The sequence below is a fragment of the Papilio xuthus genome, unplaced genomic scaffold (assembly GCF_000836235.2).
Source record: "Papilio xuthus unplaced genomic scaffold, Pxut_1.1 DF827680.1, whole genome shotgun sequence".
In the NCBI taxonomy this organism is placed as follows: domain Eukaryota; kingdom Metazoa; phylum Arthropoda; class Insecta; order Lepidoptera; family Papilionidae; genus Papilio; species Papilio xuthus.
In genome coordinates, this window is record NW_013530969.1 from 3,086,966 (window position 1) to 3,157,115 (window position 70,150).

General features: G+C 37.3%; 9 protein-coding genes across 17 annotated transcripts in view; 5 read left to right on the forward strand and 4 right to left on the reverse strand.

The window, feature by feature from the left end:
• Positions 1-245: 245 nt before the first annotated feature.
• serpin-29 (serine protease inhibitor 29) lies at positions 246-6,063 on the reverse strand. Of its 2 annotated transcripts, none has more exons than XM_013311826.1 (7): positions 5,911-6,063; positions 3,706-3,879; positions 3,424-3,636; positions 3,034-3,273; positions 1,043-1,246; positions 516-636; positions 246-355 (listed from the first exon to the last, which is right to left on the reverse strand). In XM_013311826.1, the coding sequence occupies exons 2-7, from the start codon at positions 3,781-3,783 to the stop codon at positions 246-248; spliced, it is 966 nt and encodes a 321-aa protein (XP_013167280.1). In that variant the 5' UTR covers positions 3,784-3,879; positions 5,911-6,063. The 2 variants fall into 2 exon arrangements, with proteins under 2 accessions (XP_013167280.1, XP_013167279.1); XM_013311825.1 differs by lacking the exon at positions 5,911-6,063 and adding an exon at positions 4,569-5,551.
• nAChRa9 (nicotinic acetylcholine receptor subunit alpha 9) lies at positions 1,358-3,015 on the forward strand. The gene has a single exon (XM_013311827.1). It carries the CDS (start codon positions 1,519-1,521, stop codon positions 2,791-2,793), a length of 1,275 nt encoding a protein of 424 aa, XP_013167281.1. The 5' UTR covers positions 1,358-1,518; the 3' UTR covers positions 2,794-3,015.
• A 1,003-nt stretch (positions 6,064-7,066) lies between the features above and the next one.
• serpin-2 (serine protease inhibitor 2) lies at positions 7,067-13,767 on the reverse strand. 3 transcript variants are annotated; one of them, XM_013311611.1, is made up of 9 exons: positions 13,568-13,766; positions 13,196-13,299; positions 12,968-13,102; positions 12,370-12,576; positions 11,562-11,660; positions 11,158-11,298; positions 10,503-10,712; positions 8,633-8,777; positions 7,067-7,221 (listed from the first exon to the last, which is right to left on the reverse strand). In XM_013311611.1, exons 1-9 carry the CDS (start codon positions 13,587-13,589, stop codon positions 7,085-7,087), a joined length of 1,200 nt encoding a protein of 399 aa, XP_013167065.1. In that variant the 5' UTR covers positions 13,590-13,766; the 3' UTR covers positions 7,067-7,084. The 3 variants fall into 3 exon arrangements, with proteins under 3 accessions (XP_013167065.1, XP_013167066.1, XP_013167064.1); XM_013311612.1 differs by having other exon boundaries at positions 7,132-7,869; XM_013311610.1 differs by lacking the exon at positions 7,067-7,221 and adding an exon at positions 7,876-8,167 and having other exon boundaries at positions 13,568-13,767.
• Positions 13,768-15,377: 1,610 nt separating this feature from the next.
• On the forward strand, positions 15,378-34,005 carry Rim (Rab3 interacting molecule). Of its 6 annotated transcripts, none has more exons than XM_013311567.1 (22): positions 15,378-15,882; positions 20,523-20,727; positions 20,800-21,298; positions 21,974-22,056; positions 23,869-24,085; positions 24,159-24,323; positions 24,397-24,530; positions 24,705-24,950; positions 25,125-25,259; positions 25,491-25,649; positions 25,746-25,823; positions 26,079-26,202; positions 26,851-27,002; positions 27,070-27,181; positions 27,483-27,693; positions 27,834-29,590; positions 29,730-29,876; positions 30,023-30,167; positions 32,488-32,650; positions 32,781-32,978; positions 33,324-33,458; positions 33,887-34,005. In XM_013311567.1, exons 1-22 carry the CDS (start codon positions 15,773-15,775, stop codon positions 33,887-33,889), a joined length of 5,178 nt encoding a protein of 1,725 aa, XP_013167021.1. In that variant the 5' UTR covers positions 15,378-15,772; the 3' UTR covers positions 33,890-34,005. The 6 variants fall into 6 exon arrangements, with proteins under 6 accessions (XP_013167021.1, XP_013167017.1, XP_013167018.1 ...); XM_013311563.1 differs by lacking the exon at positions 21,974-22,056 and adding an exon at positions 22,926-23,458; XM_013311564.1 differs by lacking the exons at positions 21,974-22,056; positions 30,023-30,167 and adding exons at positions 22,926-23,458; positions 30,933-31,062.
• A 1,340-nt stretch (positions 34,006-35,345) lies between these two features.
• LOC106117427 (host cell factor) lies at positions 35,346-40,572 on the reverse strand. The gene is made up of 13 exons (XM_013311736.1): positions 40,266-40,572; positions 40,020-40,112; positions 39,783-39,883; positions 39,481-39,652; positions 38,913-39,024; positions 38,466-38,600; positions 38,223-38,350; positions 37,651-37,877; positions 37,222-37,302; positions 36,986-37,147; positions 36,553-36,723; positions 36,146-36,332; positions 35,346-35,544 (listed from the first exon to the last, which is right to left on the reverse strand). The coding sequence occupies exons 1-13, from the start codon at positions 40,408-40,410 to the stop codon at positions 35,456-35,458; spliced, it is 1,803 nt and encodes a 600-aa protein (XP_013167190.1). The 5' UTR covers positions 40,411-40,572; the 3' UTR covers positions 35,346-35,455.
• Positions 40,573-40,892: 320 nt separating this feature from the next.
• LOC106117386 (small integral membrane protein 8) lies at positions 40,893-42,043 on the forward strand. Its single transcript, XM_013311674.1, has 2 exons — positions 40,893-41,125; positions 41,203-42,043. Exons 1-2 carry the CDS (start codon positions 41,027-41,029, stop codon positions 41,356-41,358), a joined length of 255 nt encoding a protein of 84 aa, XP_013167128.1. The 5' UTR covers positions 40,893-41,026; the 3' UTR covers positions 41,359-42,043.
• Positions 42,044-42,195: 152 nt separating this feature from the next.
• On the forward strand, positions 42,196-47,559 carry LOC106117385 (rab-like protein 6). The gene is made up of 11 exons (XM_013311673.1): positions 42,196-42,325; positions 42,410-42,564; positions 42,800-42,990; positions 43,407-43,553; positions 43,743-43,917; positions 43,982-44,140; positions 44,227-44,384; positions 44,495-44,641; positions 44,966-45,261; positions 45,587-45,627; positions 45,745-47,559. Exons 1-11 carry the CDS (start codon positions 42,214-42,216, stop codon positions 45,937-45,939), a joined length of 1,776 nt encoding a protein of 591 aa, XP_013167127.1. The 5' UTR covers positions 42,196-42,213; the 3' UTR covers positions 45,940-47,559.
• Positions 47,560-48,215: 656 nt separating this feature from the next.
• Positions 48,216-59,246, reverse strand: Fbl6 (F-box and leucine-rich repeat protein 6). Its single transcript, XM_013311474.1, has 10 exons — positions 57,741-59,246; positions 54,966-55,215; positions 54,334-54,493; positions 54,093-54,253; positions 53,554-53,720; positions 52,951-53,091; positions 52,569-52,733; positions 52,222-52,447; positions 51,820-51,976; positions 48,216-51,694 (listed from the first exon to the last, which is right to left on the reverse strand). The coding sequence occupies exons 1-10, from the start codon at positions 58,557-58,559 to the stop codon at positions 49,789-49,791; spliced, it is 4,152 nt and encodes a 1,383-aa protein (XP_013166928.1). The 5' UTR covers positions 58,560-59,246; the 3' UTR covers positions 48,216-49,788.
• Positions 59,247-68,760: 9,514 nt separating this feature from the next.
• The window catches only part of raw (NDT-like domain-containing protein raw), a 39,193-nt gene continuing 37,803 nt past the window's right edge, over positions 68,761-70,150 (forward strand). Inside the window, exon 1 of the mRNA XM_013310979.1 lies at positions 68,761-69,051. The gene's annotated coding sequence lies outside the window, so the exon portion shown is untranslated. The remainder of the gene's footprint in view (positions 69,052-70,150) is intronic.

The following is a 70,150-nucleotide window of genomic DNA, read 5'->3' on the forward strand; positions in this document are numbered from 1 at the left end:
ATTTCATGTTACTTGTGTCCTAATTAGAATATGTACAGCTCTGCGTAGTAAAATATTTTATTTTACATCGCATTTACTTTTTCTTTTGTTTCAGTTTTAAAGATTCTTATTCTCTGGGATGTATTCCGATTTCAACAGTAACCAATCAAAAATCATTGTAAAAAATATAATTAGAGATATTAAGCCAAGTAAAATAAAACAAATTACATACAATAATAGTAAATAGTATATAAAGTAGTATAGCTCTATAAAACAAAATGGCCGTTCATAATAGTGACGTTTCTCCAACGTACAAAGAAGACGTAAGGGCGATTGACAACCAGCTCGAGTTCCGGCGCTTCGTCCCATTCAATACCTGGACAAATAGCATACACTCAACTATTCATAAGCAATTCACAATTTGTAACGTATCATTGGTTAAGTTTTTGCGTTCAACAGGAATATCTACCGTGCCTGCATTACAAAAGAATGTGTAGACAAAGACTGTATGAAGAGAGTGAAAGAGATAAACATACCATCGTCTTTGAACGCATTTCTCCCGGCCTCTTGCCAGAACATGAGACGTTGTACCGCATGGGACAGCCGCAACTCGTTACACTCCGCGTCGCTGTCGTCCATTAACCGAGATATGCCCATCTATGATATTAAATGATAAACTAACGTGTACATCCTACTTTATAATCAGACTAGTGGTCGCCCGCGACTCCGTCCGCGCGGAATTAAGAAAAAAATCATAATTGTGTTCTATGTGTTCTTCGATACTATGTTCTTTATGTATGCTAAATTTCATCGAGATCCGTTCTGGAGATACCTTCAAAGAAATATCCATCCATTCATCCATTAATCTATCCATCTGAACATTCACATATCTAATATTAGTATGATAATTGCTATCTGTTAGAGCGTATCTTAGAGTTGATTCAAAGGCAAAGTGATTCACGAGTTTCCCTTCTCTTTTGATTCTTGCATTGAAAATAAAACGGTTCCTGATTTTAAGTCTCATATTCTATACAAAATCATAATAAAGAGACGTGATACTTACAGATTGTAATTTGTTAGGTAGCAAGAGAGTCATGCGAAGCGTATACAATGGTAAAGTGACGGCCACACGAAGCGTATACATGCGGTCCAACACGTGGTAGATGCTGGTATCCGCCACGTGGCCCGCCAGCTGCCGTAGCGAACGTCCTCGTGGAACCAGCAACAATAGAGAGAGACCAGGAGTCGCATAAAATATTTCTATAGCCTATAAAAAACAATGATTCTCAGATTTTATATATATTCATAAATGTCAATACATAAGTAAATAAGTGCAAGTTCTATAACTATGTAGGTACAAATAAGGTTATGGTGTATGCATATACATACATATCAAATTTGAAATAATGTCTGGCAATTGGTAATAGGTGTCGAATAACGAGAGCACGCGTTATCTTAGGGGGCGTTACCTTATATCCAGTTTTCAGTACATAACATTGTATTAACCTTTATTCCATATTTGTATTCGTTCAGGTCATCATGTTCTCACTAAGGAACCATTCGTTATTTCTGTTATTTTTTTATTCTATCTGCTGCTATGCCGACGACACCTGTCCTTCCGAACGAGATCAGCCGCTGCACGATGAAGCTAAACTTCATAAAGATTTACTTTGTGCGTACAACGTCGACAATCGACCAGTGACAGATCACAAGAAAACCGTCACTGTAAAACTAAGAGTCGTTCTGAAGTACATCAGCTTCGATTCCCTCGAGGAGACTTTCACCCTGCACAGCTGGATGGCGCTGACGTGGAAAGACGAATATCTTAAATGGACTCCGTCTAACTATGGCGGCATCAAGGAGATTCAGATCGAGAGTCACGAAATCTGGACGCCGCGACTGGCTCTGTTTAATGCGGACGCCTCCTTGTACCAGTCGGACAACATTTACACGACCTGCCTACTGGACAGCGACGGCGCCGTGACCTGCGTGCCTCCCGTCGCGCACTCGGGCATCTGCCGCACCTCGCTTCGCCGCTGGCCCTACGACACTCAGAACTGCACGCTCTACTTCGGTTCCTGGATGCACACCGGCGAGCAGGTCAACTTTACGTTCTACAAAAATTTACCCATAGTGATGGAAGACTACCAGAACGGGCCAGGCTGGCGCCTAATGAACGTATTGAACGAACGGATGCCCGGAAAGTACAGCTGCTGCCCCAACAGTACGTACCCGATGCTGAAGTATACTTTTATGCTGAAACGGGAGGCGGCCGGGCCGGCGGCGATCGTCGTGGTGCCGTCCATCGCCATTGTTACACTCACGCTGACTTCGCTGGTCCTCGATATAAGGGACAATACGCGACTCTTTATGATGTGCTTCAGTCTCTTCGGTCACTTTATATTTCTAACTGAAATAGGATACGACATTCCGAAGCACAGCGCAGACACTCCTATCATTCTATTGTTCGTCCGGGACTCGATGATCGTGACCGTGGCGGGAGTGGTGGTGACATTGGTTTTGATGTCTATACGACGACGCAGTGTGCCCCCGCCGGCCTGGCTCGCCGCGGCCAACCGCCTGGTCACCAGCGGGCCCGGTAAGTACGTCGTATTCACAGAATTCGACCCCTGTGACACCACCGAGGTTAAAACCCTCTCGGACGATGGAAACGCCTCTAATTTAAACGAAGAAAAATCTCGCACTGCGACTGAATGGATTTTGTTTGCAAATCTACTCAACAGCGTTGTCTTCATCGTATCGTTGATCGTTTACCTCGTATTAGTAATCTCATACATACCTCGGGATAATTGAATCCAACGGATTTATTCATCAGTCAATATGCGTTGCACATGCACCCTACTTGAGCTTAAATTTACAGGAAGGTTAGCCCATGTGAACAAGACAGACTTATTTAAGTCTCTTTCTATGTAAACTATTAATAAAGGGATATATTCGCCGCACTCTAACTCTTACATTCATAAACTTTGATCAATTATTGTTAAGCTTATACAGAAATAAACTTCTAATACCATTGTTCTTGTCTTTACTTACTTCTGCGTCCCATTCATGTAGTTCTGTATATCTCATGATGTCGTTGATTCGTATCATTCGCATGGTGCGCTGGGGGGCGGAGTCGCTGTCGAGAAAGGAGTGCGTCCCGTTGAGCACGGTGGGGGCGGAGCGCCAGCGCGCACGCAGGTACATTGTTGACAGCAGCACCGCACACATGCCCTCCGAAAGTTCCTCCTCTTCGAATGTATCACGCATCGCTCCTTTTGAATCTTTTTCAACCTATTTAATACAGTAGTTTATATGAAAGAGATAAGAGAATTCAGCGTGCTGAAAGAAATCATCAGTATTTTATTAATAATTCTAGTTGCAGTTTAATTGGTCATAATTTTGTTTTTTAATATTTAAAGTACACGAAATTTAACACGCTACCATTTTATTAAGCGAATCTGTCAATGCTTGTGCGGTGTCAGTGGTGTTGAGTCGGTCGATGCGTAGGCGCATGGCGGGCGCCAGGCCGTGCTGGAACTGCGGTTTGAGCGGCCGGCGACGACCCATTACGAACCTTGATGATAATCGGAATTTTAGAGCATCACTGGTCTTTGGGAGAGACGATACTATTTCTCTTAGTATGTATATTTTTTCCTGTGAAATAACGTTTTAAATTTAAAAAAGATCTTCAGATAGCATTTAAATCACCATGTAAGTCCGTACCCTGTCGGTGAGCTCCAGATCTATGCACTGCTCGATCTCACGTCGCGTTTCAACATCGACCTCCGAGGAGAGTGCCATCAATGCCAAATGTAAAAATATTCCTGTTTGAACAAAACTTATTCCGTTTTCCTTTCTTTCAACGGGACTTGACAATGTTAATTTCTCGAAAGTGGCCTGCAAGGCACCAGAATAACTAATGATACGGTGTCATTATAATGATTCTACCCTACTTGTATTAACCACCGAATCGATACTGTTTTTGTATTTCCTACTAGGCAACATATATTTCATTATTACGTAATGTTTACGTGATTGATTATTTCCATAAATTTTTAATAATACACATGGTTATATTCTGTATCGAATCAGAGAACAAATTATTCGATAACAATCTTTAAAAATTTTGATATCTACCTATTTATAACGTCACATTAGTTTATCGGAGTGTTTCTAATTTCTGAAATAAAACTTAAAATCTTAATGAATAAAAGGTGGAAGTTTTATGGTTACGTTTATATTTATTTTGAGTGTTTTATCAAGAGATAAAAATAGACCTTCATTGATTTTTTTACTATCAGCAAGGATTTTTATCATTTTTTTCAGCAATGAATAACTTCTTTGGAATAACTTTCAAATAACTCACTAAAACAGTTTGAAATCGATGTAAATTTAATTTATTTATTTGTGATAAACATTATTTAGTGTTATTCCAAACTAAGATAAGGGTTGTCCTAAGAACTTTTTGTGACGACCGTTATACGGCCTTTTCAAACCTACGACTTTTGCAGACAACCTACAAATCTAAAAGACATTTAATAATCATAAAGTAATGTTAAAAATGCAAAAATATCAGTCCATCTTACCTTATAAAACTTCCTTTCTAGCGAATCAAGTGATCGAATAAATTTAGCCATTATTTCAAAATTACTATACATATTTGAATTCCAGTGTTCGTAACTGGTGTTAGGTCTAAAATTTAGTGGTTTCCTGGTTGTTACAGTCGTAATCCTGCTATTACTGATATAAGATAAAGTATCTGTTGTCGGTGAGTTTGTGGTTGTTGCAGATACACTGCTATTGCTTATTGGTTCTACAAAATTTGCATTAGGCTTGTAAACAGGATTGTGAAGCGATTGCAGGAGATGATTATTGACATTCGCAGCTGCATTTGAAGGTTTATTTCCTAGTGCACCATAAAACACTGGTTGATTCGCTTTAGTGACATTATTCGATGTAATATCGGTTTGAATATTCGGCTTTGGGATTGGATTTTTATTTAATTTTCCATACAAATTAAACGGTGCTTGTATCCCGGTTTGACGTGTTCCTGAAGGAACAGGTGTGACGTGGTTGTGTCTTATGAGACCAATTTGTCGTTTATTAATTGCATCTAAATATGGATAAGTACTTGGATATACAGGATGTGAAAAATAAGTGTAAAAACAATGAAGTTCAGTATAACACATTATTGGTGTGTTCGGAGCAAATGCCGTCGGTGATGTATATTTGGGCATCGCAAATGTGATATTTGTATTAAAACTATGGGATCGAACACTTGAACACAAAAGTAGAAGCGCTGTTAGCGACGTAACATTGGTGTAAGTCATGCCTATTATATTGTTATCAACCTGTGTCCATTAGATTCGCTTACAGATTTTCAGATTGAAGTTGACGAGTACACATTATAAAGGACATATTCGAAGTAATACACGTATAAAAAGATCACAATAAATGCAAGAATCGCGGCACCAAACTGGATGCGAGTCGGAGCACCACTGCATCGCACAAGCAGCTGTAGAAAATACGTTCTGTTCCGCATATTCAAAAGAGTGACTACTTAGAGCTAAATTAATGAGAGCTAATTAATATGCTTTATAATCGCGATAACGTCCAGTTAAATACCAGGCGTTCTGTGATTTTTAAGTGTTTTATTCGATTTGGGTAAACTAATATGATATATAGAAATAATTTTTGCTATGACAATATTGTTTTTTTTCAATTATACTTATGGCAGGAAGGCAACCATTCCTACGAACTTCTAGATTAAAAAAAAAAACGTTATGAACAGTGAAAATAAATCTAATTATCTAACTCTAATGTATAAATTACATCTATTATATAGAAATTAGTTGCGGTATACATTGAAACTAATAAAAATATTTGTCAGACTTGAAACAACTATGAATTGTTACTCATTATACTTACTATATATAAGGAAATTTTATTTTAATGCTGAGTTCTTTCTCCTTTGTAAGTACCAGCAAATATTATTGTAGCTTTTGATACCATAATTATAATAAGAAAAGGACAATTTGCTATGAATTCTGTTCCAACAGCAGCAGTCATCCTCAACACGAGGACCCCTGGGGAAATTACATCTGTTAACTGTGTATTGTTCCAAAGCAAACAGGTGGACATCTTAACAATAAAATAAATGAAAATTTTTGAAGGTATCTTCAAAACGGCTGTATAGATCTCGCTGAAATTTGGCATGTAGCACATAGTCTTGAAGAACACATAGGCTACTATTTTTTTATTTAAGATCGTACGAACGTAGTCGCGTGCGACAGCTTGTTTTTAATAACGGTCATTTAACTCTATGCAGAGAGTATTTTACCAAGGAATCGTCAAACAGGCAACGTCTGGAAGCCAATATAAATTAAAGTTTATGTCAAGGAAGAAAAAAGTAAACACAAGACTTATAAAATTAAATATTTATTGAATAATAAAACACAAATAAATAGATAAATCTTATAAATGCAAAAGCTAAGCTCACACTGTCTTCTTATTATAAGTACACTTTCCGGTTTTAATGAAGTTACTAAAAAACTGCCAAGATATTGCCAACAGCAATATTAGATGATATAAAAACATTTATGATTCGTTTAATAAATTTTTTAATATATTAACATCGTTTTTAGTCTGCACTTATCGTACTTATAATTCTAAACAATATAAATAAAAAAATGCAATCTGTGATTGTAAAATTTGTACATAGAAATTTTTTCATTTTGTAAGAATCGTTATAATATTGTCTTTGATTATCGGAGCGCTACACTATTAAAAGTTAACGTAAATAAATCTCTTAACAGCACGAGTTAATAACATAAAATATTTCTCTATGCCTGAAATTTCTTTTTATAGAAACTTTTATTAAAATCGAAATCTCTTTATTAAATTAAGTGAGTCATCTGTTAATACTTTGTGCTTATACTACTTTATACGTGTTGTTTATTAAATTTATATTACGTTTGTCATGTCGCATAAATTTTTATAGAATAAAAGCTCAAAAATAATAAATTCATAAATAATTTAGTTAAAAGCTTACTTAAAAATTTTAAATTAGTATTTTTTTAACAAATAATTTGGATAAAAGCTTTTAAAAATCACCGCGTTGCGTCGCCATAAAGTAGGGCGTGTCATCGACAAGTATGACAGTTAGGAAGGGCCTGTCAGCGTCGAAGCGCGGCACAGGGGGCTCCCCGATCATCGCGGAGCAAAGCATGATGCCCATTGCTGTAATACAAGCACTTTGGGTCAGTACACGGATCCACAAACAAGAAATTCAACAAAATGAAACTGATGATTTAACAGGTGGCCATAACTACCTTACCTACCCTTAACAAAAGTAATAAGTCCTTGAATTTTAATTTTTTTTATATTTATGTATCATAAGGTGGCAATCGTTTGCAATAGGCAATCTTAATACGCCGAAATAGATAATAATACGGCTGCCCATAGATATTAAATAAAAGTTAGACTTTTTATTTTGAAATTAACTTGAATATGAGGGAAAATTTGATTATGATATGACCAAAATTCATAAAATTGTATGTGATTTATATAACTCGATACTGAGTGATCATGAAATTATTAAATAATACATATAAAGCGCAAGCAATCGTAGAAGTAGCAAAAAATTGCAAGATTTCTCAGACACAGACACGACACGACAAACGTAATACGTGATAAATATGCAAGCAGATTACAAACAGTTTGACTTGATTGCAATAAATTTCTGGAGAATTGTTACTTATGCCGGTGCGCGGTAAGATCCTACGAAGAGGAAGTTACTCTGCGAGTCGAGCAGCGCGTAGAGGAAGGGCCGGTCTGCGCGGAAGCGGGGGGCGGGGGGCCGCGCGCACCTCATCATCATCACCATGCCTGCGCCAGAAAAACCCATGCAAGCAGTAGTACACAATTAAACCCCCTCTAAATATACCAAATAAGCACAAAACATACAACAGAACACTCGTTTCATCCCAATATAACTGAATCGATAGTGTTAACTACTGCTTGCGTTAGTTTTTCTACAAGTCGGTACGCAATGTGGGTACGCGAGGTCGGTACGCCGCGACGAAGGTGATCCGGTCCGCCAGCAGCACGCACCAGAGGGCGCGATGCGACGCTCTGAAGACGCGCGGCGGCGACGGCAGCGACCTCTTGGTGCGCACTTTCAACGCTAAACCCACACACACCCACCATTTGACATACATTGACCACACACATCACACATAATCCCAACACCAAGAATTCCGTGTTTTTTTATACCATACCTAGTTATTTAAAAGTATGTACCTAAATATTAAACAAAAAGTCCAACCCGAAGCTTACGAAAACTACAGTAAACACAAAATAAAAAAAATCGATCTACCCTACATAACAGTAAGATGAAATTGTGTAATAGAATGAAAGGAAAATAATTATTAAATGCGTGAAAACTAAATAAGATATCTGAATAAATAATATGATTTAGACATACATTTAGAATAGAACTATTCTTTAGATTTTTATCGGATTTTGGTCTACCCACATAACGAAAACTCCCATACATTATGAAATTGTGCGTAATATTAGGAAGAATGATAGACATATAAACAGAAGACAAGCATAGTAACATAGGAAAAAATATAAAAATTTAACTTACCGGTAGCAGCTGCCGCTTCAGCGCCCTCTTCGTTGACTTCAATGAAAGCTTTCTGTACTGCTTTTGATACGTATAATTTTTCATCAGTATTCAACACCTTAGTAAGGCCTGAATTGGCACTGTCGAAGATTGCTTTGATGCCAAGCTGAAAAAATATAATGTTTTTCATACTTATGATGTACTAGTTGCCTGCGAAATTAAAAAAAAAACTTAGTAGCGTATATAATCTTCCGGGCTATGTTTTTCATCTATGCCAAATTTACAAACATCCATCCATACAGCCAAACATTCGTATTTATAATTGTAAAAGTCTATGCAGCGGAGTAGTTGATTATTGGAGTTTGAGGTAAAACTTCAGATGCAGAGTGAACGCGTTTAATCGGGCAAGTTACAGAGACGAACTTAATTATATATTAAAAGTCACAAAAATGCAAGGGCAATGTCGGTGGTTGCAACTTCACGTCATCACTCATTGGCTAATTGATTAGATGCACATTGCTATATTTATTTGAAAGGCGTATTGGCGCGAACAATAATATTAGTAAGATAGTAAGAAGTATGATTTTACAAGCTGTTAAAAAATCAGAACTATCATATTATCTCTTTGCCGTTTATTTATTATCGAATATTGAAACTTGATGTCGAAATATATTGCAAGCAACAATTTGTATTTACTGTATTTGTAAATGTATAATTTAAATGACCTAGTTTTAGTAATAACAATGTCTATGACTGTCGCTTATATATAAAAAATAATGATTTCATATATGACAAGTAAATATTATTAATTTCGCTGTATTACCACCACGACCATACAATGGTGACGAATGGTTATCTATCTGGAGTACTGTTTAACTATGTGTAAGGGCTGCCACCTCATCGGGTTTGACCTAAATTCTTGGGATTACGCAAATTTCTTCGGTTTAAAGAGATATGCAACAATGCACTAAATGTCTTTTCTTCGTCGTCTACTTAGGACTGGAACGTGAGAATCGTGTTTTTTAAAATAACTTATATTGTAAAGTGGCAAATGAGCAAGCCGACACCTGAATCCGCAATTGCAGCTGCGCTACCTACTTTTAATCGACTTAGGAGACGAACTAAAAGACAACACCCTACCCATGCATGCCCTTCTCCACCAAATCCACTTTCCCCATCCTTTCCTTTTAAAAAAAGGGTGGAAAGATCAGGAGTAAAATTAGGCTCTAGGAAAGCAATGCGTCGTCTAACGAGGACTAGAATTGGGACGTCAATCATCCTCATGTTTTGTTACATCTTCAGTTTTTGTCATGTATTGATTTATGTAAGTTGACAACCCTAATATGGCATTGTGTTATATTGAACAGACGATGTTGTCGGCGTATAAGTTAACGACTTCTTATCATGTGGGCGTAACAGGTTTGTTTAATATTAACAAACTATCAATAACTTTGACGTAATTAAGAATGACCCGGGTATATAAAATGCACGCGTAACAAAATACTAGGAAAACATTATTAAGAGCAAAGCGCTCTTTTATGAAACAGACTCAATTTTAAGTGTGCATTTGAAAGTCAAACTTAGTGGAAACTAACCTATTTGGTTGTAAAGGACGATTTTAGAAATATCTTGAATCAGAAAAAATAATTATTTTTCAGTCTACACATATGATATCATGGACGGATACGAAAAAAAATTATATTCAATAAATACTGTTAAGAAAATCGACATCGTGCCGATGTATAGGCGCAACACTAGACCGACTAAAATTACGCACACTATCCCCTCCCTACATCTATCTGACAGATGACAGTTCTAGCGACTAAAGCGCGCCAATCTATCTAAATTATTTTAATCAATTATTGTCTTAGCATATAAAACACAATATTACCTTTGGCAGTAAATCACACAAATCAATCTCAGTTTCGATCTTGAACTTTGGTATGGTGACTTGTACTTTAGTGTTGAACATATTGTCAACTTCAGCCATCAAGTCGTAGCCGTCGGCCAGTTTCTTCAGCACGCCGTCAAGTCCATTGATTTCATTCGGCAATACAATAAGCATACTCGCTTTTTCGCCAACATAATGCATTTTCAATAACTATAACAAAACACGCTATTTGACATATTGATGACATGAACTTATAAAAACAGAGATAACAATATAATTTATTTAGAAATTTTGGTCTCAGAAACCAACTATAAATGAGATAATAACGCACTAAAAATTATAATCATTATGTGTCAGCCAAATATAGATCTATAAATATATTAATTTTCTCGACACAACATTGCTATGGATAAACCGATACTTCAAGGTCGTCTAAAACAAACACTTAAATCGAGACGCACGCGCGAAGCACTCATTGTTTATTATTCTGCGAATTCCAAGATGATCGCTTCTAAAATTATTACAGTGTGGACTTTGCTTCAGTTAAAAATATATTTTAAGGAAAATTTCAAAATATAATAAGAAAATACATAGAAAATTAGTTATATTAATGTATACAATTTTATAAGGCGCAAAAGACAGCTAAACTATATACCTGTGCTCCTAATTCTTGGCTTTCTCCATACGTGAAGTTGTCTTCCAAGTACATCATTGGTACCATTACAGTTTTCTCCATGTCCACATTGAATGGTTGGTCCAATGTATTGGACGGATCAAACTGTTTTTTCCATGTACCCTGAAATTACGTATCCGATAAGTTTATATACACATCATAACAAATTCGTAGCAACGATCGATAGTTTTCACTGAAAATTTATGTCATTTAATAAATTAAGATTTTTTTTTTACTTCCTATTCCGTGAATAGTATAAACACACTAAAACAATTCGAAAAAGTTTTTTTTGTACCATGTATGTTAAGAAGATGTAAGTCAATTGTCTACCAACACTTGGCTTGAGTTTTACTTTATTTTAACATCTATAGAAAAACATATATCACCTTAAAATAAAGAGCGTTAACCAGCACAAGTCGGCTGTCACTGTTTAAGCTGTCACTTGAAATAAGATCTTTAATTTTGTCATTTGTTTTGCTCTCAACCTGAAAAAAAAAGTTTATATATTCATCCAATAATCCCACAATCACATATGACCTTGACAAAACTATAGTTCAAAAAGCAACTTGGCTAATGAGTACTTGCATCTTAATGTAATTAATAGTATTTTAGGGAACTTCAAAATTTTAATACAAATATTTTAGAAAGATTAAGTTTGTTTTGATGTTCCAAAATGTATTGGACAAGTAATTTTCCCTTTCATGTTAAGAATAAAAAAAAATAATAATAATTTATTTTTCTATGAATCCTGATTCAGTCTTTAAATTCATAGAACTTGCATTCATTTTAATTTACAAGGATTATGTGTCATTTAAAGATAAGACTTAAAAATTTATAAATAATTATTACTAAAATATTTATCTAAAGATATTATGAAAAGATTAAATATGATATGTGTTGAACATTGATGATGTATAACTATCAAGTACTAAGACATATATAGCATAACATTACCCACTGTTTTATTTAAATTATTTGAAACAGGCTTTCGTAAAAAATACCATTTTACATACAGTTTTATAATTATTTTTAATCATCTAATGGTAATATTTAAATTTAAAGGTCAAAAAGTTTACTAGTAGTCAGTGCAGTTTCAAATTTTCAATTTATTGAAATATACATTTGCATGTAGTCATTATTAAAAATATTATCTCTGATAAATCTTGTATATTGTTTATATATAAACATATTTACCCATTTATTGATGATTTCCGCAGCAGCAGCACCATTACTAAAGTCAACCTTTTCAAAGGAGGCATCAAACACTTTAACTGCATCTTCTTTCAGTTGTTCATTCAGATCATAATTTCCTTCCATTAAATACACCTTATTAGCTACATTCAATGTCACGCCTTTGACAGATCTTAAATTTGATGATACCGCAGAAAATGAGGAACGAACCTGCAATGTAAATGTTAATTTTAAATTATTTAATTTATGAGATTTAGAATATTAAGATGTAGTTACTTAATTGGATTAGTCTGTAATCATTTTAGGATGCTACTTAAGCTTTTACGTTTGTAATGTTCATTTATTTCTTTATTATATATTGCTGTTAAGTATTGTAATAATGTATAAAGTCATATAAAACATTTTTTTATTATTGAATAAAAGTTGAATTAAGTCTAAGTAAAGAATTATCTACTAATAGTCCTTAAGATTAACATTGTACTGAAATTGTTGTATTGATTTGATGAACAATTATTTACAGATTAAGTAATAATTGAAAATAATAAAATTATTTGGTATCATATTATTAGGTACTTTTCAAGTCAACATATATATTACTCACAGCATCATCATTGGTAATCCCCAGGGTTGTTAACAATTCTTCATGAGCAGGATCTGTTGTGCCCAAAGCAAGAAGAGCTAACACAAATTCTGCTGACAATGGAGAGGAAACCACACTTGTACTTTTGTCAAGTTCCTGAAAGAAGATATTGAAATTAATTTTTGATTCTACAATACTGTATTTACATTTGATATACAAATACGTAAAAGAAAACACTGAAAAACTTACATTGCAAAACCTTGCCGAGAATTGCGCGATAGCCGAAGTCACAGCTTTATCACCCATGTTGTCAGTTAAAGAAAATACTATTAAATCCGTTAAAATTAGTAGAACTGAAAAATAAAACAAAATTGAATAGAGACGTCTAGTCTTCACTAAATACTCGGCAACAATGCGAGTAATTTATTCTGCCCGCACACTTTTATCTTTAGGAATGATATCATCGCAACTCAGAAACAGTTTACAAGGAATTAGTCACCGCAATTTACCAATGCCTAAATATTATGCACTCGATACGAAATACTAATTTCTTCTCTTTCTTAGATGTAAATTAGAAACAACTCAACGAAGGGTAACGCATTGCAAAAATATTGTACTTACCTATATTAATAAACGTCCGCATCGACAATTATAAAATGTAACTGTGCGCTATGATGAACAATTAATGATAAGAAAAGACAACTAATGATTGGTATTTTGAAATGGAAATCACTATCCTTATCTGTCTTATCAATGAAATTTTGTATATTTTATATATTTGTAGACCGATAAGATTATCAGAACCGGTGAGCTTATGTCAAACTTCTAAATTGTGACAGCTCACTAGCGCCCCCCTGTCAACGTCAAAAAAGCCAAGATCCTCTTATAGTTCTGTAGGTGTAACTTCATTTTTTTATGTATTTTTCTATGTCCAAGTAGGTTTTATATATATTCTGACAGTACCAACTGCGAAAATAATATTTTTTGAGATCAACCCGAACTTTGATTTTCGAGAAACGGACTAGGCGGTTACGTACATATAATAATGATAGACAAAGAGCATCATCAACCTGCCCATATCGCTACGGAGGGTCGACACAGTATGTGCTATTCCTCCATACATCTCAATCGGCCCTCGAATCTAAATGTACCCCTTTCTTACGCATATCTTATTTCATACAATCAATCCATAACTCCCTTGGTCTTCCTCTACCTCTACCTTTCATATTCTACATTTAATCTCATTACTTTTCTGTTTATATGACCATCATCCCTCCGAATAACATGTCTAGACCACGCTTACTTTTTGCGCCTTAATATCTCGATCACTACTTTCAAACATCCTTTAATATACACATTCTTAACTTTATCCTTTTTTGGCACACCACTACACATCCATCTTAGCATACGCATTTTAGCTACATGCAATCTTCTTTCATCCGAAACCTTGGTGGCCCAACATGCAGATTAGGCAAAGAGCCGCCGTTGTATTAAAGAAATTCTGTCATTTTTCATGGCAGTGAAATTTTTTTTACATATTGTTGTTACCGTTTTTTCAAAGAGAATGAAAGAGATGACAATATGCGACAACACAAGTGTGACGGCAGTGGAAACCCACAGTGAAACATTTTTATGAATGGATTTACACGAAACGAGCACACAAGCAAGCAAGTTTAAAATAACAGAATTATATAATACAGTGTTAAATCTATTGGTATTTTTCTTTGCCAGAGGTAATTGCGAAAGCAAGACAGGTCCAGCTTTTAAAATTCAAAGTACCCGAAACTGAAACCAATTATGTACTAACTTAAATATAAGTACTGACCACTACAATAATAAAAACTACAAAAGTTCTATATTAGAAAATTATTCTGTGTAAAAATCTGTCATTTTCTCATTCCATCAGTTTTTCAAAGTTAACCAAATTCTGATTATTATAGAAATGTAACAATTTTTTATAAAAATAAAATAAAAGTAAAAAAAAACAAAATGAATACTCGTGTAATGAAAATGAAAAACATTATAGGAATAAGAAATTACAGGCTATGTAGCCCGCCGAGACCGCCAGGTGAGTGCGGCTGCCACCCGCAAGTGCCGAGTTACCAAACCATAATGCCTCCGCCGTCAACATGTAGGGTTACAGATATCCCTCCTAATCCCTGCGCACCGCGTTACCACTACGGCAAGGGAACGTACCGGAAATATAAGTACATGGTATTTTTCATTGGATTTCCTCTCATATTTATTCAAACTTTACATGCTTTTGGCCATCATACGCCCTCGAAAGAAAGCTGTCGAGATTACGACTTCATGCGCAAACGCGTCAGAAGATATCCGTGGGGAGACGGACGTGCTACTCTTTTCCACAACGACCGCGTAAACCATCTACCCGGAGACTGCGAGCCGCCCCCGCTGGACTGTGACTGATACGATTTTTTTGGCAATTCGGAGGTCCGCCCCATGTATATATATGAAGAGATATGTTTAACTTGAGGATACAAAGAACGACCGAGGAGCATTTATTTTTTGTTTACGCCTACGTCAGGTGTCAGAATGAAAAATATATAAATAGCGATTGTCCCCACATGCATGCGCAGTGATTAAAGTTGGGAAAGGGCATGCGGCTACGGACTGCCAAGGCGGGCGGCGACGGCGGCGGGGGTGGCGATCGATAGGGAAGCTGACGTCAGTGAGGGCCCGCGCGCCATTGGCCCCGCCGGCACTACCGAGCGAACGTCCGTACGGAGTGGCGCGGAGAGCGTCGCGCCGCGGGCACAGCACCGCAGCACGCGGCGGCCGCGCACCGCCGGCCCCGCGGTCCGCGCCATGGCCGACATGCCGGACCTCTCGCACCTCACGCCCGAGGAGCGCGCCATCATCGAGGGCGTCATGATGCGCCAGAGGCAGGAGGAGCAGCGCGAACACGAGATTATGAGGTGCGCCCCACGACACACGCCCGCTAGCCCACCCCGCCCGATCCCACCCTACCGTGTCTTGTCCGCTGCCTCATGTACCATACGTTAGTGCCGTGACCCCATTTTAACAATATAAAACGGTAGTAACCTTGAATAGCAGAACTAGATGCAACGTCCAAAGTATAATTTTCAACAGGGCGTTTTATCTGCTGCAGTTATATCATAATTATATATCTAACGTAGAAGCGTGCCTATATAGCAATCATTCACTCGACCGTCATAACGAAGGTACATTTTAGGAGTAAAGTATTAAAACCATGATCACATAATAGAAACATCCTTCGTCCGATCACGCAACAGACAGAGAGCGACGCAACGATATCAATACAGTGCAATAATTTAATTAATTGATCAAAGTTTGTTGTACTACTACTATTAGGTAATATGAAATTACCATCATTATCAAAATTAGCAACGGTCATATGATTTCAAAAAGTATACATTAATGCTAAATATTAGTAACCTACACAAAGGTTGCTTACACACCAGTAATCTTTTGTTATTCATTTTTCTATTTTACGTATACGTGAATGCAGTTGACAAGAATCAAAAGATTTTATTAAACCAAGTCATATTCCACAAAATTTTTCATGGTAAAGAATAGTCATGGTATGGTTTATGACCAGGATTTGTTTTGTGTGGTAGAAAAGGGCGAGTTTGCTGATTTTACATGTTTGACTTTTACAGGGCAGTTAAGACAAAGAACTAGCACTTTTTTTTTAGCAAAACATAATTCGATTAGAACGGTATTTAGGACTTGAGTTTTTGCCAACTCTTTCTGAATGAAAAGGTCGAAAAAGCTTCCTCTATCCTTGCATTTACGTTGATCATTTTGTATTTTAAGAGAGTTCTAGATTTGAGGTTCTAATCCGAAAGGGAAATCTGTGAAGACTAACCATAAAATATTTTATTAAATTGCCTAACTTTCCTAATGTCACCGAAGAATGAAATGAAACCCAGTTATTATTTCTTATCGATATGAGTTTTTCATTATCTGTTTTTATCGTAAATGCTTTTTCGTGTTCCCCACTAACCTGCAAGCGCTTTATCTAAACTTAAATCAACGAAATAAATATTAACTGTATTACACCAAAAATTACAGTTAGACACTGTTCAACTGAACATGTGTTTTAGCCCTTTGATCCTAGAGTATGGTTTACCCTTAAATATGTATCACCAAAACTGCTTCCAATTATGCCCTTTAATAGTTTTGAAAGCTATCTTATTTATAGTTTCTGGTAGAATTTGAGCGAAGCCGACCGGTCTATGATAGAATATTTACATTATTATATAAATGTACATCATTAAGACCGTAAATACCATGCTCATTTTCCCAATTGAAACTATATAAAAAAACATTTATTGTTCAAAAGAAATGTAGTATAGATTAAATCAATGCTTTCATTTTCATCGGTATTTACGAACCTTCTGCCATAGTATCTAAAGTTAATGCAATAAAATTAAGTATCCTATTGAAAAAATTATATTTTTTATATACTCGATTTGTAATTACAAATTTTCAATCCTGATTGTAAAATTTATGAACTATGTATTTATATGAACAAGACGATTTTATGGATTTTATATTTTTTACAAATGGAATAAAAATGCTTTATTTGCATTTTAATAAACTGTTTTATTTTAATCTTTATTCTTATTATTAGTAATCTAATGTTATAAATCCGTAACACGATTAATTCTGCGTGATTTATGAAGAAAAATTAAAGATTGTAATAAGCATTGAATGAGGTAAATTGTATTTATACACCTACACATTTAAAACCGTTAAAACCAACTATAATGCAAAGATGCAAATTCTATAGAAAAAAAATCAGGTGCCTTCAAAGAGGGACACTTACGAGTCAGCGATAAGTTTGAAGATTGATACGATAGCATCGCTAATAATTGGGAGTTCGTGCTCAATTAGAATAAAAGAGATTACTACATAGATAAAAAATATTGTACAATGAATGTAACAAGGCGACATTATCTATGGTGTGTCTATTTAAGATATATTAGTTTGACAATTCACTAGAGATGGGTTGATTAAAATCGGTTAGTAAAATTTTCGATTTTCGATGGTTGTTCTCATAGAACTTGCAATCGAAAATTTCGTGATAATTGATTTTGATTTACAACATCAATGAAATTGTTACTTTCTATGTCAATTTTATTCTTCAAAACTATGTAGAAAAATAAAATGTAACATTACATTTTATTTCTCAATTTGCTCTCTCTCTCTTGTTTTTGCTCTTTCTGAAATTGCGCGAGATATAGCTAAATACCTAAGTTATAGTGTTATATTTAGTATAGTATTTATTTCTTCGATTAATATTATCACAAGATCAATTCTCGATCTATCTTAAATAGACACACTATATACTATAATACATTTTTATAATGAAAACAAAACAGAGAATAAGAAGTGCACGAGTAAGGGTTAATCACATGATGTTTTCAAGTCACTGACAACTAGCAGCCATAAAATTCAGACGAGTGTTTTCCGTTTGGCCGATCAATCTGCACCATGATATTTTTTTACTCATTGGCCAATTGAGTCCACAGAATCAAAAAGAACCAACGGCAAACGCCTACTCATTCTTAATACGAGTGAGGGTACTGAGAGAATAAAATGGATAGTAATACGTTTGTGCATAATTGCTTGGATACTGGAAACCTATAACAGTAAGTTTTTACCAGCACCAGACTTTTTATTCGAATTAAATTGCAATGGAAAGTCACTCGGTTTAAGTGATGGATTACTTAGAACCTATTTTTCTTGTTTTTATTTCAAAATTGGAATACATCAAAAATGACCTGTAGTTTAAGTAAATGATTTTGCGACAGCAATTATAATGAGAAGGAAAACTTTTGCATTGTTCCGGTTTTTTGTTTGCCGTAAAAATCTTTTGTCTGAATCACATTTACCGTAAAGCTAGAAAATATATCTGGAACACGATATTTCACTTTACATCTGGCATGGAATATAAATAGCGTATTCGTATTATATAAACGCTTTAAACACATTAGTAATACGATGCAAAACGCAACAAACAAATATAACTATTTATTCATGATAACAGTTCCAGCGACGAATTGACCATTTCTTTACTAGGCTTTCTTTAATCCAAAAAATAAAGTTTTTATAAGATTTATTAATTATGGTGTGCCAAAATCCAACCAAAATTTAATCCGTAACCATCTCTCCTAATCCCTCTAGATTATGGGCGTGATTGTGTTGTTCTTCTTTACTTTCTTTATTTTAATTTTTTGTAAATTTTCAATTTACTTTTTTGAATATGAGCATGAACATGTGAAAAGTAAAGACCATTTAATACTAAATAGTTATTTAACACTAAATTATTTGAATTGCAATTTTTATTAACGTACGTTATTCGAGCCACGTACTCTCCGAGGTTGCAGCAATCTGTAGGGATTTGCGATCGATTCAGGCAGCCACTTGCCATTCTGAAAACGCGTTTTAATATTCAAAGATTTTGATATCTAAAGACGATAATAACCTACCACATGTATTTCGTCGATTTTACGTAAATTCACACTCACGGGATTATTTTACATGAAACTAGCGGTCGCTACGTCCGCGCGGAATTAAAAAAAACTTAATTAGTATCCAATCTATGGTCTTCATCTGTACCAAATTTCAGTAAAATCCGTGTAGACCTTCTGGATGTACCCTCAAACAAATATCCAACCATCTATCCATCTAAACATTCGCATTTACAATATTAGTATGATTAAAATAAATTTTAACAACTTTTCCGTTTATGTATTCCTAATAAACTTAAATAGCGAAGGGTCTTATTCTATAAATTATTACAAGGAATTTTAATAGAATCAGTAACGTTGAAGGAGAGCTACGTTAACTATGTTAAAATAAATATTTTTTACATTGGTTATTGAAAAAACTAGGTCGGTATTAACGTCCAATGAAATTGCAGAAGATTGAATGAAAATTTTGACCTATTAAAAGTATAAAAGTTATGACTACATTTTGCACTCAAATCTATTTTTATAAAAGGTACTTTTCCTTAATTATCTTGACATTATTTTTGGCTATACATAGACTATAATTAACATTGAGTTGTGAAACGCGCATAATAGGAACAAAAGGGTTATTCTTTGAAGTACATGGCTAAACGAGAAGCCTCTGAATTATACAAAAGAAATCTCGAGCTGGTTAATTAAAGCCTACTGCTAATTATTATCAGACGGTTTTCACTGGAGATAGAAGAGTCGTAAATACTTGACGCTTCGTCTCTGCCGTCTGTCGGGGCTACGTTCGGGAAACTGATAAAAGAATAAACGCTGTATATGTAGGATTTGATTCAGTTAATTTTTTAAATTTATTCGTACCACTATTATAGTAGTTTTCCTTGATTATCTTAATTACTGGCTAACAGATTGTGGGCATAGCGGCCACAAGTGATGGATCCGCGCTTGTCTAACACTTACTCGTACTTAAACATGTTGTAGTCTCTGCTTTTTCAAAGAGGATAAAAGGAGAGACAATATTGTTTTAATACCTACAGGTGTTAGAACACTGGAAACCTTCTTTAATATGTTGTAATACATTGCGACAGACGAAAGCAGGATGAGGTAGCAGTGCTGGAGCAGACAATACGCACGAGGAATGAGATGCAGCGCGCGGCAGGCGTGGAGCTGGCGGCCACCTGCCACATCTGCCTCAAGACCAAGTTCGCGGATGGCGTCGGCCACTCCTGTCACTACTGCCGGGTGCGCTGTTGCGCGCGTTGCGGTGGGAAGGTTACCCTGCGCTCTAATAAGGTATGGATATGATTTTTTGGTAATTTTTGTCGCTAGGTAAGAGCCAATACTAATATCAATATTTTATTTTAGGTTATTTGGGTGTGTATATTATGTCGTAAAAAACAAGAATTATTATCAAAAACTGGTCAATGGATACATAAGAGTGCTGGCCAAGACTCGATGATGTGGCGGATGGAGTCCGATCTGCGCGGACTGCCGCCGACGGGCGAGGTCGCGCTCGACAAGCGGCCCAAACTGGAGCGCGCGCACAGCGCCGCCGAGAAGGAAAATCACCCGCTGCAGAGATCCGGTAGCGCGCTGCGCCGCCAGTACAGCCAGCAGGAGCCGCGCTGCTACGGCGAGCTGGAGGGACTGGCGCGCACGCACCCACACCTCGTGCACCCGCGGCAGAAGGCCGCGTACGGCGTTGATGACTCTGCTCCTCTGCCGCCCAGCGCGCTTGCGCCCGCGTCCGCGCACCTCATGCCGCACCCTTTGACGCACCCCCCGCTGCCGCCTCGCTCTTCTTCCTCCGACGACGAGGTGCCCGAATGCATCTCCGACGAAAACGACGAGTACCGCGACCGTGGTGAGTACCCTGCCCGTCCTGCTCCACGCACCCTCGCGGCTCCCTGTCACCGCGCTCCCTCCTCTCCGAGCTAATTATTTTTGTGCCTGTCCTTATTACACTGATACCGCACCACATAACACTGAACACAATTATAACGCCGTCCGTTGTATGAAATTATCAATGCCTACTATAATAACGTTAAATTGTTTGTCATATTTTCCCCAGCATTATCTGTATAGGATACAATAAAGTTAAGGTGTTCCGTGCGAGGTAATTCAACTTGTAGTAGTAGTAGTGCATAGTAGAGAAATATTAATTGCCAATTGAGTGAGATTTCAGAGAATTTCATAGAGTAGAGCACCTAAACTTATCTTAAGGTACATATTTTTAAACCAAAGAGACCACACCCCTGTTTATCAATATCGATGTTCTTTGAATAAGTTTCATTTGTTTTCAATAATCTATACCTGTAATTTCTTTCAGTTATTTTATGGACGAAGTCAATTATAAATACAGGGGCTGATTATAATGCGATGATATAGCTCTAGCAGAGTCGTGTCTGCAGTGTAGATTGTGTTAGTGAGTGTCGCGAACGTGCGGCGACTTGCGGGTCGTGCGCGCCTGGTGGCCCGGTAGCTCGGAGCAAGCACACACGTCTCCCCGTTGACCGTCTCCCACTGTTGCTGTTCGCAGGTAATAGAGATAGGCCCGGCGCCGCCATCTCCAGAAACCAGCGACAAGCGATATTAGACGAGAAAATGAAAAAGTTCTTATCGGTGAGGGGGCGTTTCTCGGGCACCTTGGTCCTAATACAATAAAGTTTGCTACATTTTTAAATGTTAAGACATCCCTCACTGTTTGTTGATGGTTCTCATTCTGTTAACTTCTAAATTGTGAACGTTCAAACCTCATCTTCGTTTGAATACCTTCTTCCATCATTATTTTCATGATTTCCAAAAGGCAGCAAGTACACGAAAAGGTTACATACTTCGAATGGTAAATAGTTAATTTTCTGATTATAATTGAATAGATGAGAAGTGACATGTATGTAAACAATACGTGTACTTCTGCCTTATAGATGTTTGAGCCATATGATTCAACAAATTCAGGTCACAAAAACTGTAATATAAATATTTAATGATTTAGATTGTAAGTAAAATATGAATTTCTGTACTAAAATTATGGTTCAGGCAACGTCCGCATGTCTGGGCGAAAAGAAGTGTAAAATATTTGAAAACATTTTAAGACTACTAGATTTTGTGAACGTGTTCCTCTTTTACTTTCTCGTAGTTGTTTCGCTGTATAGTATGACTTGAATCTGACACACATCTTTCCGCTTGTGCGTGGTCACCGCTTTTAATTGCGATACGTTTGGTTTACCTAATGGCAAAATCGAATCGGAAATATTATGTTCATTCTTTACCTTTGCTGAAGACGTCTATTTTCCTTTTACACTTTATTCATTCTACAAAGTGGCAAATAACAGTACCTGGGGTCAGAATAAAGAAATGCAAGTTTGTTAGGTTAAAAAATTTTAAAGGTACAAACGGTCCCGGGTGCGTACGAACGCGCAACTCGCTGCACGCTCGCGTCGACGTTGTCAGGCTTCAGTTTGTCGATGCTATTGATATGGTGTCGTTCATAGGACAAGTGGAGGCGTGCGCGTCGTTGCGGCACCCGCACCTGCGCAGCACAAGCGTCGCCGCCAACAATTATTATAATTTGACTAATCATTCGTCGGCCTCCTACGCCCCGGAGGCGCAGGGGCTGTTCGATGGACGTGCGCCTGCCGGGGGCCGCAGCTTCGACTCGGTGACGGAGTGTCGGTGGCGCGCACGCGACGACCTCGAAAACTCGTATCTGCGCCCCTACGGGCCGGACGAGGGCCCGCGCCCCGACCGCGCCGTTTATAAGAGTGCCTATCTGTGGGAGGACTCCTCCGATAATAGACGTTTCACTGAGAGGAGAAAAAAGACGGTGCGTTTTGACGGTCACGAGGGCGCGGCGACTTTCCCGCGCGGTGGGCGCGACGCTTCCGGCGCGCCGCATGACTGGGCCTCCCTGCGCTGGGAAGCCGAGCGACAGACCAGCCAGGACTCCGCCACCAAAGACTCGGGCATCGATACCTCTAGCACTTTCACCTCCAGCGAAGATTCCAATAGAGGCGATTGCCCAAAGGTACTACTTACATTCACTCCCTCAAGGTACTTCAGCAACGTTCAACACACCAGAAACGAATTTATATTATATTGTTGATCAAAGTTTTTCTTTGTCACCGCCATACGAAAAAGCTTAAAGGCTTGTTTGATTCTTTGATATAAAATATAATATTTATACCTTATAACCGTTAGGGCGATTGCTTCAGTTGTATATTATAATATTTAATCCAATAAGGTCATGTCGTCGAGCTGTTTGTTTGGCATTTTTTGTTTGGCTGCGGCATGATTGTATCGGCGAGCATGTGTCGGTTCTTACTGAATGTGCTCATTGTCAACTTGCGTTCAATTATCTTGTACTAATTATGTTGTTTCTAGATGAGTATTGATGATGGTGAACATTCGTTTAATTTAACATACTGACATGAACAGTTCCCGCTGAACTGGCAAGTATCAATGGATGGGACGCGCATGATCGGACACATGGTACTGCGCAAGAGTGTGGTGGAGGGCAGTTCGCACTCCTCCGCCGCCATCCTGGGTCTCAAGGTGGTGGGAGGCAAGATCCTGCCCGACGGCACCCGCGGCGCCGTCGTCGAAAAGGTCAAGAAAGGCTCCATTGCTGATATAGAAGGACAGCTTAAGATAGGTTGATTTTTCTGTCTATTTAAATTTGTAAACACTATAAAAGCACCACAGTTTAAAAATGAATACGGCTTTAGGTGACGAGGTACTTCAGTGGAACGGCGTGCCGCTACAGGGGCGCAGCGCAGAAGAGGTGGCTGCCGTGGTGGCCAACAGCAAACATGACTCGCACGTCGAGTTGGTCGTGACGCGGCCTTTTTCCGCTGCACGTACGCCCTCGCAGCCCTGGAGGACGCATAAAGGTAAAAAATTATCCTGCTGACCCTACATATCCGCTACATTGTCCTTTATTTATTTTATCTTTATAATGTACAGAAGTATACACGGAAGTGATGGGTGGCTGTGAGAAGCCGAGCGTACTAGTGACGTCACCAGGCTCACCCGACCTCCACTCGCGCCGCCGCTCCGGAAGACACAACTACACCGCCAACGTCGCCGGACGCATACAGGTTATTACATTCTATGAAGTATGACTTCACGGAATTTAACTATGACTTTTTCCAGTAAAAAACCTGTCCGAGCCAATTATCAGAATAAAGCCACAGCCGTACGTCTTAAGTTAAAGATTAAATTTGAGACATTACAATCAGCATTTTTTCACCGTGTATGTGTTGTTGGTGCAGTTGAAAGTGTACTTCGACATCACGGCGCTCCAGCTGCTGGTGACGGTGGTGTCAGCAAGCGGACTGACGCCGCGGCCGGACGGCTCGCCGCGCTGTCCCTACGCCAAGATATTCCTGCTGCCCGACAAGAGCGAGAAGAGCAAACGTCGCACCAAGACCCTCGCAAACACGCTCGAACCGCGCTGGAATCAGACCTTCGTCTACTGCGGTATAAGGATAGCGGATATTAAAAAGAGGGCCTTAGAGGTGAGAGTTACTTGGACTACATCTTTCTAAATAAGTTGGTAAACCTTATGGAAATTTGTGAATTTGGCCTTTGTTGTTTGACTATTCTCAAGTTGAAACTCTAAAGTATGAGACAAGTCTTCTGTTTTTAAGGTTGCACACAACGTTTTGGTATAACATTCTGTTTCGTTTAAGGTGACCGTTTGGGATCTCAATCGATATGGTCCCAACGACTTCCTCGGGGAAGTCCTTTTGGACTTGGACAGTGTTCTTATGAATCACGAACCTAACTGGTATTTACTGAAGACTCACGAGGACATCGGATTCAGCGTAAGTAATCATTACATTCATTATTCAAAACTTTCAATTTAAGTAATTAATATTTCTCAGTCTGAGCTCTTTTCTCTTTGACCAATATTGGTGAACGCGATTCTGAGAATAATATATTATTCCACTTCGGACAATTTAATTATAAATAATAAATTCTCACATCCCTTTATCCCTCTGAGACGTTTTGGCGACATTATTCATATGAGGATGTTGACGCGTGCGTGTGTGCAGCGCTATCGCGATGAGGACGGCGAGGGCGAGCACCTGTCACCGCCGTCGACGTCAACGTCGCGGTTGTCAGACTCAGACACGCCCAGCGAGTGCGAACTGCGCCGCCATCACTCGCTCTCCAGCCTTGCCTCCAGCTCCAGCCCACCGCCTCCGCATGATGTAATGCCATCTCTATTAATCACACAATTGATCGACTCACCTATGTTGAAATGCATCTAATGTTTACAAATACTAAAGTGTTTACTTATGTTGTAGATCGAAGGCACGCGATGCAGTCGCCGCGACATGTCACCCGCGGGCAGGGTGCGCACCGCCGGCATGGCCAAAGATCGAGTGAGTTATATACTATGTATATACTATTGGAAAAGTTTTGACGACCCGATTAACAAATGCAAGCAGATTTGCAGAAGTTATTTATATTTTGCGCATTTATGTACAAAATATTTTTCTCGATCGCAATAATCGGTCAGCGTTGTTGAAGCTAATCTGCATACTGCAGCTGCTGCATATGATAAGTATGCGTTCCATTTCAGTGGTAAATCAGTGTAACCAGCTAACAAATATGGAGGAGTATGATGAATGTTGCAGGGCGGCGGGTACAGCGTGGCGCGGTCCCAGTCGGCGGCGGGCGCACGCAGCAAGTCACCGCGCCGCTCACTGTCGCCGCCTAGCGAACGCGAACGCGAGCGCGACATCGGCTGGCGCTACACAGGTGCCGCGGCCATCCGCCCCCCGCCCGGCCGCTCTCCGCCCTCCGCCCTCCGCCGCTGCCGGCAACCCCCGGCCCGGTGCCGCCGGAGACCTCCGCCGTCTCCATTGTCTGAATAGATGACACTTCGGAACGTTGTCATCCAGATTCGGCTGGTTACCGATCTGCCATGTATTCCGATAACTTTATAAGAAAATATAAAGTTTTTTTTTCTACCATTAATTAGACGTTGTTGGTTGTCGGTTACACGGCAGAATCGGTGTCGCCGAACAATATCGAGCGGGCCCGACCCCGCACGGAACACTCGCGTATCGCACGATCTCTCGCATCCGCCATCACCACTTTACTATCACTTACTGTATCGACTTCCTCTTGATTTTTATTTTCACGCATCTTCCGCCGACCTAGTCCTACACCCGATACGAGCACTCTCTTCACATCGTACGTAAGCGCTATATTCATGCTGTTGTTTCCTGAGAACGTATCGCGACACATAAGCGCATGCCACTTCTATTCTGGTTTCTCTTTCATAGGCAGCTGTTCATGTCCACGAGGTTGCATATCGATACGTGTTGTGTGGACGTGTTGTAATTAGTGAGCGCAGATAGTTTACCGGCGCGGTCGCAGCAGATGGCCTTGTGACGGTTGCAGTGTGCGAGGAGCGCGGTGAGCGGGCCGGGGAGAGGGGCGACGGCTCGCGTCTGCCCACGCACGCGTACGCACCGCGCTTTCAATCGCGTTCTGCCACCGCCACGCCCACCACCAGCCCCAAGAAAAGACAACTGCCGCAAATACCGCATCAGGTACGCGCACTTCTCATGGTGAGGATGCTACTGGAGAGGACATAACTACAAGCTTTGTGTATTACAGCCAAGCAACGGTCGGACGGCGCGGGCGCAGGTGTCGGCCGACCTGGAGGAACGTAAGTGGATCGCCCCGCATCACATTGGCGCCACACTCACCTACCGCAGCACGCCGCAAGGTCAATACACCGCTCTCCCCCCTACACCCACTCTACCCTCACATCAAATAAAATTAAACATAAAGAATAAACATTTTATACATAATGTTACCTCATTACATAATAAATTTACGAAAACGATGCGTAGCGTTGCTTCTTAGTACACTAGAGTAGTAAATAGTTTTAGTAAACAAAAACGTTTCACTTTAGAAAAGAAACATATAGAAACTCAGAGTTGAAATATGTCTGTGTACATTGGTTCGTCATTAAAATTTATTCGCACATGGGTATCAAATGTTTGTTAACTGTGATCGCGGTGCAGGGTGGGAGCGGCATTACGCGGGCCTGTCGGACTCTGAGCTGGCGGCGCGAGGAGGCGGCGGCGGCGGGGGCGCGGGCGGTGGCTGGGCACCGCGCCGCAGACTCTCGCCCGACGCCGCCGCCGGGGACTCGGACCTCGAGTCCGTTGCCTCGGTCACTTCTAGTGCCTTCAGCACACAGTCCGAGCGGCCACGACCCACTCGTATGCTCAGGTAATAAACTCGTTCCATTCATACTTCGCGTAGCTCTGAAAAACAAACGTATTGTCAATCGAACAATATATGATACTATCTATTCTGCATTTCATATGACTTATAAAAATATGCTTAACGTTGTTCACCTAATTTTACAGCCGAAAACGAGCCATTTCACATCACAGTAATTTGATTTCATACAATGCTCCCATTTCCAGCTTTCATTATGATAGTCAAGATCCTAATTGTTTATATTCAAGTTATGCCCTAGACACCACAGACGAGCTTTCGGCGAGTCGGCGTTTTCCCGCGCCACTTGAAACAGATCTGATCCCAACACATTATGCATTCCCCACGCTCCGACTTCGACGCATATTATGCCGCAGTCGCTCTGTGGGTCCCAACAAGGAATATTCCCATAGGTTTCCGTTCGAAAGAAGCTCGAGCTGTCCCGAACGTTCAAACCCGCCCCGTCCATATAAAACCTCCAAAAATACAAGAACCCACGATTATCTACCAACTGTCGCAATTCACCAAAAACCAATCATGTACGCAGATGAAAAATGCGACTTACCGAAAGCACGTGTACGCTTCGATCAGTCATTAAAATTAGAACCTTACGATAAAACTCATAATGATTATGGCAGTCGGGTTCCAGAAAATTACAGGACTTACGACTATCAGCATTTGGAGGTGCCTAAATATTTAAACCATAGAAAAAGTCTAGATTTAAATTTCATTAATAAAGTTCATGAACCAAGAGTTCATTTCTCAACTCTAAGTGATGATATGGACGCGTACAATCTAAATGCAAATCTTGCGTTCAGTGTCAACCTGGATGAAACTCAATACGATGAGCCAATATCACAATATTACGGCTACGAGAGTGACGGTAGCATAGCCGAAACCACCATCCATGTTAACGTAGAAAAGCAAAGTAAATTCAATATTGATCCTCGCAACATAAACGATACTCGAACGATTGACATAAAAACACCTGAATCTCCCTCCACTATTGACTTTCTTGATTTGTTACCTTATAATAATAGAAAGATGTTACTGTCGCTTAATCTCAGATCAAATTATGATAACTTTAGATACAATAATTTGTCTGATGAATTTCCTTTGCCTCAAAATAACAAAACACGAACTTCTGTAGCTCCAGGAACTCCATTGGAATATAGAAGAAATATAATTCCTAAGAAAAATCGTAACCTTCAGCGAAGACATACTATTTCTTATTCAAATAATTCTTTGACTTCGGAAGAAATTAGTGATGCATATGGCAAAATGTCTGCTCCCTCATTATATAATAAATACGACGCAAAAAAATATGAAACAAGAGAATATGATAGAGGTATACTGAAAAGAAAGTATAACATAAATAACATTACTAAAATTCCATTTGTAAAAGAATTTCCTTTACCAACATCTCCCAGTTCTCCCTTCTGTACATATCCTCCATCAATAAGGCCAACATCATCAATTATCAAAACTGCTCGTTCCCGTTCCTTAGATTCTGAAGAACATTTAGATAGAAATTTCAGTACGGTAGCTAATTCAAAGTGTATTGCTCTTTCCACCTCGAATGTCGGCTCGCCCCGCCGCGCGCACATTACCGCCACCGCGCATTTGCCGCTCGATGACATGAACCACGATCACGACGATACCAATGAAAAAAACAACCACCGCTCCTCTCTACGGAACAACCGCTGCGAAAAATACGATGAGACCGGGCAAACTGCAAACAATCAACATCAAAATGGAAAAAATAATACGAACAACAGTAACGATTATGGAGGTCGTGAAAATGGTCGACATCATACACAGCCGCAACCGCTGGAGAGGCGCGAGTCTCGCCGCGGTCAATTTACCAGAAGTTTGAGCAACACCGACGCTCCCGACGAGAAAGCAGGTACAATATTTAATAAATTCCTTATACTTTATTACCGAAAAGTCAAAAATCACTTTTCCGGTGCATCAAATTCTCAAATGAGAACTTTGCTTGTAATGACCTACAAGGTCATCAAAATATCAATGTTTTTATTTCCAAGATGGCAGCTTGAGCGACACAGCAATAGGAGGCAACAACGAGATGGAACCGACCAGCGATGACGCCTTGCTAAAAGCTGAACCCAGAGATTACTTCGGACCCGGCATGGGAAAGAAGAGTAACTCAACGTCGCAATTATCCGCTACAGGTACGTGTCGTCTTTATTACATTAAATTAATTAATTGCCAATACTAAATATTTATTATGTTCACAGAGAGGCTACGAAGCACAATTACCACTTTTATTTATTATACACCTTATTTTTTAATCGTACATATAAATCTCGCTCGACAGGACGAAAAAGAAGGTTAGGTTTTGGTAAACGGGGGAAAAATTCGTTTACTGTTCAACGAAGCGAGGAGGTGGTGCCCGGGGAGATGCGAGGCGGGGCGGGGGTGTCGCGAGCCTCCTCCGCCTCCAGCGAGAACGATGACGGCAGGTTCGCTGCGCACGCGCCGCCTCCTTATTAGCGCAGCGACAAGCGACATTGACACAATAGTGTAGTACCGGGCGGCGGTAGATCTCATCTCTGCTCTCACACAATGTACCTCGCCCGCTATGAGATTACTGATTTGACTGACAATTAGCCTCGCAAAGACATTGGAAACACCAATGTTTATCAACCGTTCTATACAGCATGCCAGAATGTCCACGTCAAACTTAGAACTCAATGTGCGATGTTGCTTTTGTAAAGTCGGCTAGTGTAGAGCTTGAATTTGCCAATTTATTTGATGAGAGCACAGTTTGGTTTGAACTTCAATTTTAAAGTTAAATAATATTTAGTAGCTCATGTATTTAGAATCATTATTACGAATATCTGGAGCAAATGCTTTAGAAATGATCGCCAATTACATTTACAAATATCTGATCATAAAAGATAATGATTTATGTACATACACCGGTAGGGATGGACGCAAGCGGGATTTAGGTTTGGCATACAAATTGGCAATTGTAATATTATAAATATGTATATATTATCTTGGTGTGTAGGTGTGTCAGCGAGCTAGATGTTCTTGGCTAACACCTAAGCTTATATTGAAAAATATTTATATATAGACCCGTAAGTATAAACGCTAATAATGACAATAAGCACAGTACTATCTTTGTCATCTTTCTTTCCTCGTAATGTAAGAAAAACGAAACAAATACCTATAGGTGTTAAACTATAACAGCAACAAAAGGCAGTATAAATGAATGTGATTAGCGCGGTGTGGTGTAGAGGGCGGCAGCGGCGCGCGCCGCAAGCGCTCCGGGCCGGCCGCCGCCACCTTCCAGCGCTCGCACGAGGTCTGCTCCGCCAGCCTCGGCTCCATATCTAGCTCGGAAGCTTCCTCGTAAGTCGCCGCCCGCCGCCCCGCGCCCGCGCCCGCGCCCTCAGCCCGCAGATACTACAACTCTCTGTTGTCTATGTGCATCGATGTTGTCCGCGTCTTCTTTACTCTCCACCTCTGTGTGCCTCTCGTCTTGTAAACGCATGGCGCTGTTTCGTATTGATGTTTTTTTTTACTTCACTCTCTTATCTATTAGCACGCACGAGTCTTCTCGGGCGCTACGCTACGCAATGCACCCCTTGAATATGTGTCAGTTTGCAGGAATTGAATTAAAACGCAAAACGAAATGCTGTCCCTAAAGCTTTAAAATCCAATGAGTTTATTGAGAACAGATATTTGTACCGTTAGAAGAGTCATGATGCACGAATGTTAAATGTAGCTTGAAAATTTTTTTGTAGCGAGTCATTTTCGTGGTATCTTTAACACTTCGACTATTTTCATTACTATGCATGTTACCACTGCAACGTACACGCCAGCAGTCATTTACTGTTATCAGTTTGAAATATAGACCAAGAATTTTTGCTACTATTTCTCAGGCATAACAATTTTCTTATCATAAAATTGCAATGTTTATCACTACATTGATTGATTGTCGCGGGTTTAAACAAATATATTTGTATGACAATTATATAATAAATATTTTATTTCTTGTAATAACATTAGTGTTACTCCTAATATAGCTTGTAACATTATACGTAAGCTTTACGTATATCATGCATTAAGCCAGCTGTAAATATTTGATACGTATGTAAATAGTATATTCATACCACTCACTAAAGACCCTCTATTTTATATCCGACTGATTCTATTTTCTACTTTCAATATCGAACTCTGTACCCTTTGCATTTCTTTTTAATATCACCCAAAGACTACCGCCCTCTTCTCACTATTGTATCAATGTTGTTACTGTTTGTAAGTTTTGTAATTTTATATATCACATAATGAGAGTACTAGCACTAGTAAATCTATATTTCTTTGGTCATTTCGTTTGTTATTTCGTGTCTATGTCTCATTTGATTTTATTTCCATGAGAAAATAATGCTATGCATTAAAATTATAATGGTCTTTTCTAAAGAATTTAAATGGTGGAACTTAATGTCACGGAATTGTATAATTTTAATGCGTCGCATGAAATTATTTACGAAATTTCCTTTAGTCCTTTGAAAATTAAAAGAAAAACGGTAATATTTTTCACTTTACATGATATGAGAGATCATAAGTCTGACAGCAATAAAATATCAAATGATTAGATGCAAATTATCATTATCAAAAAGACAACCGAATCCATTGCATGAATATTTAATCGATTACGAAAAGGCGTATAATGTATTTAACACGTTCAATGCCACCGAGTATCCCTAAATAGTGGTATTGGACTTGTTAATTATCAGGGAAGTAGACATAAAATTCCGTACGTTGGGATATCAGATGGTCCCCTGGGATGCGAGGGTCTGGGTCATCGGACGGAGGTGGGCTGTCGGACTTTATCGACGGCCTTGGCCCAGGCCAGCTGGTGGGTCGGCAGTTACTCGGCGCGCCAACGCTAGGAGACGTCCAGCTCTCCATGTGCTACCAGAAAGGATTCTTAGAGGTACCCGAAGCGGATTTACGATGACAGCTAAAAATTGATGTTTTACAAATTGAAGATACATGTCGCTGATGCTGCATCTATTTTTGATAGTAGCCTGCGACAAACAAAATTTTGTGAATATCTGGTTTAGGTTGAGGTGATCCGCGCACGAGGGTTGCAGGCGCGGCAAGGCAGCCGCACGCTACCGGCGCCCTATGTCAAGGTGTACCTGGTGAGCGGCAAGAAATGCATCGCCAAAGCAAAGACCAGCACCGCGAGACGCACGCTCGACCCACTCTACCAACAGACTCTCACCTTCAGGGAAAACTTTAAAGGATGCATTCTACAGGTCAGTAAAATTCTTTAATTTTTCAAATAGTTTGCTGTTTTAGCTATAGAAACATTACTGTTGAAGATTTACGATGTTTTGGTACATACCAAATGCTTGGATATCCGATCCAAATGTAATTTTAGTATTACGTTATTAGGAATAAATTGTAAATCATGGAAACTCTATTTAAATAACTTGGCGGGCCAAAGTCATGTTTGAGCTGCGCAATGCCTTTACCCCGCTACACCTAAAATTGTGTTCTGGGCAACGATACGAACGATATAATATGAATATACAGACTAATCAATGATGAACATCCCACTATTTTCGGGTAATTTTATAACACCTTTCATGACGTTATAGGTCACAGTGTGGGGCGACTACGGTCGCATCGAAGGCAAGAAAGTGTTCATGGGCGTCGCGCAGATAATGCTAGACGACCTCAACCTTTCCAACATCGTCATTGGATGGTACAAACTTTTCGGAACTACTTCTTTGGTAATAACACTTTTTATACGTAACACATTCAATGCCTACGATTTTTTTCATAATCATCATCAGCTCACTATACACTGAGGGGCTCGGAGCCTACCCTATTTTAGGGGTGACTAGGCCATAATCAACCACGCTGGCCAAGTGCGGGTTGATTGAGTTCACACATATCTTTGAATTTCTTCTCAGATATGTGCAGGTTGCATCACGATGTTTTCCTTCACCGTAAGAACATCGCATAAATGTACATATGAAAATCGAAAATCACATTGCTACATGACGGGATTGAAACCCAGGACCTACAGAAGTCCTGAGCCACCGACGTTCCCATTTTCATAAGAATGTGATCTAATAACGCGAGTCAGTAGCACTGAGTGTTGATATACGTAATAAAATTATAGTGAAAATACTAATTACGTAATTTTTTGTTTCAGTAACTATCAGTTGGACGAAGACTCGTTCAAACGTCATGTATATCAAATACAATAAAAATTAAACTTGTCCATATTTTAAATCTAGTGGTACTGCTTTAATATCATAATAAAATGCAAAATATGTTAAATATAGGACATTTTCTATAAAACGAAAGTTATAAACATATTTATATTTTTATTTCCGTTTTATTTTTGGGACGCCTATCGATTATTTGAGTAGCATTTTATAGAAAAAAAATATGACAAAGTGTATAGTGTAATCGATAATTATGTATAATTAAGTATTAAAAAGCCAAATTCATTTTGTGTTTTCTTTTTTTAAATAGCCGACACTAAAAACACGGAAAAAATATTTTATATTATTAATCTTTGTCAAGAAAAAGTATCGCTTACTAATCCAGTCAAACCAAGATAAAGGAGAAACCTCCATAAGCAGAAGTTATTGCCCTGTCCCAACAAAACCTCAATAGGCGAGAAAACTCTAAGACGAAGCAGAAACCTCTATAAGCGAAAAAATATCGTGGTCCCTTAGACTCGCTCATTCAGATTCGACTTCACGTTATTTCGTATGGTGATCAAATTTTATAAAATTACCAGCATATTACAAACACACACAAATAAAACTGCATAAAATTGTAAAAACAATTTTTTATTACATTTACGTCATTTTACATAATAGTAGATAAAATATTGCATATATTTAAACTAACCACTTGTATACACACCATCAGTCCGTCAGCGCTGACACTGTTCTTATGTACTTGTAAATCTGATAGTCAACACTTCAAGAACAAATAACACACCAAAGTAGAACCTAAACTGAACGATAACACGAGTTAAACCCTCACTCATAGATATATAACCTACTAGTTGTCGCCCCGAGACTCCGTCCGCGTGGAATTAAAAAAAATCTTAATTAGTAGCCTATGTGTTCTTCCAAACTATATTTCATCAAGATCCATTGAACTGTTCCGGAGATATCTTATAACAAACATTCAACCATCTAAACATTCGCAATTATATTACTAAGATAGTCAGATAGTTTTTTTCACAAGTTTGACATCTAATCAAGAGTCAATTTTCAAAAGTAAATGACAATACTGAGGAAATTTCCCCCAACAAGTCACCGGAGGCATTTTTTGCCTCACTTCTGCTCCAGATAAATCTGTAGGTTACATATCTATGGTTCGAGTTTCCACTGCCGACTGTAACAACGATGCCATAACTTGCAGACATTCTTATATAATTATCTTAAACAACGATAGAAAGATCATTACAAATAAAAATGTATAATTTTAAATTTATCATATTGTTTGGAATCAGCTGATCATAACTCATTTAGTCCTACTTTAGTATGATTCCAGTATCGTAAGTTTTAAAAACATTGTCGTCTCTGCTGTTCCAAAAAAGAACGAGAGGGATAATGATATATTTTTATACAAGTCTCAACGACGGCGTTTTGTTTGTAACAATGTACTAAATACTTTGCTAAGGCATCCCTCTCGATCAAGGTCCATACTTTAATTATGCTAAATTTAAGTGAGGATCGTCACTTTACAAACTAGCGGATTAGTGCAGCAGTTGTTTTGGCTGCTTGGAGGGCGAAGCTCCCGGCAGCCGGCCCTCGCCCGCGCGCTTTACGCCCGTCGACTTTGTGTCTGAAACAAATATTAATATCATCCTCAGCTCACTATACGTCCCCACTGAGGGGCTCGGAGCCTACCCTATTTTAGGGGTGACTAGACCATAATCAACCACGCTGGCCAAGTGCGGGTTGATTGACTTCGCACAGATCTTTAAATTTCTTCGCAGATATATGCAGGTTGCATCACGATGTTTTCCTTCACCGTAAGAACATCGGATAAATGTACATATGCAAATCGAAAAACACATCGGTACATGGCGGGATTCGAACCCGCGACCTGCAGATTACAAGTAACTCGTATGGCGAGTCTGATACTGATAGTGTTAACACAAAACCGAATAAAGTCGATAGTTAAAAGAAAGTATAGTCGTTTTCAGATATATTTCAAGTAGCGGATAAATATTAAAAAAAAATCTAAATTCAGGCAAACTTGAATTAAATGATATATAGCTTGACCAAGAATATATAAACTTTCACCATATTGCAGAACTAATGCAGTGGTCCCCAGGCCAGAATATTTATATTCTTGATTAGTCTATATAGTAAAGTATTGTAGATCAACTTGAAAGAAGAAAACATTGAAGGCTGAGATGAAAGTAATTATTATGGATTACCTTGTAGCCACCTGACTTGTGTGGCGGGACCGTATCCCTTCTCGTTGCGCGCCGCGATGCGGAAAATGATAGCTGGCTTTGTTGAGGAGTCTACGTGAGCCGAGCTCAGCGAAGCTACAGGCACCACGCAGGTGTTCGCTTTCCCGCAGTACACGCGCACAAACGCCAGCTGCGACTTTGCCGCCTCCTGCATACATACATTCATTAACTTATTTCCAGCGATTCAGGCAGTCTATTTTTTCCAAGCTTTATTCCAAAATTTTCGGCAAAATAACTGATAGAGAAATATTATAGCCACCATGAATTAGATGTACAATTTGACGTTCCTCTATCTACATAATTTAAACCTCCAATTGAAACAAGACATACAAACAAGTCTAGTATTATTAATAGTTAATTTAAATGACCTTGGGCTGGGTGTTGGAGCGCACGGCGAGGTACACGGAGTACTCGAAGATGCCTTCAGCAGCGACCTGCGGCGGCTCCCAGGAGAGGTGCGCGCCCTCCGGTGACTTGGAGATCTTGATGGCGGACGGCGCGCCCGGGAAACCAGGCAGGCACGTCTTGAATGCTGACTCCTGTAACAAATATAATTAATATGTTGGATTGAAATGGAATAATAAATATTCTAAAAGCACTTCAATGGAAATACCATAATTATTTTTTATTTATTATATTAAAAATGATTTATATTAGAATTAGTTTGTCCTGGGTAATCTCCGGAACAGATGGACCGATTTTGACGGGACTTGGACTGAAAGATAGCTAATGCACGCGGGCATGTTATATGTTCTTTTTTAATTTGTGCTCAGTTACTAATAATGATTATTATCGAGTGACCTCGCTGTACTCTCCGCGGCCGCAGGAGTTGATGGCGGCGATGCGGAACTTGTAGGCGGTGCCGTGCTCCAGCGGTGTGGTGGGCAGCCCGCCCAGCTCCGGCAGGTTGTCCAGCGACAGGTTCGACAAATCCACGTTAGGATCCGATATATAATTTTGCACCTACAAACATACATTAGTCATCCTTCAAAATGATAAGACCGAGAAGAATCAGACAGTTTTTATGTAATGCTTACCGTAAATGTAGTGCCTTTGACAATGCCAACAGTATACCAGGCATCTTCGTCGTTCTTCTGTTTAGGTTCCTCTGGCTCAGCCTGGACAAATAATAAGACTGTTTTAGTATTTCTCCTCAGATTTAAAATATTAGAACATAACACAGTTATATCAAATAACCAAAAAATCTCGCCAGATTAGTAAAATAGTTGCCGAATCAGAAAAAAGGTAGATCAATGTGGCTATCTTTAATTTTTTTTTACACTAGCGCACAACACCAGTCTGTCCATGACCTTGGCGCATGCAACTGTGCTAAAATATAAACAGCTAAATTGTGATAATAATCTGGTTTCTTACGAACAGTATATTTTACTTTAATTTTATAGAAAAATGTTGGTTTCTGCTAGTAATCTCTTTAGTTAGCTACCACATATGTGTTTACTGGTTACCTGATCGTGCTGGTGGTGTAACGCAGCGGAGGCGAGGGTGGCGAGGGCGTGTGCGGCATCAGTGGGCGGCAGCGGAGGCGCAGCGCCCGCCACAGAGCTGCTCACCGCACCCTCGCCCTCCCCGCCCGCACCACCCTCCCCGCTCACCGCAGCCTCCGCATCTTCCGCCCCCTCTGCACTCTCCGCGCCCTCCGCAGACGACGACACGCCCGCACTGCTCTCCTCGCCTACACAACATTACATCTTACTTCTTTATAAAGTTTATATATTCCTTAATAATACAAGTATGACGTAAAATAGCATTATCCAATAGATATTATCTGCAATGTTATAAGAAAAAGTATGATCACGCCTTAAATACTAATTAAGAGCTATAAAATATATAAAGAAACATAATAAAATAATTGTATCAGACTAATTTTCATGTTCCAAATATCTAGAAAAACAAGCTATCATTTTGAAATATTTCTTAATTTTCTAAATCTTTACTTAAAATATTTCACAAAGATCTTATATTTCACAAAAATCTTCTCTGAAAAAAAAAACAATAAAAAAGTATTGTATCAAGTTACCTTGTAATATATTGTGTGAGAGCAGGGCAGCACCATTAGCGGTCATAGTGAGCATGGGCATGGACTCGCTGACCGAGGGCATTGTGTCCGCAGCACCCTCCATCTCTGACGTGTCCGCATCGCTGAAACTTCACATCACTTTCAATAACTAAAGGAACATACATATTCAAATGTCTTTGTGAAAGTTAATAGCCAGAAGTTAAAAAAATTTACTATTTCCTAACATATTGTAAATAATCATACTCATTAGGGGGCTGGGTTTGCGGCAGTATAGAGAATGAGTGCAGTGTGGCGGGTCCATTTGCAGTTGATGTGATCAGAGCCGCTTCAATTTGCCCACTGCTGGTTATATCTGCACCCCCTTCTGCTGTACTTGAACTGTAACAAAGGATGCAGAGTTTCCTTCAGCAAAAATAATAGTTAACAATTGATGATTACCTTTAGATCTTAAACAAAGCTTGATAAGTTATTTAGTAGCTCAAATATAGATATTTATGAATGAATTGTATGAACTGTACATGTTAGGAAAAAATTTTAAACTGTTGAAATATATATTCCAATGTTTGCTGAAACTAGACTGTCAGAGTTTAGCAATTTTCTAATTATTTTGCACTATTTACAAAAAACATCTTTATTAAGGTAATCTGATAAATACAATACATGTAATCCAGTTAATAATTCTAGGTCTACCTGATGCCTGTGCTAAGCACTTCCTGCGCAGCACTGCTAATGTCATTAACATCATCACTACTGGCCACCCCTTCACCTCCGCCCATATCTTCATCCATTGTACTGGACTCTTCTGCAAGAAAATAAAACTACTTATTGTCAAAGCCTTGTATTGAACTAGTAACTAACAAGAGCATTAACTAACAAAATATCAACTAATGAGCATTGGTAGCTCAGGGGTTAAGCACTTGACTTACATTCCGCAAGTCTTGGCATGTACAAATGTGCTTTTACATTTGTACATTTGCACAATTGTACATTTATCCAACATTCTTATGGTGAAGGAAAACATTGTGATGCAACCTGCACATATCAGCAAAGAAAATGTGCACATGGGTACATATATCATAGTGGGCTGTTGATAATAGCAAAGAACCATAGGTCTTTCAAAACATTTGTATAAAAAGCAATAAGTTATCTATATTTTTAAACTCTCTTTTATTATTGTAAATAATAGTTATGGATAAGGGAAAAAATATTATGACAATATTTTATTATTTAAACAAAATGCAAGAACTGTTTATCATACCATCCTGCATTATAGGTGCTCCATCCCCTTCTATAGGCATTGCAGAACTTATTGATTGGTCTGGTGACTCCTCTTGTGCAGCATCAGCCCCCTCAGTCTCATCTAAACCGGCCTCTTTCAATATTGGATCCAATGGATTTTCATCTTGTGGGGAATTATCTTCAGTTGCTACCTGTTGACAATTTAATGGTTGATGAGTAAATAGCAGAGAATATCATCATTTAAAATATTAATATACATTATTTTCATTACTAAATCCTAAGATTTCATTACAATATATGACATAATATTATTATACTAACTGGTGTAGACAAACAATTGTCACCAATGTAGGCAGACTCATCTCCCATATGCCCTGGGGTTGTATCATCTATATCCATTTCATCTTCGGCTTCAGCTTGACCTGCTGCAAACAAACGAGAAAATGCTGATTAGGAACATTATTCTGTATGCTTTCACATATGTTTTATAATGTTAATATCTTGTTATCCTTTGATAAATTATAGGTAAAGCAAGCATATGCACGTGTTATTCTTTACCTTGCTCAGACAAATGCTCTTCTCCATCAGCTTGTTGTAATCCAGGCTCGACATCCAAAACATCACTACTGCTTGTTGGGGCTCCATTTGCTGCTATGTTGTTAATCAGAAATATTTTGTATTGGTAAATAAGAATTAAAGTAAAAACCAACAGAACGCCGCTATAAATGCAAAATAAATGTTTGTCTGAGAACTAATAAAAAGTAAATTTTCTAATGAAATCCAATATGAAATCTCACTTCACACCTGTTTCTTCCACAGAAACTGCTTCCGAATCATTAGCCGGTATGTTATTATCAGAAGTTTCCGCTATTTCAGGTAAGTTTTCTTCCAACGGGGACATTTCCGCGCCATCGGGTATTTCAGCGTGAAGAGCGGAATCAGATTCCATTTTGGATATATTTCAGTAGGCGTCGAGTATAAAGCACAAAAAATGATTGAATTTTACTTATGAAACTAAGCAATAAAGTATAACATTATCCTTAAAAACCGAAAATTCAACAATTATTTGACAAATTATTAAAACACGCCATAAACAACACTGTCAAGCCATTTTGGCGTCATTACTTGACTACAGATTAAAATGCCACAGATTATTATAAATTATATTTTGGCTTTGGTGTTCGTAAAGTACGTAATTCTGAAATATAAAAACCCATTGATACAATTAAAAACCCTATTGATTTTTTTGAACTACTTTATTTGTTTAAATCGAAATGGGAGTTAAGCCTGCTGCAAATAAAAACTTTAATCTTAATAATATAGAAAACATGTTTTTAAACATGACCAACACAACTAGACATTTTCCTATTTTGACAAAAGTTATAAAGTCAATGTCAGATGTCAGTGACAGAAAGATCATCTGTGAAAATGGGATTAATAAATAATATGACAAAAATAAAGTAGAAATTATTTGAATTCTTTGTTATTTATATCTAAATATTTGTCTTACACATATTTACAATATTCAATAATTGTTCTAAATACTGTCGTATGAAATTAGTAAAATGAGTGATAAAAGTAATGAGAAACCTGGTGAAGGTTTAAGATCTTTAAGGTCTACAACAGCCTTTCGTGTTATCAATTTTGAGTTGTATGCAAAGCCTGTAAGTTTATTACATATTCCAAAACATGACAAATAAATAAATCTATTCAGATATTAATTTAATGATGTTTGTTTCAGAATATTGTTATAATGGGCTTGGGTATCACATGTTTCGGTCTAGCTCTTGGTTATATTGCCTATATGAGACAAAAGTACGAATCCATGGGCTACTACTCAGCGGTCGACAAAGATGGCAAAGAAGTATTTGAAAAGAAGAAATCTAAATGGGATTAGTCCTAATGTACAAATTGTTATAGTTATATTTAGTGTAAAGAATTTAGAAATTAAACCCATAATTAATATCACATAATTTTATCTAGTATAGAGAATACTTTAATAATTTACAAAACATTTATTTGCACTTGACTCTTGCCTTAAGCAAGTATAAACAAACCCATCTTTAATTTTTTGTACAATTTTTAAACAGAAAGTACAAACACAAAAACAAATACAAAGATCTTTTGATGTCAGATGTTTATTAATTTAAGCCAAAGAAAACTATGGACAGTTTTATCAAAACTGAAAAACTTATGGATTGATCCTTTGTTTTCCAACGGCTATTCCCAGATACGGTATTATATGCTCTTTGAATACCATCGCAGAGTTAAAATACAGGTCTTTAGGACTTTATTTCCTAACAAGCTGCCCGTGACCACGTCCACGAGGAATTAAAAAACCAAACTAGTAGCCTATGTATTCTTCCAGAATATGATCTACATCTAAGCCAAATTTCATTGATAAAGCCGTTCAAGGGATATCTTGTATTATTAGGTAAGACAGTGACAAACAATAGCCAGTATCTATTATTGGAAAAAAAATTGCTTTGACCTCAAATATGATATTCAATTTCATAGTTGTTCTGTATATGTTATCTGCGGTCTGTTGTCCATTTGACAATATGAGTTTGACATGTGTCAAATGTTTGAATTTAATCACGTCACTTCCACAAATTAAACTTAATTTGTTATTGTATGTATAATGTATCTTAGAGTGTTATTTACATACTCGTTTGATAAGTCAGCGTACTTTAAAGTTATATAAAATTAGAATACTTTAAGAAGGAAACAGTTTTTTATTAAAATACCTATCATGTTTTCTGCCTTAAAGAAACTAACGAGAAGTAACGATGATCGCTGTGCAGCTCCTATGCCGATGTCTTCTTCTTTACAAAAGAAATTCTCCAGAGGAGTCCATTTTAATAGTAAATCCTTGATATTAGCATTTTTCTTTATATGTGTACACATTTAGAAATAAACTTCTAAGATAATATTCCTTAAATTTTTAGTGAAAATTTTAATAAAAGGGGACCGAAACGTCGGAAAATCATGTCTTCTGCAAAGATTACAAGGAGGACCATTTACTGAGGAATATGTTCCCACTGAACAAATTCAAGTGGCACCAATTCATTGGACATATAAAAATACAGATTACATTGTGAAAGTAAGTTTATAAAAGGCAATGAACCTTTAAAAAATATGTATGGCTTTTATTGCGGATATTTTATTACATAATATAAGAAATATAAGATTATTGTATCTTCTATATATTCTTGCTTTAAAAATATTGTTTTTGAACATGATACAAATTAGAAATTTAATGGTAATTTTTAAAAGAATCAACATTTTCCATGCCACTAATTTTTTTTGGTATAAAAATATTTTAAATATTCTTGTAGGTAGAAGTGTGGGAAGTAGTTGATAAGGGTCGAGCTAAAAAGAAACCACCATTAGGATTAAAGCTGGAGAACCAAGCAGCACCAACAACACAAGATGAAGAATATGAGACTCCTGTACTTGATGCCACATTCCTGGATGTTTATAAGAATGCCAGTGGTGTTATATTGATGTTGGATATAACTAAACCATGGTATGAATAAAAAAAGATATTAGCTTTTTGACTGAAGCTTTTAAACATTTTAAAAACTTTCTGAATAGTCTATGCACTATTCCCGATAGTAATCAATCTTTGTGCTAAATTTCATCCACATCCATGTAGCTATTTTGATGTTACCTGCAAAAAAAACTATCCATTCATCTAAACTTTTGATTTATATGTATTAGTAAGAAGCAAGATAGGGACAATATACAACAGTAACACAATGTAACTTATAAATAATACAATACTGGTTTAAAACAGTATTATTACAACTGATAATTATTAGATCCTTTGATGGTGCATATGGTTTTTACTGTGCATGCCTTTTTATAAAAAAATAACAAACTAATTATGGATTTACAAGAAATACAATAACAAAAGTTGTTAATAACTAGGAGATATTTCAGGACATTTGAATATGTAGTTAAGGAGTTGTCAAGGGTGCCTGCAGACCTGCCCGTTGTGGTGTTGGGCAACCACTGTGACATGCAGCATCACCGACAAGTACATCCTCACCATATAGATCAAGCTTTACATCATGCTAAACTAACAAGGTGTGTAAACAAGTTTTATGTTAAAGTGGTAAATGTGTAAGCGGCTGCCTGAATTCACCAAAAAAGCAAAGCAACCGCTGACCATAGATATCTGCTATTGCAGATGCTTTGTCTATGGTATTTTTGTTAGATAATCATTGTGTATAGATTATGTACACTTTTGTAAATTTTAAATAATTTATTTTGCAGAACAGCACCAGTGCGATATGCAGAGTCATCTATGAGGAATGGTTTTGGATTAAGATTGTTGCACAAGTTTTTAAGTGTACCATTCTTAAGGTTACAGAAAACTAGCTTATTAGAACAGTTGCAGAGAAATCAAAGGGACATGGAGGATGTTGAAAAGGAACTTGATGAATTCCAAGTATGTAAATTATTATTTTCATATTTTTAAATTTATGTTAGTCTAAAATTATTTTTCTTTGTAGAATTCGGACGAGGCGCACTATAACACATTTTTAGATCGCCTTGCGAATAAACGTCGGCAAAGCAGTGAAAAGGTTGAGCCGCGTGTGATAAATGACAGATCGCCGAGCATTGTTTTAGGAGCAGGAAAACCAATAGTACCTCCTAATGTCAATCCACTTGTAAGTATATTTGTAATAAATTAAAAAAAATCCTTTAATAACCTTATAACATGTGTATCTAATCTGATTATTAATGTATCTGTCAGTTAGCGCAATCGCTGAATCCAAAAGGAATAAAAGCGTGCCATAGTGTACCAGATAACACCCAGACTAATCAGTCGCAGTATGTAAGCCCAGATTTGTTGAAACATAAGCAACCTGTTAGTATGGAAATGACACCCTCAAGGCAATCACAACAAGACAGGTTAGTATTTATCATAATGGTTAGGCCATAAACATGCTCGATTGTATATAGAGATAGATTAATGGATTGTGTTTTTTTTTGTGTATCATGATTTTCTCCTATATCTTTAGTGGTCCGGGAACACCGTCTGCTACCAATGCATCTGCATCTTCAGGAGCATTAGATGAGTTCTATGCAGGCACATTAGATAGCAGTTTCCTGGAGGACTTGACTCCATTGTCGAATTCTAATCAAGAGGTTACATATGACAGTGACAGGTATGTTTGATATTTATTTACTTTTTTTAAGACTACCGACATCTCATTCTTCATGCCACTTTATGTAGGGGCTGGTGCCTTAGGCTTACGTCTTTCTAAATCAATCTATAATTTGTCACTCTCGTCTTAATTATGTCAAATTTTATTAATCTACTTTATTGTAGAAAAGTTAATTTCTTTTAGCACCCTGTGTACTATGTACTATGGAACTTTTCAGCCAGATATGTCTAGTTGGTATAAGTTAATAATAATTAATTTCATGAGTGCAGAATTTAAAAAAAAGTAACCTATAAAATGCATTTTTAAATAAATTTTTAATAACAGTGATGATGGGGCAGCAATAAATCCAAAAGTGACAATTGAGGAAGATGATTTAGACATAGACAATATTCCATCAACAAATAAAGTTGCAGAATCCAGATTGAGCATAGATTATACTTCGAGAAAGGAAGAGGTTGATAGTCTGGATAAAATGTTTATGAAACAAACAGCAATAAATACAGATGACATAGAAGAAAACACAATGACATTGAGTACTGGAGATCCTGAATTGCATTTATCATTGAACAACGATTTTCCTATTTGGGCCGGTGACTCTAGTGTTAGAAGATCACCGGAAGGTAAAGATTATTTAATATCAGCTATCGCCCACGACTCCATCCTCACGGAATTAAAAAAAACTTAATTAGTAACCTAAGTGTTCTCTCAGATTGTGTTCTACATCAATGCCAAATTTCAGTAAGATCCATGCATCCATTCTGAAGATACCTACAAACATCCATCCATACTTCCATCTAAACATTCGCATTTATAATATTAGCAAGATTTAATCCCTTTTCTTATCAATTCAGACGCGTTGATTAGAAATGTAGAATTAAAGTATTGAGAAAGTACTACATTTGATAACTATTTGTAGTATTTAAATAATAAAATAATATATTTCAGGTGGAGAAGATCCTGATGTTTCAAAAGAGGCAGATTCTAAGGTGATATATATTTTTTAAATTTCATCTATTATTTTATGGCATTACTGAAAAGAGTATTTATAGATCAATTTTTATCAAATATAGGAGATAATATTATATTGCCTGTTATAATTGCAGGTAGAAAAGAAACACAAAAAGAAGAAATCGAAAGACAAAGACAAAACTGATAGTAGTGAAAAATCGGAACGTAAAGAGAAAAAACATAAACATAAGAAAAGCAAGAGTGAGAAACGTAATTCAAATCCACAACAAGATTTATTAGCTCCTACAGTAACAGCTGACTTTGATTATGAAGATTACGATAGCATTTAATACTAGTAATCCACACCGGCGTCGCTCGAGTGGGTAAACAAAATGTAGCCTTGCTTCCTAGACCTGATGAGTACCATATGAGTTTATTCGAAATGTTTTCTCTTTAAATTAGTATAGACAAGCTAGATTTAGTAAAAATACTAATTTTATAGCTTTGTAATTTTGTACGCGATTCGCCATATTTAATTAATTAAGTACATGTTAATGATTTTTCTTAATATGCTACTTAACATTTATTACTTAATGCTTTTATAAATTAAGAATGAATGAAAAAATATGAGATTGTAGCTGATATTAAAAAGATCTGATGAAATGTTTCCAAATGGATTTAAAAAGTATTTTATGAAGCCAGTATTTTTATTAAGAAACCATACATCTCTATAAAATAAATCTTATGCAAGAACTTCTACAACATCGAAAATGTAGTGTTTTAAATAAGTTAAATTGTATAAAATCATATCCTCTTGCCATATTCTATTCGTGCAGTTGTTAATTGAGCGTAGCATATTTATTTAAAATAACATAATTCACGCACGTAATCAGAGGGGTAGACAGAGTACATGGACCTTCATTTGGTTCGGTTCTACCACCTCCTCTCGCTTCTTCATCTTCCTTATGAATCTGATATTTATTTTTTGCTTAACCAGACATTTTTGGGTGTAAAGTTAAAATCAAATATTTGAATATATAAAAATAGGTTAATTGAACTATCAACGATAAAAAGGTTTTGAAAGTGTTCGCTAACTTCATATCGTATGTATTGAGTATTTCAAAATATATTTTGTATTTTTGTACGAATATTATATGAGAAATAACATAATACACTGTAGAATCGATTGTTTAATATGATGATAAAATAACGAATGATCTCTCAAAATTAGAATTTTGTATGTCATTAATATTCGGAATATACTTGAAAATTATAAATGGCTTTATTCCATTAGGTTTAAAATTGCTAAGGAATGTTTTTTTTTGTATTTACTTTATTTAGCGAGAACAAAATTTAAAAGGCACATCTACGCTGATGTTTAGAACACAGCAAATCAGCATTAATAAATAATAGTTTGATATCGAATGAAATATTTATGATTCTGAAATATGTAAACAGTATTCCGAGAATTTGAATTAAAGCTGAATAAATTTGCCTTGTGTATTCATACGATTGTCGTCAGGGCTTCCAAGAAATAACTGTAAACATTATTCTCAACTGCTCACCATATGCATCGGAATAACGTAATTGTAATGTGTTTTGTGAATGTCTTATACATAACAGATATATAACCTATAGATACTTAATCCGAAGGACTAAAGTGGGGGAGAAAAAAGGCCTCAGGAACTTTTTGTTAGGGTCAATTCAGTGTTGTCATTTACAAAATTACATTTCAGAAATCGATTCTCAATTAATTATTCGACTTTTATAAAATATTCCATCTGTAGTCTATAGGTTGTATATCTATAGTTTTATCGCTCAGAATACTTTGTTGAAGTGATTTAAAATTTTATAATGTTGAATGTGTTTATATTTTGTAAATTTTTAATGCAGCGTTATATATCAGCCTTGTGTGTTGGCTATACAATGTATGTTTAAATGTCATATGTGATTTTAAAAATAAATTGGCTTGTTATCATTACGTCTTAAATCTTTTTTCTGCTTTTGCGGATTCAATCCTTTAAGAACTATTTTTTTTATTTTACTACATTGAATTCCACTGCGATTTTTTAAACGTGAACTCAGCAAGTCAGCGGCAGGGGGCGTGTTAACACATTTACAGCTCTTTGAATTTTACAGACTTTCGTAGGTGACTTACTTAATTCAACCTGGTGTTCTGTTGCCAACTTATTCTGTAAAATATAAGGCTGAGGATTGATTTCTGTAGTAACAAATGTAACAACTATCTAAGAATTCATGACCACTATCAAAATACTAGCACAAGTTAAAGTAAATAAGAAAAGTAATTTGTTTTATACATGAGGGATGGGGGCAAGGTTTCCGGAAGTCAGGTTGTAAACTGATGAAGATGGGACAGAATGTTTTTAACGTAAGAAGTTTAATAAATATATTACATTCTATTCAAAAATGTAAATATACAACCACATCGATATTTTATTGGTTAGATTATAAAAATTGGACCACTTGCAAGAAGTCCACGCATTAGTGTAACAATATTACAAACAAAAATCTCTACATAACAGAACTTACACATATTAGTCAACTTTATTTTATACAAACTATGGTACACGATTAATTAACATTAATATTTACCTAAATTTATATTTTATACATTCTATGTATAGTAGATAATTTCTTCATTTTGTAATAAGTTAATAAAACTATAAAATATTCTCTTCAGTTAAACATTAGGCATTTCATAAGGCTAATGTAGGTATTGGAAACAATATTTGGTGGTTTTATGTGTGTCTTTAGAACAACGCGCGAAGTACTCAATTAACAAAATATAAGTTTATACAAAGCACTTTGTACTTGACTTCTATCATTTATATTTTAATCATCAGAATTTGGAATACGTTTAAAATGTTTCGCGGACTTACTATAACAACATAAAAAATAATAAACCTAACGAAGTATAACTTCCTAGTCATTTGGCTGACAGTATAGACAAGGTACAAAACGAACAAAATGATAAAATGCCGTCAAATTATAATACAGTTATCACACTTTCAACTAACATCGCTTTAATGCAAAATGTACTTAATAATATCTCCGAGAAGGCTTCGTAGCGCTACTTCGTGGAAGGACTAAGTAGAAAGTCGAACACTAGTTGAAACAAAAATTGAGAACGTGTAAATATTATCAACAGAATTGTGACGAAAGCTTGGTGCTTTGCGGTCGGTCCACTGACTGACTTGCGCCTGCGCCGCGATAACAATTAATACCTTAAAAACTCACAGAGCTCAAGTTATCGTCACCACTCCGATGATGGTAATCAACTGAGAATCTTTTTCTACTTAATATAATTAGTAGCTGCTAAAGGTAGCCCAGATTAATCTAATAATTATGAGCTACACTAATGCATCGTCAACAATTTCATTATATATTGTTTATAATATCAAAAGCTTTCTAGCAATGTATCAATAAAATATTTAAATCCGAAAACCACATTATGCATTGGTGATATACATATATATATATATTTGAAACAATATATCTATTCAAAAGGAATGTTTAAAATTGAAGAATGAATCAGTTAATAATATACATATTCTGTCAAATAGTGAACAATATTTAATACATATTTCATTTAATAACCGACACAACAAATTTCAACATGTAGACGACATGCGGCGACGCACCGCAGTTGACGGCGCGGTCGTCGATAGGAACACACGAGGTGGCTCTTGTTGCACTGCGACTGACTCCTTGCTGAACACTGCGCGCTACGATTGCACGACCACGGGACCACGGGACCACGCGACCACGCGATTACGCTACCAACGAACACGGAAAACTAAAACCCCATCGTGTTTTCCTACATTCGGGCGTTAAAACAATATCGACTATAACCACATCAGTAACACTCTTTATCTTATTTCATCAAAAAATTTACCTAATTATTTTAATAATTGTATTGTATCTCTCATCGACAATGAGCTGCAAAATAATTTGAATGCATTTCTAGCGTTATCATTAAATATATCATCTAGATAATCTTATGTACAATCTAAAGATAATTAATTGTTCAAATCTATTTTGTAATTACAACGCGTCAGAGTGCGGCGGGCGGCGGCTCGCGTCGTCAACGCGACGACGACTCGGGCCAGGCGCGTCAGCACATTCGAGAGGTGGAGCGGGCGGGGCGGGAGCGGAGGTGGGGGCGGGGGCGCGGGTCGTCAGTCGACGCGCGACGCCTCCGCGTAGCTGTCGTCGAGGTAGCTCTGCAGCATGTGCGGCTGCCCCATGTGCGTGCCCAGCTCGTAGCCCCCGCCCTGCCCCGCCCCCGCGCTCCCCGCCTGCTCGTAGCTGTGCGACTGGCGCGGCGGCTCCACGCGGAACTCGCCCAGCGTCCACGGTTCGCTGGGCTCGTGCGGCCGCCGCATAGTGTCGAAGGCCGCCAGCTCGGGCCACGCCGGCGCGTGTTGCTGCTGCTGCTGGGGCGGCGGCGTGTGCAACGCTCCCGACATGCTGTCGACGCGCGCCATCGGCTGCTCCGCGGGGAAGGAGGATCCGCTCCACACCAGCGACTCGATGCAGCTCGTCGCCGTGTTGTTCACCTGACCGAAGCCCCACGAGTTGGGAACTTCGGGCGGTTGGATATTCTGGACCATTTCCGACATCTTGGACACTGATCTTCCGAACATGTCCTGCGTTCTTCCACCGATATGAGACCTGGCCGCGTGCCCGCCGTCCGGGCTCGGCAGGTGGCATTCGGGCCGCATCATCGGGCTGTACTTGCCCACGCCGGGACTCTTCTTGTTGCTGTACACGCCCTCGACGCTGGGCCTCGGGGAGTAGGGGCTGTGATGTAACCTATCCTGTCTCGACATGGGGCTGTACTGTCCGGGCGTCTTGCAGTTGTTCCGGAAGGCGTCGCTCTTGACGCCGAGCCCGGGATCGGGGCTGGTGTGCGTCGACGGATGGGGGGAGAAGGGTGTGTGCTGCTTGGGCATGGGACTGTAGTTGCCGGTGTTCCAGGCGCCCGATTTTTGATGGTCCGGTTTGACCATTTGACTGGTATCCGGGCTCGGCTGCGCTGAGTAGGGGCTGGGCTGCGAGGAGTAGGGGCTGGGCTGAGTGGAGTAGGGACTCGGCTGCGTCGAGTAGGGGCTGGGTTGCGCGGGGCTCGGCTGCGCGGAGTATGGGCTCCTCTGCGACGAGAACTGAGCATCCTGCCGGGTCATCGGGCTGTACCCGCCGGAATAATTCCAACTGTTGGGGTTTTTAATATCCGGCTTTAAGTTATGAGTTTCGGGGCTAGGTTTGTTCTCTAGAGAAGTGGTGGGACTACATTGTTCGACGATTTTGCTATGTTTTAACTTACTCGTGTTGTGATTCTCTAACCTGTTCAGTGGACTGGCTTCGGATTTATGAGAGGGTGTGGACTTGAACTGTCCCAAATTCCAGGAATTGCTGCTTTTTATAGAGTCTAGATGCACATCGGGGCTATTTGGGACTTGACTATCGGGTTTTCGGACGGGACTGAAATGTGGACTCCCGTGGTCCATTTTGATAGATTCCGACCTCGGGGTAGAAGAAGAATCCGGTTTCGATTGAGCAAGTGGACTCGACAAACTTGAAGTGGGCGTTCTAGATTTTTTGTTATCTAATAATGAAGTGATAGTTTCTGAAACATCTCTCGACGATTCGACCGATCCCTTAATATTTATGGAAGATAGCGATCTCTGATCCTGAGCGTTGACGCTCGAGTTGGACACACTTTTGGGTTCCTGGAAAACGCAGGAGGAAGACTTATCCGAAGATTTCTGTTCAGCTTTGGCACCACTACTTTCAGATATGTTACTCTTTGGAGATGCTTTGACAGTGACACCGGATTTCGAATCGGTCACTTTTTTTGTTGCGGTTTCTGTATCTTCATCTTCATCGGAATCCTCTTTCTTAGCTTTGTTCGGGTCTAAGCTGTCCTTGAGGTCTTGCAGTTCCTTGCCGGTGTAAAGACGCTTCATGCCGCGCGGCAAGGCGCGACAAGAGCTGAGATTGAGGGACTCCAGATGTCGACATTTTATCAAAACTTTCTTGACTTGTTCCAAAAATACTGCCGATCCACATAAATTGAGTATTCTGGAATAACAATACGATTAAACATTTATGCTATTTTATCAAATTTTCTCAATAACATATCTTGTTAGCATTAAAATAAAAATAAGATATTGCAAATGGTATTTGGTTTGTTGTCGTCAACATACCTGAGCTTGCTGTGGGGGGAGTCGGTGAGCGCGGAGACTGCGTCGTTGAGGACGCGCGCGGCCGACGCCCAGGATAAGTCCAGCTCGAGCAGGCTGTGCGACCACTTCTCGCAGATCAGCTCCAAGCACGCGCTGCTCTGCCGCGTCACGTTGCAGCCTGACACATTAATGTTTACAAATAAATCATTGTCAAGTTATGCTATACGCAAGAAAGAAGTACCTCGGTAATTTGAATATGCGGTATTAGATAGTGATATAACTCTTTTCAAATATCTTGGCTGATCAAGACTATCCGCGCGCTGCGCAGTGACCTTCTGATGCATCCCGCTATACCTTATTGTGTGTTCTGCGCAACTACTCATGCGATGTAAAAGCCGGCTAGGTATTTGATAACCATTATACCTCCTAGGAAGAGATGCTGCAGGTCCCAGGCGGGCACGCGCACGAGTCCGGAGTCAGTGAGGCGCTGCAGACCGCGCAGGTCGAGCAGGCGCAGGCGGGTGGCGCCGCGCACCAGCCGCGCCAGAGCCTCGTCCCCCAGCCGGTACTGGCCGACACATGCGCGCTCCACCTCCGCCTCGCCCGCGATCGACAGCTCCTCCAGGCACGTCCACCCCTCCACCTCCATCTGAACGACACGCACATAAAATTGATGGCGTCACTCAAACAAAACTTTTAATCAGAGCACAGATTGTTTACTACTGTTTGTGGCAGTTGGATTCAGTGACGTCATAGTACATGGAGCTGACCTGCTGCGAGGTGGTGGCGGCGGCAAGCACCAGCTGTGAGTTAGCGGCGCGGAAGACGCGCATCTTGGGGCAGCCCTTTTGCAGCGCCTCCAGCGGCACAGAGGCGGGGTGCGTCGTCGCCATCGCACCAGATATGTCGAGCAGCTCCAGGTTGGGACAGTGCGCCTACAAATACACCTTTTTGTTATATTTAAATTATGTGAAATTCCTTAAAATAAAATATTATCTATTATCTGTCCACAAAGCCGAGTTTGTTTTGATTTTGCCCTGAATTTGGCAAGAAGGTAGGTGATGCCCGTAGGCATATTATATGCTATTTTTTTTCTACGCTGACGAAATCGCAGGCAACCGCTAGTAGTATATAAAATTGGTGAGAACTAACAGCAACGGAGGTGAGTATCTGCGGCAGCGCGGTGAACTTGTTGTTGGCGAGGGTGAGGTGAGTGAGCCGGTGACCGAAGCTCTCCGCCAGGCGCGCCACCGACGCGGCCGACAGGCAGGTGCTCGACCCGCCCGTCTCAGACTGCAGAAAACAACATAATACATTAAAAATTGCGTATATCATAAGATGGCAAATGAGCAAACAGCCACGGGAATAAGTCGCAATAGCGAAGCGAGCACTGCCTATGGACGACGAAGAGGATGCAAAAAAAATTACATGTTCCATTCCTATTCTTACCCTCCCCAGAAAAAATCACTTCCCCTATCCTTATAAGTAAAAGGCACTCCTCCACACTCCTTTGCCCACAGGAAGAGAATTAAAACTACGCTTCTTTCGCGAACAGACTGTACGCGGAATGTCTTCTACATGACGTCTGTTTCTGTGTGGTCGTGGTATAGCACGTGCCGAGGCGGCCAATTCTTGAAACAAATGTTTGTCGGAGTCTACCACTGTTATATAATTTATAAAAGATCTCAAATACTTCTCTTCACAATATCTTTACTATATTAAATACATTTGTCTATTGTCTGTTCGTGTGTTTACCGTGAGCGAGAGATCGAGCCGCTGCAGACTGGGTAAGCCCTGCACGAGGTCGTAGAGCTGGTCTGGTGTGATGCGGCTCCAGCCCGCCACGCTCAGGTCTACCAACCCAGGGCAGTAGTCCGCAACACACGCTAGCACCCATGTTATATTGCACACCTTCCAATGAGCTAAAAGTACAACGAATATTACAATAACATCAATTAAAAGTAAGGGAAAAGTTATGTTTTTATAGAGTTGAAAGGAATCGGAGTTCTTAGTGCGATTGTACGGTTTCAGTACCTGATGTTTCAACGCAATATCCCGGGAATATCGTTTCTAAACTTTTTTATTAGGATAAAGGTTAAAATAAATCTTTTTTCTTCTTTTAGTTTGTTGTGTGTATTTAATCAATAAAGTGTTCATGACACTAAAGCAAGTTTATATTAGTTCAGTTAAACATCGCATTTAGTATTACGATGTTTGTTTTCACAAATAAAATGAACACCACTGAAAAATTTAAATACAAAAAACTGAATTGAGAAATACAAAAGTGGACATACCAATATTTAATGTATGACATAGAGACAGTCGATTTTCGAGGAGCCACACCAGTTTGTAATCTGTTTTGCATTTTTCACTAGTGTATTGCGCAAGATCTGCATTCCTCCACAACTCTGGTCTACAGCTGACGGTGTTCCACAATTTACATACGCGGCTCAACCTAAAGGGAAAAACCTTGGTTAAACACAAAAAAAAAACCATTCCATTATTCTCATTTAATTAATACCGAGTTATTTTTACCTGATAATAGTAGGTATAGAACCTTGACTGGCCACAGCATAATCGAATATTTTGAATAAAATCTCTTCAGGCATGGAAGCCCACGGGCTCTGAGGTCCCGTTTCTTTACTCTTACTATCTTCTCCACTAACTCTACTTTTCTCAGTCTTTTCACTTTTACCTGAAAGAAATAAATGTTTCAAACACAAACATCGTGGTAATTATGAACAGTTAAAATTTTCATTTAAAATGAGCTTTACGCAACTTTCAAACTAAGCACGGAAGATGTAGATACTAAATTGGTATCCACTTCATTAAAGATAACTAATCCCAAATATCACTTTTTGCTATATATTAGGCGCAAAATTGGAAAGTCATCGTGTGCGTGTATAATTTAAAAAGGCCAAAAATAATTGATTTATCTCATTTTATGTAAAAAAAATCTAATATTAGTTACAACTATTTCATTTTTATTTGGAACAGACTATGAGACGAACAGTTTATTTTTTACAAAGTTAGTGCATGTTATTAATTGAAAAAAATACAAATCAATCTGATTTTTGTTTAAAATTAAATGTCCAAGATTTATTTTCATGATATTTTCGTTAAAGATGTTTGCATTATATTGTATGAAGTATGTAAATGTATCTTACTTTTATTATTGTTAAGTTTGCGCGTGCGGGTTCGTTGTCGGGGCCGGGGTGGGGCGGGCTGTCTCTGCTGGCGTGTTTGGCGAGGCTGACGCGGCTTAGGCGCAGCTAGGCTCATCGCAGCCGCGGTGTCGCCGCGCGAAGGATCGTACTCCTCGCCGGAGCTCTCGCTAACCTCGGGTGTTGCATTTCTTTTCTTTTTAGACTTCCTCTGACCTATGTCGGCAACTGATATCGGTGTTATAGGAGGTACCTGGAAATTATTATAATAAAATATATATTTTATACATAAAAAAGCTTTTTTTAGGTTTATTAGGAATGAAAGCTAGTTGCCCAAATACTAAGCCCTAAGAAATACATTTGTACAAAAACTTTTAACCAGGAAAGCCTTTTCTTAAAGAACTCACAAGACATATTGTAGGGAAACAGGGTTAGAACATTACTCTTTTGCAGTATTTTAATCTGTGTCTGGGATTTAATTTGATAAGTACCACAAGTGTACCATTATTAGTGTCAAAGCAATGCAACCATTTCCACTGTTAAGACACTTGCGTTAAAGCATGTTATCATCCCTCTCATTCTATAATAAAACAGTGAATATGTCTCAAAAAAAATATAGATGTTTATGCATTAATAATTAATTGTAAGATTTAGTTTATAAGTTACTCATTTTGGAAATCTTTTATATAAATACATACAAACATCGACATTTAAATATTCTTGTTTTATGCACAACCAAACTTCTTACTTATAGATAAATAAATACTCAAGGATGTTATTAATATGGGCATTGCTAATCTGACCAATATTCATATGAAATGTATATATTTTCAACAAAATACCATATCATTAGCGTAAGGCAAATGTGATAAGAACATGATAATAACAACTCAACATCACATTGTGATAAAAAGTTAATATTATGATTCTTCCACTACTGTTTACAAATAATGTAAAATATTGTTTTTGAATTCAAAGGTGTTACTTGATAAAAAATTTAGTGAATTAAACTGAAATGAGTGGAAAATACCGATAATATTTTTCAATAAGAACTAAGTTAAGTAAATATAGTAAGTCTTACTAATATAAAAGTAAATGTTAAGATGGATGGATGTTGGAAAGAATCTCCAGAATGACAGTGGATCTCAAAAAAACTTGGTATTAAGTTTTTTTTCATTCCACACAGATGAAGTCGCGGGCAATAGCTAGTTATTAATAAAGGTAAAAGGAACTAAGTCATTAAAAGAAAATTATAAGTTATATTAGAATTGAAAATGTAAAAAACCCTTATGGACTGTGATATATCACCATATGTTCGTTTTAACTATGATTACATGATGATCTATTAACATCATATATAACATCAATCAATCCAATTGGATCAAAAATGATTGGGAAACATTACTGTGCCTACATTATCATCTTTCTATGTAATTGATTCAATATTTAATAGAATTATAACTTATATCAAATTGACATGAATACTTGTGTTAAAAGTAATTTTAAAATCATCCTGTATAAAAGTTTGCATGGAAAATCTTTCATTATAAAAATCACTTTCCATTTGATCCGTGAAATAATTCAGTCTGCTTATGTGAGGTTTTTGGTAAATTCGTATCTCAAAAGTATAGTGTAAAAGAAACACAGTATAGAAGAAATGTGTGCATGGCCAAGAAATTCATACTACCAATAACATAGTCAATAGTATACTTATTTACATAATATACTCAGTTGTAAAATTTATTATTTTCACTTGCTAAATGCAAATTGAATAACTTCTTTATCATATTCAGTTAACAAACATAACAACTCAATCACAAGACAAAATTGTGTTATGTAGTGAAAGTAAGCTTTTATATAGTTGTTAAAATGTCAGAAATCTAAAAACTTGTTATATTAGGATTGAACTTAATACACAATATTGAAGAACCTGTACTTATTAGAAGATATTAGAATAACTAGAAGAAAGAATATTAGAAAATAAGATATTTCAATAACTGTTAAACATGGTATAGAACCCACATATTCACATTATTCTGGGTCAGTCAGGTAATCTGTATATTATTAATTTCTTTTTATAACCTACCATCATCTTGTTTCACTTTTCATCTCTAATTACTTGTGATAAAACTATTCTAATGTAAACATAAACAAAACATTTCTAATTAATTGGTTATTGGTGTGATAAACAACATCCAATTTAGATTATCTTCAAATCAAAACTTTATATAGATTTTCTATAGTTTGTATTTTGGTTTTTCTTATAAAAATTTACTTTAACCTTATAGGAAGACAGGTTATAACATATAATATTTAAATTAAGTTGAAGAATATCAAATTAGTCCCACAATTAGAAAGTTTAAAGAGCCACTACTATGATGTTTAATATTATTTAATTTAAAATACCAAACATTTATATCAGTATTCATTTATTAGCTTGTTTCCCATATAAATCATTTTACATAGAACTAAAAAACATTTATAAAATAATGCACCACCAGCTGATGAATCTCATGTTTGAAGCAACCAAAGAAATAGTAGATAGGAAAATTCTTTATTCCAATTATAGCTTTAGTTTCCCTTTTAATTAGGCGACATGATTCATTTTGCCCTACCAAAATCCATCCAGTAGTACATAGGACAAACATAGAATAATTGCATTTTATTGATATAAAAGATAGAATGTTATTAAACAGTATTCAAATAAATGTGTATTTATTCTGACACTGATGTTTTCAATATAATGATAAGTAGATGGATCAATATAAATATACATACCGACTCGTGGAGATTAGTTTTCCTGATCTTGAGCTTTATGTTAGTATTGGTATCCACTATCTGGCTCTGATATGTGGTTGTGTACTCATATTTCTTAGATTTTTTCTTGCTGCGTGAACTACAAATGCCTATCATGGAACGTGGCTTCCCACTACACGGCACCACTACATGAGTCCTCTTCTTAGAAGATTCTTTTGATTTACTTTTTTTTGTTGATAATTGACTAAGTTCATGACTGTACGGTTTACCACTTTGTCGTATATTTAAAATAGGTAACTTAACACTGTACTCGAGGTCCTCATCCTCTGAACTTTCACTTTCATTTGACTCATCTTCATCATCTTCCGCATCATTTTGACACTCACTGCTACTGACTAAATACAAGTTTTTGCCACCTTTCACTTGAGGGGTCACTATACTGTTTGATTTTGCAGTCCTTTCGTGGTATTCACGAAGGGACCTCTTCTTCCTTTTCTTCTGTGAAGAAAGGCAACCGTTGACAGGCGAGTGCTCTGCATCACGCCTTGAGTGCTGCTTGTGCTTTCTGTGGCGAGTACGGATAGGAGAAGGCAGGGCTCCGTTGTGTACTTGCATTTTTTGATTGGCAATGTCGTCGATGCTCTGCTCGAAATCAGTTTCGAGTTTGACGCAAGAGACGTCTTCGAGTCCCTCTTGCAACATTTCGTCACTGGAAAGGACAGGTGATATTTTTCCCAGACGCTCGTCGGGGAAGAGGTCCTTGCGGACAGAGAGTCTCATCGCAGGCTCCACGCTCGCGGACTCATAGCCGCCGTTGACGGGACTCGAGCGACTCGACATGCCGCCCGCCGCCCTCACGTACCACTTCTACAAACCGCTCACCTGTCCGCCGCGAGGTAAACAATCAGTTTGACACATCACATTTTCACTTTTGATGCTGAGATTCACTGAACACAGAGTGATAATACAGTTACGTCTGATTCCCGATAAATGACGTGTAAAACATTATTACGTTTTTCGATTAGCTTGTCTTGAGACAGTCCAAAGCATCTTTTTTCTTTACGTATTCGCATTTTAGGTCATCCATGTTCATGTAACGTTGTGATTGCGAAAAACAAAGTACAGAACATTTTCGCGGACACTTGCACTTGTACTATAGCTTTACACTAAACTAAGGCATTATTTTCGAGACTAAATGAAATCCTGATTATTTTCGTCGACTATGAGTTGATGAAAACTGTTGACCTTGTTAAAAGCTTATTAGGTTTCAAATTTTAGTCAACAGATGCAGACATTGTCACAAAGGTTGTTCTTGGGTTGTACACGGCTTGAGAGGGTAACATTGATAAGACATTTATTTGCACGATTATTTATTTACTTTCATTTAAGAGATTTTAAAAAATTTTAAAAGTATAGAACTTTTTGGTTAATTCCACAAAACAGCGAGTAAGCGTTTTATCTCCAATTACAACGAGTTATTTAGATATTTCGACTTATTTTTCTGAGTTTAAGCAACCATCAAGGAGATTGCAAGTTAATATTTATGTCAAAGAAATGTCAAACACAAGATATTGTTTTATAAGGTAACCCAAAGAAAATTATTAACCAATGAGAAGTGCTAAAATGTCAACAGCTATTAAGTAATTGGTTATTGAACTGAGAATTCTACCTATTTTACTTACGAGTGGTTAATTTTCGTATCATGGAAATCAATTTAACCAATCATTGTACATTACGCCGAAATTTTCAACAATTTCGTTGTTTCGTCAATAGGTGGCACTGTAAACATATTTTAGAAACTCGATAGAAGAAAATAGATCAAGATGTATGCTTTTTGTTTTGTTTCTTTCTCCCTTTCAGCCATTCTGGAGAAACAAATAATAAATTAAATTATAAATGTTTACCGTCAAATAAATCATTATACATCCAGTAAGAAAAGTAATAATTACAATTACATTATTTCTTCCAATGGAGTTTTGAGTAAACATAAAAATTGGTTCTATCTTTGACGTGTTTTGTATGTACTGAGTACTCAGTGTGATAATGATAACCTACACGGTCTTTTTGTAACAAGTACATAGTCTGGTGAGTCATGTTTAAATTTATTTGTTGTAATGGTTACTATATACTATAATGGTTGTATCGATGATCTCATAATATTGTAAGTATGAGCTCTATGCTTGCTGCTCATTGTAACGAATAGTGTAACTCTTTGGAAAATGAATAGTACTATAAATTGTTAAACTGATATAATTATAAATTGTTGTTTGCAATTCTGTATAATTTAACAACATATTATGACTGTAGTTATTATTAAAATGTTTTAGAAATACCCCATATAGTAAATTCATTTTATATCATTTAGAATTTACATAACAGTTAAATCATATTTCTTAAAAGGAATTCATTTTTCATATAAATTCTCTCGAAATCGTATGTTAGTACAAAATCTATTTTATTTCATACAATGTTTTCAATATTTGGTTAACTAAACACATTATTTTTTTTATGACTTGGAAAGTCTTGTTTGAGCAGAACCAGAAATGCAGAATAAACAAACAAAATCTTTCTATTATGTAACTGCATTAAATTTTTTTGGCAATGTTTTAATTGATATCAAGGAGATAGAGAAATAGATTGTATAAAAAATATATTGCTTATGAGAATATTGAGTTGGGTTGAATTTCTTCTTTTAATATGATATAAATTACCATTATATACCTACCAGACAATATTTAAAGTTGTGCCAATACTTATTGACTTTTAAATTAAAAAAATAATTATTTAAGGTAATGTAAGTAGGTATATTTTTGTAAGCTAAGCAGGTATTAGTCTAAAATTTTTGTTGATTTTACAAACAGTAAAACTTATATTCTTTATATTTGTAAATGATGTTATATTATTACTTTGTATGCAAAAATATGTAAAGGAATTTTTTACTGTGATTACTTTTTAGTCCCACATATTGAAAAAGTATTTTACAACTCAATGAAAACATCAAATGCCTAACTAAAGTTTGAAACTAAAATAAAAAATGAAATGAATATTGTAATTGGTGATTGTTTTCTAGTTCATTATTACTATTTACCAAAGTACAAATAAGAATAACGAATACAAAAAATTTATTCAAATAATTTTTTGGATGATCTTACTAATAATGATCTATAATATCAATAATAGAACTAACAATCCTTTTTGTTATTAATAATTCATCACAAAAATAATTTTATTATAGGGCAATTTATTTATTAGGTGTAAATGGGGGGAGGGGGTTAGAAATCGCAAATTTTTTTTTATACGAATGCGCCGTACGGTAGTTACATTGTCCGAATTTATGTTTAGAAATATAAAACATAAACTTTAAAGTATTTTACTAAATGAATATAATTTTTTTTTCAGGTATAAAGTGTTCGCGTTTTAACTTTAAAAAAAAACTTGGTTTAAGTCTACGTCTTTATATAAGACCAAGAGTATTGATATCGTATATCAATCGAACAGTTATCGGGTTTCGGTTGCGGCGACCGCTATGCATGTGCTCGGCGCGAGTGCTGTGGTGAGGGCTTAGTGATGGTGAGCGTTGCGGTGGTGAGATCGTGTAGCGTATGTAGTGAGATTTTGACGCGGCGGTGGTGAGATCGGGGCGCGGACGGCGAGTAATGCTCGTCGCGGTGATGCAGAGGAATGGTGGACGCGGCTGCGGAGCGCCGGCTCGCCTCCGCCGCGGGCGTCACTTCCACTGCGACATTCACCAAGTAAGTCGTACTCATATTATGGTTCAACTTGATATTTTAAGATAGACAAACTATGGGCATTAGACACCATTTTTTTATTGTAAGGTTTTGTTTGGTTGTTCAAAATGACTACTAATAGTGCCGTTACGTTGTTTTAGGGAAAGATATTCGTTAAAATCGGTATCAATTATAATGATGTAGTCTTTAGGGATATTAGTAAGTATCTGTTGATACATTCAGATTTTAGTATTGTGATATTAAGAATAAGATCAAATGAATAGGTGTTAACATTGCTAAATATTTTTATATACTATCGTAAGCTATTGTTAAAGTTTTAGACTAAAAATGATATGTTGATTGTTGTAGACGGTTCAGTAATACCCTATTTTGCTATAGGCGGAAAATCTTAAAGATGTCTTGGTCTTGGGGGGGAACCATGGTTGGTTATTGGAGTTTTTACGCCCTGGAATCCCCTCCTATAGCGCCACTGGCGGAGCTCCAGGGTCTCTGGTAGGACGTACAAGTGCTCAGTAATTCGCTATCCTCTGACTGAAATACATCAAAAATGTAGTTTATTGTTGTTTGTTTTGCACAAATGTATACATTAATTATCAAACATCTCAATCCAAGCGAAATCTTGGCAGCTCTTGAACAGTCAGTCAATTGTTATTTACTGCAGCCCAATTCCCGTGCGGCGTCAGTTGACCGTTGGCATGGTCTCCCTGACCCCGATGCCCGCGATCATTCTATTGAACCCTTCCTCATTGACAGCCCATACAATAGCCACAGCTTCATTATTTAATTGACAGTAATAAACGTCATCGTGAGTGACTGCATTTACTATTGTGAAGCTATTTACGTAATGTGCGACTATGACGTACGTATTGTACTTTGATAAAGAAAATAAGCTACGTTCTTTGTGTGAATTTCCTTTTTGAAAACCTATAGGCTATAGCTAATTTGCATCAATACATATCTATCTATTCTAAATTTTCTAAAGATTTTCCAACGGTGAAAGAATTAATCGTTGTACAAACAAAATTCTAATAAAAACTGGGAAATTGAAGTGATTTTCTTTCATCCAGCGCTGGAAATATCTCTAGTTATTAACTTTTTTTTAACACGATGTTCTTTAAGTTCTTAAATTACTCAGTCTTTTAATACATTTTATCATAATGTCGATAATACTAAAAAGTTCCCCGCGTAGGTCATAAAATGTTTTAGATATCGTATAGGTATCTTATCGCGATTATGCGAACTGTGAAATTTTGTAATTCCAAGCTTTGTTGTGGCGGTTAATTAATCAAATGAAATATAAGTTTAATAATCCTAATTCAAGTTTCAATCATAACGCTATAATTTTTAGGTTAAAAAAACAGTTATTGATTGCTTAGCGTTTCTGATAACGACTAGGTAAGACCGGCCGATCTGATAAGCTACAATAAGCTACGAAATGCATCATTAACATTGCAGTGAAATGTAGTCAATTGTAAAGAAGAGATACAATTAGATATTGGCGAAGTGATGTTCGAATTGTTTGATTAGATGCGGTGCGAGGTGAGGCGATGCGATGCGGGGCGGGTACACAGCGCGAGTGGATGCGACCGTGTTATCAGGGCCGCGAGGTGCGCGTGTGAGCGTGTGCTTGTATAACGTCGCTTGTCGCTTCCAGGAAACGCGGCCGGATTTCTCAGAAGCGATTGAATGTCGCGCGCGCGTTTTCAGCAATGAATGAGCGCGCAAGACGCCATAGTAAATGCTGAATATTGCTACACCCAACTGTTTACGTAGCTAATTTATCGCTATCTACGTTCGCCCTCGCCTCGCTCGCTTATTGTTGTACACTCTTCAAATTTATTTAATCGCACAATCACGTTTTATTGGAAAAATTAATCATTCATCATTAAATATTGGGAAGACAATAAAATAGGTATATTTTGAAAGAGACACACTACATTCTTCTACAATAAAAATGTTATTTGGTTTAAGCTAGACACAACTAAGATAGATCCGCGGTCGTCACTAGATATTACAGTTTAGTCTATGTGTACATTTCTCATTAATAGACTAGCAATTGTCTAAGAGTTCAAGCATGTGCCATTGTCTTTTCTGTAATTGTTTTTAAATATTATAGATATAAACCTTCATAGACACGACACAGACATAATAAAAATAGATTTACTCAAAGTATTCATTTAGTTTGAAGTTTATCATTATCTTTTACCTTATTGTTACAAGAACACTTACATTTTAATTGTTCTATCAAATATAGTAAAGAAGATGGAGAGAGAACATTTTAATATGTTCAGCGCGTGTGCTGGTATTTTTTTAGTACGGGGACTAATAAACATGCCTGCCGTATTTTACCCTAGATCTCTGTGATAGAAAACAGTATGCAGGTGAAAATTTCCCTCCCATTTTAATAGTTTTTGTAACATCATATTATGATAAGGCGTGGTGATATTTTACAAATAGGTGCCTCTAATATTAAGATTGCTATTTAAAACACATTAATTTTCTGGTTGTTTTTTAATTAAATTGAACATTTTTATTTCAATGTTTATGTAAAAATTTCCACCTCCTTATGGTGTATTCCTTGGGTTTGTCCGGCCATTTCCAGTCTTTTGTTGTAGTGATGGTTGGTTTTTTCATTCGGTTTCCAATTCGTAGCTACTCGTAGAGCATCGTAGACGGTTGACATTTGCGTATCTGGGGGGCTGGACAATGTAACCTTCGCTTATCGCTATCGCTAGAATTAATAAAATGTGTGAAATGTACAGGAAAACACGTGACATATTGAAAGTTATTCTCACTTCCATACCTTTTTGAAGTTGGTTATGGAATCGGAGCGAATGTACTTTGTCTAGGGGCGCTGGGCAACCTGATATTTAGTTACTCATTCGACAGTCAGTCAGTTAGTGAATTAGAAGTCGTATTTTTTTTTAATTTGTAAGAAAACATAGATATACAACTAAACAAATGTTTTTAAAATAACCTCTGTCTTTTTGTACAGTCCGCCTTATCTTTGTCATTGACTTAATTGTTTATGACGCCGATGTTCTAAATACATCTAAATCTGATAACTATGCTAATAAAAACTGTTCACTGACTGATTCATAATGAGTGTTTTTAAATATATGTAATAGTTGTCGCCTTCATCTGCGGGGACTTAAAAAAACTTAATTAGTAGCTTATGTGTGTCCTTACAGACTTTATTCTACATTCAAAATGACTTCTAACAAAATCTATCCGTCCATTCATACATCCAAACATTCATATCTTATATATATAAAAGAAAGTCGTGTTAGTTACACTATTTATAACTCAAGAACGGCTTTACCGATATGGCTGAAAATTGGATAGGAGGTAACTTAGAGCCAGGAGACGGACATAGTATACTGTTTATATATTTTTTTTATTTTTTTTCGAATTTATGCTTTGAAGAGCTGCTTTTTATTTTACTTATCTATATTACGTTTTTTATTATATCCACGCGACGGAGTCCCGGGCTACAGCTGGTTTATACTAAAACAAAAATAATCTTTTACCGTCCATATTTCTTCTATTTAATTTAGCTTTTTGTTACTCTTTTTATCGTGTTTATGGAAAGAATTAACAAAAAATTCCCAAGGAATTAACAGACAATAGACAAGTTTTCAAACCTTAACCGAAATAATTGTCGGCTTAAACGTTTTTAATATTCGTGAAAATACTATACTATAAAAATATTCAGTTGTACGATATTCGATATGTTTTCTGTTATCATCGCGACTTCCGGTCAGGTATAGGTATCTAATTGTGCGAGACATACGCAATTCAACGCACGTCGCATACAAAGCATGTTTTCTTGCTTGCGTGCTTGATTAGCGCCGCGATGGCGGCTGTACAGGGGGACCTACATGATGTCACTACTTTTAATGACACGGAAAGTAACTGTTTAAATGCCACCGGGACTCTAACAATAATTATGTTTTAAGTTTTATGTTCAGTATCCCTAATTATTATTAAAATATTGCAGTGCTGCATTATTCATTGTGAAATACTTGTTTGATTTTTACAGTTGGTTTCCATTCTAATAAAACTATTGTTATTCCTCTCATTTCCTCTGTACAAACTGAGATAACAATATGACTTTGTATGAATGTTTTATATAACTCCATAGCGGGCACTTTCTGAATTCTTGCAAAGAAAGAAAATTATATTCCAATACAAAGACGTCACGGCGCTAATCGTAAATTTAAATTGCTTTTCGTTATCTTATCACGACAAATACATTAGTTTTATAAGTTCATTCCTCTGCTGAAAATGTTACTTTCTTTCGTTATTGTAAGGTTTTTATATTGTGATAAATATTTATCTGAAGTTTTGTTAACATGCGTTTTAAGATGGTATTGGAAAAAAATAAAGATGAATGCAGTTTAACGATAGAACGGTTGCGCTTTGCCGGTTGCCGTGCACTTAGTCCGCGCTTCGCTCGCATCCTCTCGCAACGCTAAATTCGTCGGTGACGGTGTTGTAGCGGTGTGGCGGGCGAGTGGGGGGCGTGCGGAGGGGGGGTACTATTTTCGTCTGGCGGCCACGTTTGGAAAATGTGCGGTGACGTCACTATCCTCCACGGCGATGGCATCATCGCGACACGCAAACCGGCGCGGCGGCAGCGGCCGACTTGCCAAAATATCGCTACGACCTCCCTCCACTCTACAACTCACTTTATTTTTGGTGAATGCACGATCTCGGCCGTCAGCCGTCACACGCGTTGTTTTGAATCTCCGGCTGGGGGTCTGACCGTAAATTAGATGACGAAGAATTACCTTAAAAGAGTTCATATACTTCTGTGTACATAGTTTGAAGCGAAAGTTGTCTTAACCACTTAGAGATTGAAAGAAATTAGTGAAACTTTAATTTGTATTTTCAAGTAAAATGTTTAAAACAATTAAAATCTGTCAGAAATGTTTATTGGTATAAGGTGTAATAGTGTTGGCACCTTTGTTGCGAAAATAAGAAATCTCGTTCTTATTTTAATCAGCTATATTATCATAATCATAGAGTCATCAATCAGCATTTATTTAATTACCATATCTACTATATTCGTTATCCAAATGATAATTGCATCATGTTTGAATTCGATTTGTTACGTATGTATACTATAGCTTCCATAGGAATTACTTAAAATATGATTACTTTGGCATTCTACTTTAAATCGTGACAAAATGAACGAGAAGTATTCGTCGGCGTATCGTATTTGAATCACGAATTTATTCGCCTGACAAAATGTTAGCCTGATGGTAACTTTCCGTGCATGGAAATCGCCAACAATTTATTAATAGTGTTGTATTCATTTTGTTTTTATCAATTCGTCGATCGTTTTATCGTCCATGTGTACATTTGTGAGTGATAAACAATCAAATATTTTACTGTATTTGTAACACTGATAATTTTATACGATGAATATTCGCTGAATGGTAAACACAGAGTGGGTTGTTGCAATTTTTATTTCCAATCTAATCAAGCATATGTTGCTATGATAATATCGAAGGCCGACGTGTTCATGTCGGACCACTTCCCGCCTTCAAGTGGTAATGCGCTCAAATGGTTATCTATATAAAAAATATTGACTCATTTCTATTAAACTCGACAACCGATCTTTGCCCAATGATTGTTTAAGGATGCTATGACATCAGTAACTCTTTGTTTCGTTCCTATATATCTTTATATGGGGGATAAACTTTTGACATCATCAGCTGAATGATCCTCTGAGGACAGTTTAAAATATAGTTGTACACCTTAGTCTAGGACTTTTGTAAATAGGTAAATAATTAAAAAAAAATTGTAAACTTCCTAGAGATTTTTACACTTTCCTAAATTATAGCAATCGTAATAAATATGATACATAAAATAGAAATAAAAGTTCAAAATAATATGTTAGTTATAGTATTGACGCATTACAAAGACATCTTTAAAAAACAATAGGTACTACAACAACGTATATAAATTATGCAAATAATATTGCCATTTTCCAAATGTTACCTTATAAAGCAATGTGGTGCTAACTTCACATGTGACTGATTCGACTCACAATCGCATGCAAACACCATTATTTAACGCACGATCACCCTGTATGAATGACTTCATCCGTTTCAGAATAGAAATGGATTTGCGTAATACCTATCCAATTAAAAATAGCCTCTATGACATGCTATATGAAAACGTTATCATGAATCAAGCTGTACTCGGCCCAGACAATCTGTTGATCATCAAGAATATATCTATCTAATGATAAAAGTAGAGTGTGGACCGTGTCCAAGCGATAATGTTTTAGTAGCTTGGCGTCTGACTTAGATTTATAAGTCCGTTTACAAACCGATGGCTATAATATAAATAAAAAGGCATTTAAAACAATTTAACAAATATTTATGCCGCAAACTTGTTCTTCTAATCTTACTTCTAAAATAAAAACAATTTAAGAAAAACTAAACAATGTAGGAATTATAAATTTGACAGTTACCATTATTTACATAGGAGCCGTCGAAATTAAACAGATAAGTTCAGAACTAATGTGTCAACTGTTGCCAGTATATGCTTGTACTGGATGATGTCAACTGTTTAATGTATTATACTAGGTTACTAGGTTGTATATTATCATAAGAGCCACTCATCTTGTTCTCTAATCCAAAGTGTATGCAGGCGCCGTAACATTGGAGGATGGTCGAATGCAGTGCCAAGGCTAATAACAATATGTTTCACTGACAACCGTGAAAGTCTACAAGATTATTCCAATAGTGATACATATACATCACGAGTGCAATGGATAGTATTTCTAGTACTTTATGGATAAACAACAAGAATGACAAATAAAAAAAAATGTTTATGGTTAATCCCTGTCAGCCTTGCTCGCGAGTCGCTACGAATATGAAAAACAAAGTCCTAGTTGCATACAGATATACTTACCTAAGAAAATGAAGAACAAATTGAAAGTCTTTAACCTACGACTTATTTACAGGTATACATGTACTTTGGTATATCTATAGTTCGTGAGCATGAACTACCATTATACGTGGGAGGTCGCGACTTTATTTTAATTGTAAATGTTATTACTGGCTTATTTCAATTGTATAAATTATTTTGAGGTTGTTTTCTTAACATATTTGGTTATAAGTGTAATTTTTCCGTATAAGACGCCACTCTCCATCGATTTACACGTTATTCGTAACCGTTTGTTTACTTACTGCTCATGTAGGTGTACTCTGTGTACAAACGCACAAGTATACCTGTTATCAGCGCTGAGGCAACATCGCGCCCGCTACTATGCTCGCGTGTAGTAAATTCTCAGTTCGTCGATGACGATGGATGCGCAGTAACGTGCGACGTGCCATCGCTAATTGCGGCTCGTCTCCGTTGCCGTGGTAGGAGGATAGTAGGGTCGGGCACGCGCTATCGTTCGCAAGTGATCAGTGCTGCGCGATCAGCTTCGCCGCGTGGTGTACCGTCGCCGGGCCGCAAGACGCGCCAACTGGACCACTACGATTTGTTCAGTGACGTTATGTGAAACTAATTTATATTTGTGCTCGTTATTGGGAGATTGCCATTATTCTGATACGCAGGTGAATACAACTTCAGGCGCTCCTCCACGCGATATGCGATCCTTGTATTTGCAACGTTAGTTCGAAGTTGACGGGACATGAATATCCTCTTTGATCTTTGTATTCGCCATTTAACGGGTACGAGTATGTTTTATAACGAATGTGTTTTATTGGTATTTCAGCTTTGAACCGTTACTTTAGCGGCGACTTAACATTTGCATAGCTCCAAGGTCTCACTTACAGCCGATTGTGATTGCTGACCAAATTGACAGTTTTTGCGCGCGTTTATCTTCAGATGACATTAATGGATTTATACAGAAAACCTTTTTATTATATGTTAATACTAAATAAGAATTCAATTATTTATAATAATACATTCCATCAAGTTAATTGCAGGTTACGTTAACTTTATATTAAGTTATAAGTTTGTTTCAACAAATAAGTATTATGTATTTAGGTATTTATCCATAATCTTTAGCATTCAATTAGCACGATATCGCTCTCATTATATAACACGTTTATAACTGATTAGGTACTTTGCCAATATTGACGTCTGACTTAATTCATTATATGCTTAAATATTTGAACAGGAGCGAATAAGGCGCCTACGACTACATCATCTTAATAAGGTAGTCAAATTTTCCACTAGATTTGAGCAAATAAAATAAAATATTAATAAACAATTTAAGAAATTTAAAGAAAGATACAAGATAGAAGTACAAGATCTGGATCTGGTGAATTGGTTTTATCTTTTGCCACCTTCAGTGTGAACACATCTGAAATTGTTTTATGAATTAAACGTATGAAATACTAATCGTTTACAATTAAAACTATTTTGACCATCAAACTATCATTAATATAGTATATAGTATACCCTATACCTGGGTGGGGACGTATAGTGAGCTGATGATGATGATGATGATACCCTAGTATAATTAAAATTTGTTTGATTTAAGCATAAACTGTAAGATTAATGAGTTTTGCATTGTGTTGTGTGATATATCAGCGTACGTACGGTCCGGTTCCAGTACAAGCATGTCGACGTTGTCCACAACTAACGAGTTCAATGACCAATAGATAGTTTCACTAAAATGTACTATTTGTCCGCGGAACGATTAAC

What these genes read in the sequence shown, in the direction of transcription:
- nAChRa9 (XM_013311827.1), top strand. Translation starts at nt 1,519, where the DNA reads ATGTTCTCACTAAGGAACCATTCGTTATTTCTGTTATTTTTTTATTCT.
- serpin-29 (XM_013311825.1), bottom strand. Translation starts at nt 5,312, where the DNA reads ATGACTTACACCAATGTTACGTCGCTAACAGCGCTTCTACTTTTGTGT. An exon ending in CAGATTCGCTTAATAAAATG is followed by an intron (nt 3,274 to 3,423) that starts GTAGCGTGTTAA and finishes TGTATTAAATAG; the next exon opens with GTTGAAAAAGATTCAAAAGG. An exon ending in TACCTAACAAATTACAATCT is followed by an intron (nt 637 to 1,042) that starts GTAAGTATCACG and finishes TTAATATCATAG; the next exon opens with ATGGGCATATCTCGGTTAAT.
- serpin-2 (XM_013311610.1), bottom strand. Translation starts at nt 13,589, where the DNA reads ATGCGGACGTTTATTAATATAG. An exon ending in CGGAAATCATCAATAAATGG is followed by an intron (nt 11,661 to 12,369) that starts GTAAATATGTTT and finishes TTTTTTTTTCAG; the next exon opens with GTTGAGAGCAAAACAAATGA. An exon ending in TGTGTGATTTACTGCCAAAG is followed by an intron (nt 8,778 to 10,502) that starts GTAATATTGTGT and finishes ATATTTTTTCAG; the next exon opens with CTTGGCATCAAAGCAATCTT.
- Rim (XM_013311563.1), top strand. Translation starts at nt 15,773, where the DNA reads ATGGCCGACATGCCGGACCTCTCGCACCTCACGCCCGAGGAGCGCGCC. An exon ending in CGACGAGTACCGCGACCGTG is followed by an intron (nt 21,299 to 22,925) that starts GTGAGTACCCTG and finishes TGTCGTTCATAG; the next exon opens with GACAAGTGGAGGCGTGCGCG. An exon ending in CCGGCATGGCCAAAGATCGA is followed by an intron (nt 25,824 to 26,078) that starts GTGAGTTATATA and finishes TGAATGTTGCAG; the next exon opens with GGCGGCGGGTACAGCGTGGC.
- LOC106117427 (XM_013311736.1), bottom strand. Translation starts at nt 40,410, where the DNA reads ATGGAATCTGATTCCGCTCTTCACGCTGAAATACCCGATGGCGCGGAA. An exon ending in AGCACCTATAATGCAGGATG is followed by an intron (nt 39,025 to 39,480) that starts GTATGATAAACA and finishes ATTTTCTTGCAG; the next exon opens with AAGAGTCCAGTACAATGGAT. An exon ending in CTCACACAATATATTACAAG is followed by an intron (nt 37,878 to 38,222) that starts GTAACTTGATAC and finishes AATGTTGTGTAG; the next exon opens with GCGAGGAGAGCAGTGCGGGC.
- LOC106117386 (XM_013311674.1), top strand. Translation starts at nt 41,027, where the DNA reads ATGAGTGATAAAAGTAATGAGAAACCTGGTGAAGGTTTAAGATCTTTA. An exon ending in TTGAGTTGTATGCAAAGCCT is followed by an intron (nt 41,126 to 41,202) that starts GTAAGTTTATTA and finishes TGTTTGTTTCAG; the next exon opens with AATATTGTTATAATGGGCTT.
- LOC106117385 (XM_013311673.1), top strand. Translation starts at nt 42,214, where the DNA reads ATGTTTTCTGCCTTAAAGAAACTAACGAGAAGTAACGATGATCGCTGT. An exon ending in TTGGATATAACTAAACCATG is followed by an intron (nt 42,991 to 43,406) that starts GTATGAATAAAA and finishes GAGATATTTCAG; the next exon opens with GACATTTGAATATGTAGTTA. An exon ending in AGGCAATCACAACAAGACAG is followed by an intron (nt 44,385 to 44,494) that starts GTTAGTATTTAT and finishes CTATATCTTTAG; the next exon opens with TGGTCCGGGAACACCGTCTG.
- Fbl6 (XM_013311474.1), bottom strand. Translation starts at nt 58,559, where the DNA reads ATGTCGAGTCGCTCGAGTCCCGTCAACGGCGGCTATGAGTCCGCGAGC. An exon ending in AGATACTCACCTCCGTTGCT is followed by an intron (nt 52,734 to 52,950) that starts GTTAGTTCTCAC and finishes GTGTATTTGTAG; the next exon opens with GCGCACTGTCCCAACCTGGA. An exon ending in GCAGCATCTCTTCCTAGGAG is followed by an intron (nt 51,977 to 52,221) that starts GTATAATGGTTA and finishes TTAATGTGTCAG; the next exon opens with GCTGCAACGTGACGCGGCAG.